The sequence below is a fragment of the Anas platyrhynchos genome, chromosome 3 (genome assembly GCF_047663525.1).
Source record: "Anas platyrhynchos isolate ZD024472 breed Pekin duck chromosome 3, IASCAAS_PekinDuck_T2T, whole genome shotgun sequence".
NCBI classification, from domain to species: domain Eukaryota; kingdom Metazoa; phylum Chordata; class Aves; order Anseriformes; family Anatidae; genus Anas; species Anas platyrhynchos.
The window spans coordinates 60,123,055-60,194,466 of NC_092589.1; the positions used below are offsets into that span (position 1 = coordinate 60,123,055).

A 71,412-nucleotide genomic window follows, 5' to 3' on the forward strand; every position below is an offset into this window, starting at 1 on the left:
CACTGCTGTATCTTGAAATGCTTCTTCCCCAAGACCGGCCATGGACTTGTCTCACTGTTGCCAAATCAAGGTACAGATAGCTTCGAGGTGCTTCTGCATATTACAGTGGTGTAATATCTCTTCTCCACAGAAAATCCAGTGACTCATGCCTGAGAGCAAACTTTTGGTCTCAGAGAAATAGAGATGATAGTTCTGTCAACAGAAAAAGTATTGCTGTGGTCAATTAAGTCTACAGTGAAAGTCAGAAATGGGAGATCTCTATTCACTGCAACCTAGAAAATCAGACTTTAATTCATTTGCATTGTCTGCACCTAGCAAGCCTTTGAAATGCTTTTGAATATTACTTAGGCAGTATCAGTCCTCTCATGTCCTCAGTTCTTGGTATGGTCTGAACTAGGGCCTTAGTAAACCTAAAACATCTGTAAGGAAACTTGAAATGATGCCATGATTTCAGTGGATCAGGCAGATAGGAAGTTAAGACTAATAATAACGACATCTTATGACCACTACATAAGCAAGTTGCCTGTAGGTGAGTTATTTCAAGGGTTCCCAATGACTTGGCAGTACATCTGCACCACTTTGAGCCAAAGACAGCCACAGAGGTGACTGCTGGGCAGGGATCACCCCACCGAGGCAGGGTCATAAACTACAATGGTCCCAATCATCTGTAACATGGCCCAGGCAGAACAGTAACACCATGGCCCTGGTCAACAGACTGAAGATAACACCACCACCACCCATATGCTGCAGCAAGATGTTGCCATTTAGCATTCTCTGAAAGCATTTTCTTCTGCCATTTCTTTACTCAGAAATTAACTAAAAGGTACTCCTTTCTTTTAAGTGGTTTTCTGGATCCTGATACCTTCTGCAGGAGTGGGAAAGTACAGGTGCCCTTGTCTTAGATAACGTGCCTTTTACAACCACTTTTGCCCTTCTATATAAAGGCAATCGCCTTCTTTCAGGGATATAAATGCTAATTGTGCATTTTCAGAGCTGATTAGATATACATGTACATGCATGGATATAGGTCCTTAGCTTTAGTTTCCTGTAGTTGAAAATGTTGACTCAATCTGTAAAGGAAATCTACTACTCGCCTACTAAGAAACATTGCATAGCAAATATTGTTTTGCTTCTTTTGACATTTAGAAACCAAAATATTATGTTAAAAATCTCCAAGAAAGAAATCTGAAAATCATTAAAAGAGTTTGAAGTCTTGCTTTCATAAAAGATCTTGGCGTTTTTGAAACCTGAATGTTTAACTTGTCACCAAAGAACTCTGGACAACAAGTAGGAATATAGCAAAAGAAACCTAGACCTGCACTTAGCCTAACTTGGACTTGCACAGGTATTTCACTTTAACAAAAAAAATGTAGTCTTGGTGTTTTTTTTTTCCTTTTTTCTTCTTCCTTAATGAGACATTTAAACAGATCATCTGATAATGTTAGGAATTTCTCATCTTTTTGTCTGAAATAGTATTTTGGCAAAATTGACGTGATATTGTGAAATATTGCTTTAACATTGCCTTTTTAATTTGGAAGTATTCTGACATTTATTTTTTTTTTCAACCACTCTGGGTGTGACAGAAATTTTTAATGCATTTTCATCATGACTACATGTTTTTTTCCTATAATTGCAATATCCAGGCTGATTTCACAGGCAGAAAGTGGAAACCTGGCCTCACAAACAGACAAAGAAAAATCTGGCATTGTCTTTAGTATGGCAAGATTTTTCCACCTACATTTCCTGGAGATACCTCATTCTTGGCTCAGCAATTAAATTACTTGGTTTAAGGATTTTTTTTTTCCTGTATAGCAATTTATTTATTTCTACACAGACTAGATAGAGCGGATTATTATTATTATTATTATTATTATTATTATTATTATTATTATTATTATTATTATTATTATTATTATTATTAGAAAGCGTTTAACAGTTGTGCATTTAGAGTGTGAAAATTGTGGGTTCATCTGAAGAGAGGAGCAGAAGTTCAGGGCAGTTCTGCCTTGATCCTTAGCATTACTGCATCCCTATTACCAAGCACCGTTATCAGTATCCAGCAACAGGAAATCTTTGCTTCTGTATCCATATCTGACAAAATATTTTAAACAGATTCCTATTTCTTGACATTAAGCAATGAAACTTGAACACTTGGTAGAGCAGTGAACAGAGCACTGGGTTATTCTGGAACAGTACTGTGTCACCAAAAACCCCTCTCCTCTCAGCTAGGCTGGTTTTCTGGTTACTGGCACTCGTGGAGCCTGTTCTGCACTGCTAGGGATTAAGAAAAAATAGTGATGGAGAATGGTAGGCAGGCTAGGCACTAGCTACCCAAAAAAAGAACTGGCTCATGGGGAGGGGAATCGGTGCACCTTGTTGACCAGGACAACTGTCTTCAAAATCTTGTAGCAAATTCCCACGCAGAGTCTAGGTGTTTTTTCTACACCTTTTCACTGCTACAGCAGTGAGATTTGAGTTTAGATTGTTAGATTGTACATTCAAAACGAAACTACTGGAGTCAGCTGAGAGGACGTGTGATGAGATTTAGCTGAGGCTGAAGCAGTTCAATCAAATTTTTACCTTTGTCCTAGTCTTTCAGTAAAAGTAAGGCTCTTCTTCAAGAGCATATATTGTGAAACTGGTGACCACATATTGATTTACAAGACTTCATAAAAATTGGGCAAAACTTTATTTTATTTTCTTGCTTAATGTCAGGCCAATAGAAATCAGTATAAATCTCATATGATGCAAATAAAGAGTTACACAAGCGTACTCTAGGGACTTTTCTTATGCTGAACAGTGATTTATTTATTAACTTTTTGTCCATTTATGTCAATTGCCAGTAAGTCTGTTTTCTCTGTTGTTTCTAATAGCATGACTGGCACTCATGCATATTCAGAGAAAATTAATGGTAGCAGCTTTCAAAAATTTGGAAATGAGAGATTTCTTAGGAGACCATCAAGGTAATCTTGCGTCCCTGTTTAGTAAGTCTTTGATGAAACTGTCTGTGGTGATGCCAAACAGAGAGTGAGTTGTGATTATGAAACCTTTTTTAGAGCTTTCTGGCCATAAGCTTAGTCCTGACCATGATCTTTTCTTGCAGAAACACTGTACCTTCACGAGTTGAGGGTGTCTGTTGTTCACTGCACCAGCACTAGGAGGCATGATGAGGTATGTGTGCTTCTATATGACAGACATATCAGGCACCTGATCTAGTATATGAAAGTTTTATACTGAGCAGTGTCACTAGAAATGTTACTAAAAAAAAAAAAAAAAAAAAAAAAAAAAGTTCTAAGTTATATGGGAAATTTGTGGGAGACACGAGAATTGAATTAATCAGTCTGGAGTCCCCACATAACCCACAAAATTCTCCTATTCAGAGACAAGCATCTAGAAAGGATTCATAGTGTACCTGAATAGAAGATAATGAACATTAAACTCCAGTGCCCTTATTTTCTCTCTCCATGTACTGAATGCTTTGTTCACCTTTTCCTTCATTTTCTATGTGGCTATAAGTAGTACATATTCAATCGCTACATCAAATGTACATTATTCTCACGGATACAGACTGTTTGTTGGGCATACCTGTAGCAGCTGTCACTAATTCCCATAGGCGGGTATTTATATGAAGTTATAAACGATTTATTTTTTCTTTAAGATGTGACACATAATGTCAAGGATGAATACTGACAAAAAAGCGAGCTGTCAGATACTGATTCGACAGGCTCAGGACTGCTCATCTGGAACTCAGGGCACCATGAGGTCAAGTACTTCCCCTTATTCAACCACACACAATACCCCTGGTTACTCTGTATTTTTAGTCTCAAACATTTTCTATCTTTGGTATTGGTTTTTGTTCCACCAACCATCCCAGTGTAAGAAAAGTTTTGAAGTGAAGAGCTGCCAGGAAGCTTCATTGGAAGATTTGTGGTATTAACCCAGACTTTACTGAGAGATTTGAAGCTGCTGGCACGAGGCACCCTTGTGCTCCTCTGGTAGACAGGCAAAGCCATATAAATCTGTACTTAAATCTTCTTTAAATCTGTATAAATCTTATTTCTACAAGCAGGTGGAGGTGACACATCCCTCAGGGAAGCAGCAGAAATACAGCATGTAGCAGAGGGATTTTCAGGGACCCTTTTTTAAGGGAGAGCTGCAGTGTATTGATAATCAGCCTCCCACATAGCTTGTGGTGCCCCTGAGGGTGGTAAGAATTTTAATGCCTTTTCAGGTCAGTTTCAGTGAAATCTGCATGAAGTTTGAGAAAAGATTTGTCTCTGATCTTCTCTTTTTGCAGTTCTAATCAATCAATGGATATGCTTAGGTAGACAGACCCTCCTCTGCTGTGCAATAACCCAGCCTTCACAGCAATGGGTCTGAACCTGAGAACCTCCAGGGGACATTGGTCACTGAGAAAACTGTCACTGACTGCCTCCAGTGCTCAGGCAAGTGTGGGATGTTTACCTGATTCATCTGAGATGCATCATCCCTCTTTGCTTGTAGAACGAAACATGGGTTAGATCTCTTATGAAGTTCTGAAGAGTGAGCTTTATTTTACTCATTGCTGGGGTATTTGTGTAGTGCATGAAAGTCAGCTACTGAAGCTTGTGTTTTTTTCTCCACCTTCAACAGGCACTGGAAAAACCAGGCACATCTGGATTTCCTTTTATAAAATGGAGAGGACATGAGAAAATTATTGAAGAGGGAGGAAACGTTTACAAATGGTAGCTATGGTTCTTCTCGAGCCAAAAAAAAAAAAAAAAAGGTACAGAGTAATGGCAGGAAGTGGTTCTTGAGGGAACAATTCTCCCAGGCTCTCATGCCATTTTAAGCCTTGATCACCTAAGCAGAACACAGCAGGTCTTGAAGGACCCGCATGGGCTGCGGGCTCTACAGAACAGTATAGGGGCATGCTGCCAGTCTGTCCAAGGTGGGGAGGGAGAAAGGGCATGTGTGCCTCTGGGGAGGTGCCTCTTCAGCAAAAGGCAGATATCAAAGAAACCTGTAAAGGACTACAGGTGACTGAACTGTTTCTCTGGCAAGTCCAAGGAATATTTTTTCTTTCCTTGACTATTAGGCAGAGGAGAAGCATTTTCAGCACTTTCCATTGAAAACAGCTGCAGCAAAAAAAGGTGAAAATAGCTCAGTATAAAGCACAAAGCCTGGGTGTGCTCCCAAGCAGAAGGTGAATAAAAGATACGCACAGTTGGGTAGCCTGCTAATCACTTGGTGGAAACATTTCTTAATTAGGTAACAAGCATCCCTAAATAACCTCCTAGAAAAATTCAAACACTCCTTCCCTCTTGGTTGGGTAGTTTCTTAAAGAGGCAGAGAAGCACTGCAAGACAGCAGAGTCTGTCAGCCACATCCATGCCACCGTTTTTCTTTCTCATGGTGGATTGTCCTCACCAGTGTACTGACAGGACTGTGGACTTCTGCAATGCTTTGTCCTTGGTCCTTCACCTGGTAAAGAATAATGGTTAGTTGGAGACAAAATGCTGGGGTTACTCTACAGCCATGTTTGCAAATACTTCCACCAAGCACTGCAGCAAATTACTTATAAATTAAAAAAAAAAAAAAAAAAAAAAAAAAAAAAAAAAAAAAAGTATGTGGCACAAAAAATGTCTCTTTTAGCTATTTTCAAACATTTCATGTCATTACATGAGAGCTGTGAAGTCCTGTGGGCTTCACAAAGCAATTGTGGTTCTTGTTTGCACCAGGGATGACAGCACACAGGCAGCAGGCGGGCAGGCTGCTGGCCAAGCAGACAGGACGAGGCTGTGATGAGTGAGGGGGAGGCAAAAAAATGGCTAAAAGAGGAACTGGGAAGGGGAATCTGCCCACAGGGAAACTTTTTTCAGCCAGCTATGTCACAGCACTCTCACTGCATGGCAGCAGCTGTGCTGACCACAGGCACTGCCCTGATGACTCGGGGTCCTCAGCACATGCAGTGGCTTCCCAGCACAGGCAGGCAGCAACGAGACTCTGCCAGGGGAAAGCACAGAGATGAAGACATCAGGACGCCAAAACAGATGGGAGACTGTGCACACAGCAAAGCTGTGGAGATCTGCCAGCCAGATGACAGTGGAGTGGTGGGAACTGAAGGCATCCTTCGGGGGTATCAGCTGGTGTGCATGATGTGCTGGCTCCAGCCACAGGCTTGATTCTCACCTGAAATTTTCTAGTAGTCATAGCTTTTGAAATGGATGGAAGTAACCCATGGCATTTTGGAAAAAATATGACAATATTTTCACGTTACTTGGAGAGATGTGGCTGGAAGTATGAATGATGTCTGAAACATCTGACCCTGAGCTGAAATAAGGAACAATTGAGACTTATGTACAAGCAGTTGAGCCTCAGGTACACAGACGTGTGAGAGACTCCTAGGTAAGGTGTCTGAGGAACAAGAATTATTTTCACGTGGGAAAGGAAGAGGTTGCATGAATCATGGTAAACTTCCAACTTAGATTTTACAGTAGTGAGGGTTGAGACAGTGGAGATACCATCTAGAAGTTGATAGAATTTGTTTTTGAAACGCATATCCGTGCAAATGTTATACTTTGGCCAAAAAAAAAAAAAAAAAGAAAAAAAAAAGTGACCAAAGACAGAATAAAGCACTCTGTTTAGCAAAACAGCTGCATGATGTGTTAAACCCAGTCTTGTGATGACAAGCCACATGAAATCTGTGCAGATAAGTCATCACCAGTGGCTAGTTTCCCCTGTGTCTCACTGACAAGGGGAGGGGAGGAGGAGTTTGTGTAATTAATAGGCAAGGGAAAAGTAGGGGGCATTTTTTAAAGTCATCCCTGGTTACTCTCAAGTGGGTATTGATTGAATGATATCAGATATGCTTTTATGTCCGTATTCCTCTGGTTAGAGGAATTTGGACATGATCCAAGCAGAAGTAGAGGAGCTGCTAGGTGGCCCAGTGGTAAAGCATCCCACCCACTGCAGCATCCTTAGCAGGGAGGAGGAGGTGAGACAGGGGGAGACCCTCTGCTGAGATGAGCCCCTGCACTGCCAGTGGGCGAAGAGAACAGACTTGTCCAGCCTGGGTGAGTACTTAAGGGTGGATTTTTTTAAGATTTTCACATGTGGTTTTAGATTAAGCCAGAATTAGGAGGACAAAAATGACTATCTGAAGGTTGGAAAAAATCACCTGTCATTTGTTCAGGAAACTCAGGTTATTCTGTGACTATGCAAGCGTGGTTTCTGGGTGTGGTGTGACTTATCTTTTCCTGTTTCTCACTGTTATTCAGTGAGATGATGTCTTTAAATTGCAGTTATTAACACTATGTGGTAAACATAATTTTGGTGACAAAATAAGTAATGTATGCAAGATCTCATTTTCCTCTCACTATTTGTTTGGTTAGGTAACTTATTTATAGAAGAAGGTGAGGTACAATATAAATACACACTGTCCTTTTCTTTATCAGCATTTCAGTAATATTGTATTGTGTCAGGCAACAGCTGTATGTTAAGGCTTTGACATTATATACAATGACATTGCAATGTTGTTTTGACTGAGGTAATTTTACAACGGTGAGCTGCAATCTTAGTTTTAAAAAAAAAAAAAAAGAAAACCAGCAAAACACTGCTTTCTCTTTCTTCATCCTGTTCATAGTTTTTCACGGAAAATCAGTTACAGTTTTTTTTTGTTTGTTTTGTTTTTTTTTTTTTGTAATTGCAGTTTCATTTAAATTACAAAGCCTGAAAATATTTGGCACACAGATGCTCTGGCTCACTGTTGTGAGCAAGGGTAAGCACAGTCTTGCACACCTGTCTGTCCCACGCGACCAGTGTGGTATAAATATGTTTATAAAGGCTTATATCTCTAACTCTCTGTAGAATCATTTTGAGAACGGATGGAATGGATGAACCAGAGTTTAAAGGCAAAAAGTTGTGTTCTTGTGGGTGAATGGGGTGGTGTCAGTGGTTAGAAACTTCTGCCTAGCTCACTCTTCACGCACAGCTTGGGCATGAGTGAGCAGCCTGGCTAGGCAGGACAGGCACTGCTGAGTTTCATGCTGGAAACATGCTTGCCTGGGGACTTTTTAAAACTTTTTCTTTCAAAATTCACAGGAAATGAGACAAAATCTAACAAATAAACAAGCAACAAAAAAACAAAACCCCAAGAGATTCTGCTAGGCTCTGTATGTGGAAGCAGCAAAGAGATTTCAAGAGGTTTTTCCACGCATCCTATAGACACTGGGCTGTATTTTAGGTCATGCTGGGGGAAGTCATGGAAGTTGAGCTGAGCCATGCATGGTTGCCATGTGGAGCTGCCCCTGTCCTCCAGCAGCAGGAGGTATATTAGCTTTGACCTGGTGCCAGTGTGTCCTGCTGCACTGGCTCCCAGGACACAGGGGCAGTGCTGGGGCTTGCTGGCATAGAGAGTACAGGAAAAGAAATGGGAATAAATCAGAAGATGGAAATAACTAATTAAATGCATGAAAAAGAAATACGTGATGAGCAGACTCATCCACTCCTGGCATTGTTCAAGAGTCCTTGGCTTGCTCTCTTGCCTTGCCCCATCTCCCCTACCCCACAGCAGGCCCAGCCCCAGCAGGTAACAAGGAGGGAAAATGGCTCCCCACAGAAACATCTCAGCCCTGGTGGCTGTGGTGGCCTCCTCTGTGGGCATGGCAGCGTAGGTTCCACAGGCAGCGTGGTGGGGAGGAACAAGTGTCACAAGACAGAGGGGAAGGCCATCTCCTGCCATGCTTTACCATAGCAGCTGTAGCTGTGCCACCAGGATAGTGCCTGCCAGCCAAACCCAGGAGTCAGCTTGTGTGGTTCTTCTTGGCAATTAATTCTTTTTAAAGAGGCAAATCTATAATCTCTTATAGTTATGAATAGGAAATGCCCTCTTTGCAAATGTCCGTGTAAAAGCACCATTTACACTCTTCTCAGGTGAAGTGTCCAGAGAGAAAATTTCCTCTTCCGACCTACCAGACCCAAACCATTTGGAGAAAAATAGTCCTGAGGTGTCCTCGGTCCTGGGAGTTGCAACCCGGAGGCACTGCAGCTGAGAAGGACAGGGAAATAGAATCATAGAATCGTTAAGGTTGGGAAAAAACTCTGAGATCATTTAATCTACGATCCACATACCACCAATATTGCCCTCTAAACCGTGTCCCCAAGTACCACATCCACCCTTTCCTTCAACACCCCCAGGTACGGTGATGCCACCACTTTCATGGGCAACCCGTCCCAATGCCTGACTGCTCTTTCTGAGAAGAAATGTCTCCTCATTTCCAAACTAAACCTCTCCTGCCACAACTTGAGGCCATTCCCTCTAGTCCTACCACTAGTTACCTGTGAGAAGAGGCCAACCCCCAGCTCCCAACACCTTTCTTTCAGGTAGCTGTAGAGAGCAATGAGGTGTCCCCTGAGCCTCCTCCTCTCCAGACTAAACAACCCCAGTTCTCTCAGTTGTTCCCCATCGGACTTGTGTTCCAGGCCCTGCACCAGCTTCATAGTCCTTCTCTGGACTCACTCGAGCACCTTGATGTCCTTCTTGTAGTGAGGGCCCCAAAGCTGAACACAGCACTCGAGGTGCGGCCTCACCAGAGCAGAGTACAGGGGGATGATCACCTCCCTGCTCCTGCAGCCAGGATGCTGTTGGCCTTATTGGCCACCTGGGCACACTGCTGGCTCATGTTCATCAACCAACACTTCCAGGTCCTTTTCCTCTGCACAGCTTTCCAGCCACCTTGCCCCAATCCTGTAGTGCTGTAGGGTTTTTGTGACCAAAGTGTAGGACCCAGCACTTAGCTATGTTGAACCTCACCCCATTGGCCTCTGCCCATCAATCCAACCTGTCCAGGTCCCTCTGCAGGACCTTCCTAACCTTCGGCAGATTGGCACTTCTCCCCAGTTTGGTGTCATTTGCAAACTTACTGAGGGTGCAGTCAATTCCCTCATCTAAATCGTCAATAAAGGTATTAAAAAGGATGAGCCCCAATACCGACCCCTGGGGAACACCACTGGTGACAGGTTGCCAGCTGGATTTCACTGCATTACCCACTACTCTCTGGGCCCGGCCATCCAGCCAGTTTTAACCCAGGAGCAGGCCCCTGACCGGAGCTGCAGCCCATGGAGAAGAGACCATGCATGAGCAGGGGGTCTGGGGGGAGCTGCTGCCTGTGCTACGGAGGCGTGTGGGAGCAGTGTTTGAAGAGTTGCTGCTTGTGGGCAGCCCCCCAGGCTCAGTTCAGGAAGGACGGCATCCATGGGAGGGACTCCATGGGGAGCAGGGGCAGGGAGTGGGGGAGATGAAGCATCAGGGACTGACTGCAGCCTCCATTCCCTGCTCCCCTGTGCTGCTCAGGGTGGGGGGGGGGGAGGATACAGAAGAGGGTGGGTGAGGGGAAGGAGTTCTTGTTTTGTTGTTTTGTTTTGTTTTTGTTTGTTTGTTTGTTTTTTAGTTTCTCATTGCTCTAGCTTGTTAGTAATAGGTAATAAATTTTATTAATCTCCCTATGTTGAGTCAGTTTCATCCATGATGATAATTGTTGTGATCTACCTGTCCTTATCTCAACCCTATTCCATCATATTTTCTCCCCCTTTCTCTCTGAGCAGGGGGAGTGAGTGGTTGTGGTGGAAGCTCAGCTGCCCAGCCGAGTAAAACCACCATGCCCTCCTGACTTCACCAAGAAGAGAGAACTCTACCATTTTGTGGTCGCTCTGCCCAAGACAGCTCCTGACCACCACATCTCTCACGAGTCCTTCTCTGTTTGTGAACAGGAAGTCTAGTGGGACACCCGCCTGGTAGGCTCACTTACCAGCTGTGTCAGGATGTCGTCTTCCATACACTCCAGGAACTTCCTAGACTGGTTCTTCTGGGCTGTATTGTATTGCCAGCATATGTCTAGGAAGCTGAAGTCTCCCATGAAAAAGAGTGCTGATGATAGCATGACTTCTGCCAGCTGTTTGTAGAATGTCTCGTCTGTCTCTTCATCCTGGTTTGGTGGTCTATAACTGACCCCCAGCAGGATGTCTGGCTTGTTGGTCTTACCCCGATCCTTACCGATAGGGGCTTGACTTTATCATTATGAGCCCTGAGCTCTACAACATCGAAACACCCTCTAATACAGAGAGCCATGCCAATGTCCCTCCTTCGTTGTCAGTCCCTTCTGAAGAGCTTGTAGCCATCCATTGCAGCACTCCACTTGTGGAAGTCATCCCACCATGTGTCAGTGATGGCAAGTAAGTCATAATTTGCTTGCCACACAAAGCTCCATCTCCTTCTGTTTGCTGCACATGCGTTTGTACTGGTGTAGATGACCTTCAGCTGAGCCATTCAAATATAATAGACAATGCTCTTGAGAAAAAGCGTTCACAGACTTCCCATGGATTATCTCTTTTTTGCTTATAGCCCTATGTAAATCTCATTACAAATACATGAATTGCTGTTTATAAAATTAATGCTTTCTTCCTGAAAGTTTTCAGTGACCCAATGGAGGAAGCCCATAACACATTTTTTCTCTCTTATTTAGCATAAGAAAATATTTGTTTTTTTCTTTTTTTTTTTTTTTTTCAACTGTGTTTGCAGTTTGTTTAGCCTTTGTACAACATAACAATTGAGTGGAACTACAAATGAAGGCCATCACATTTTTTAGGTTGAGTGTCTGAAGGATCATTTTCTCTGCTGTGCTGGAACAGCTCAGTAGCAAGAATATGGCAGTGGAGCTTGATGAATTGTGCAGACACGTAGGAGGCGGGAACTTTTTGCATTACCACATAATGCCAAAACCTGACGGTTGAACTGTAACCCAGTACACACTGTGTGTCATCCATTTGTTCATTTGACATCTGAGTTGCTTATAGCATGAACACTTCTCTCCCACATACAGGGATTGAAACTCCACAAAGCTGAGCACCAGATGGCAGAAGATACAGTGGTTTACATATTTTGGATAGAGGGTAGGTAAAAAAAGATTGCCTGGCAACCTTTTGCTAAGCAAAACTTTGCTAAGGGTTTGACTTTGTTTATTTTTCATGGGGTTTAGATTGGTACACAGACACTACAAAAAGTTAATGACATTGAAGAGTTTTTTATACTGTAGGTCATTTTGTGCATGTGTAATGTGATTAGATCTTTTACAATATAATTCCACTTTACAAAAAGAGAACACAAACATGTAGAAGGATGAACTTAGGAACACTTTGGATATCTTCTCTAGCCAAATTACACTCACACTGAGGGAAAATCAAAGGTTAGCAAAGCTAAAGGCAATAAAGAAATTTTTATCATCAAATTAATCTCAGCAGCAGTAAATATCTCCTCTGGAGATAAACAATTCTATAAACATACAGGGAAAAAGTGTTCAGTAAACATCCTGGTTCTGTATTTAATGTTCCCCTTAAATTATTAATGCAATGGAAAATACTGTTCTTGTGTGATATAAGTAAATAACATCATTTCTTCTTGAAGGCAACTTACACCCACAAATCCTACAACAGTTGTTTGAAGAAGAACGAAAATAGCTCATGTCATTTTACGTTAATTAATAGAATAAAACACCTTTTTTATTACAAAAAAAAAAAAGATTCCATGAATAGCTGACAGTAGTTACTAAAATGGTTGATAAAAGTGATTATATAGACTTTTGTGAGGTATTTGATTCAATATTATACAACGTTCTGATAGAAAAAATATAGCAATTCTCACTGCCAGAAACAGCACACACATTAAACTGAGAACTGACACCCTGGCAAAATTAATAGATTGGCAATAAGAAATCTTTAGCACATGACTTATCTAGTGATTTTCTGCAGAGATCAGTGCCAGATTTTATTTAATTCAACAGTTTCATCTGTGGCCAGGAAGAAAATATTAAGTCATTGCTGATAAAAAAAAAAAAAGAGAAAGATTGGTAAACTGGTAAAAATGGAGCAGACGGAAGAGTCTGTAAAACAGACAGTGTAAGATAGTTGGGTTAGCAAACTAGATGCACTGAAACAAATGCATTTTAATACAGACAAATATAAAAGGGGTTTTATATCCTGAAAACAACAAAGAGGGTAGGGGGGCGCAATGGGCAAATATCTCAATATGTGTTCACTGTTTGTTGCAGGGGTAAAAAGAAATTATGCAGTTCTTGTATGTATAAGTAAGCTAGGAAAAGAGGTGTTTTTGCCCCTGTATTTCTCATTGCTTAGCCTTTTTTTTTCCATTTTAATAACTTTTTACTGGTACTTCCCACTTTTCACTGAGATCGGAATTTTATCTTTATTAGGAACATTTTCCACTGCAAAAAGGGTGTTTATTCATTGATTATGGCAATAAATCACTGCAGAAAATAGATAACAGCTAGCTAGAGAGAAGATGAACTTCTCACTTCACTTCCTTGTTCATGCCACAATGGTTTATTCTCATCTCCCTTGATAACTTTGAAAACCTCAGAGTAAACAAATTGGTCATCTATTTCCCCCTCAGTTTATAACATTAATCATTGTATAAGCTGGATACAAATTCCCTGGTACATCTTGATCTTTATGATTCAAAGAAGCTAAACATGATGATCTGCAGCCAACTGAGTGAGGCGTGCAGAGAATTGTGGCCCAGTACTTTTTCATGTAGTTTGACAACATTTCAGATCTTTTGCTCAGTTAACAGGAGAAATTGATGATGGAGCCAGGTAGTCCTTTGATGCAATTCCACCTACTGCAAAGGAAAATCTTCTTTTCCTGAATGCATTATTAATGCAAGCACGGCATATATTGTCCTTGGTAACAATGCCAAGTATCTTGCAGTTAACACTTACTCCAAACAGCCCTTCTCTGATATTACTGCACTCTGATTTTCTACACTGGGATCACAACACACCTGAGCTGGAAATTATTTAGGAATTCAAATACACTTCTGTAACACTGGTAAGCTAACTGTGTAAATGGTAAACAGAGCAGGCTTATGATTTAGCTGATTGCTTAGTGTAGAGACACGTATCTTGTTCTACATGTTCATTTTGGGCAAGTTTCATCTTGGTTCCTCTATATCCCATGGAGTACCTGAAAGAAAACAAGATAAAGTTAGTTCAGAAAAATTCTAGAATCTCTAAAGTTGGGACTCGTCTGATCCCAAAATTACATTGTTGGTGGGGAGCGAGTACATCATCAATACAGATAGAAATATTAAGTATAATAATTTAAGTATTGGATCTGTCACCTCAGGATCATATTATAATCATTAATGAGTATAATCTCATAACTATTGAGGTGAGTTAGGTGAGTGTTAGTTCTTCTTTCTTAGTTTCTTGCAGAACAAACAGATACATGGAAGATGTGAGAGGTTACTTCCCCCAGCTATGTGAGGCATTTAAATGCCTAACAGCTGGCATCAGGAGGCATAAATTGCCATACATTATAATGATTTCTGTGGTTTGCCCATCATCAAAATCTGAGTAGTCAGTAAGCTACAAAGTAAAAGGTAATCTGTGCATTGCCCTGATTTTCTAACTTTCTTCAAGACGAAACATCACCTTAGAAATGGTGTGTGGGATACATCTCATCAAATGTGTCACCTTTACAGTGTAAACATCTACATCTGAACTAGTCATCAGAATGCTACTTATAGTCAAGGGAGAGAAGGACAAGCAAGCTGAATTCCACCCTGGGTGTCTGCACCACAAAAGCAGAATGCCAGAGTGCGGCTTACACCAGCTGTGGTCATCCACTTACCCTTGCCTCTCATATTTGCTATCCTGAGATTCACCGGAAAAAATTACAAAGAGTATCCAGGGGATTTCCACGCAGTCCCTGATGCTATCTTTAGAGTGCTCTAATGCAGTTTCAGAATAAAGAACTTGTTTGTACTTTTTCTTGTGTCTACTTGTCTCTGCTTCACCCAGCTCAAAGCAAGAGAGTTTATAGATTAAACACTTACTGGTTCCACAAAGTTATCAGCTCCTGTTTTTGCTGTCCTCTCTGATGTCCTGCAATTATTTCCAAGTTATTATAGGCTTTGATGGATTAATTTTATATACAGATGATATTTTCCTCATTGTGGTGTTAAAACAGACTTATTTGACCTTTTATAAATTAGCATGTATTTTCAAATAGCTTGTTTCTTTTAAACTCTGCAAAAAATAAGTCATGATCAATATGATTTAGTTACACCTCCCCTAGCACTGAAATACTTAGTTGAAATACCCTGAAACACAACATGAAGAGCAGGCCAATAAAAAGAGGTTGGGAACAATTACTCTGCTGACAGCTATGCAACAGATGTTACTATTACAGGCTGAAACTTCAATGTAGAGAATAAAAGAAAAAAAAAAAAAGAAAAAAGAAAAAAGAAAAAAGAGAGAGAGATGAAACCTACCTATATTTTCTTTATTTGGTGGGGCTTGATGAGAGCTTAATTCAAAATTTTTTCCAAATAGGAGGCGTTGATAACTCAAAAAATTTAAACACTGTGAAATATAGAAGGTAAGCCCTTTGCAGAACTTGGCCAGACTTCTGCATTTCTACAGATGTAGCCATCTGCAAGATGAAGAAGACAAGCACAAAGAGGAGCATTAGGGGCTGGACGTTTTCAACAAGCTGCACTTGGGATCCTCAACTTTGCCAAAGACCACGGAGCAGAGGAATGTGTTCCCCCCAGAAACTGACCCAGGAGCACCCTGCTCCACTCTGAGGGTGGGGGAACAGCGAGACAGAAGCCATCAGAGGACAGAGGGAAACCACAGGTACCTTGGGGAGTTGAAGCTGGAAACACTGTGCCACCTACAGCACGTGTAGACACTTCTATAAATGCATGCATAGCTGTGCAGTGGAAAGTATCATGAAGCTCTGCACAATAAAGATCAGCTTGTTCTTGGTCACAGCTGCTGGTGGGTTACTATTCTGGGAGAGGAAAGCCAGCTTGGATGAAAGAACGTGTGACAGTGAGGTAACTCAACGTGCGGGGTGGTGCGGCTGTTGTAGCCGAATTATAATGTGCAGACACATGGAAAACTAAAGCCCCGAGGAGAACTGAATGCACAGTGTAGCCCGGTGTGGATGTCTGATTTAGCGCCCATGCAGGGAAGAGGAGCAAAGCTCAAAGTCTGAAGTAATGGCAAACCGAACTGAAAGTTGGTTAATTCAATAGCGAAACTCCAATAATCCGAAATTCTGCCTTAATTGGTCTTCCCTGCTGAGTGCCTAAAAGAAAGAGTGAGAGGAGGAAAATTCTGGTGATGAATACATTAAGTTTGACATTCACGTAGACTGGGGTACGGCTGAGCCTGATGGGCCTGAGCAACCTGCCTGCTCTGAGTAATGCATTTTGAACTTACACGGTGCTCACTACTGCTATGACTCAAATGCACAGGAGTGCTGGCAAGCACCGGAGGCTTTCCTGCCTCCAAGGACCCAGCCCAGCACCAGCCTTAGCAGAGAGCAGCTCTGCCAGGGGTCACCATTCATTGCTCTATCACCACCACCCAAACTTCCCTTTTTTAAAAAAAGTCTCTGGAAACGATGACTTTTTTTCTTTTAGGCAAATGTAGGCTGGTCTAGACATGCACGTGATCATGAAAAAGCCATGTAACAACATCTCTTTCTGCTAGGCTGTGCATTAATAATACATAAAAAAAAAAAAAAAATGTGATCTCCACCCTCAAGGAGAAATTAGTTTTGTCCTCATTGCAGGTAGTACGTTGCAGGCTGAATAAGCTGTAACCTATCACACTGAAATATCAGTCTGACTACTTCCCTTGCTCTTTAAGTGGCTGTGCATTAAGGATCACAGAAAAGGCTGAGATGCTTTATTCCCATTAAACTGCAACAAGTAACCAGTGCAAGATGTGCCAATATTTAAAAGAGGATTTAACAATAAGGTGTGCTTAGATCGGCATATCTTTGTGGCACGTGGGTTGCAACAGCAGCAATTTAATATATATTTATTTATTTATTACTCCAGAACATGTAAAAGGAAGTAAGAGACTATTTTTATAAATAGCCTGGCTAAATTCCCATCCTACTAATCCTACAGAATATCTGGAGTAGAGTTGGAGTAAAGTCAGTCCAATTCTCAAAGGTTTACACCAGTATAAACGTTATCAGAGGTGGAAGTAAAATGTTTTCCAGGCATCACTTCAGTGCTCTTCACACTCTTCTGTTATGAATGTCAGACGAGAGGAAATGAAATGACTCCTGCAGTCATTACCTTTAGCAAGTGGGAATTCTGACTGTGTGATCTCAGGCTACATAACACTTAATGTCATGGACAAATTTGGTCCCACAGTAATCAGCAGTGCACCTCAGGGTGATAGAAACATTTGTTTAAAAGTGCAAAACACTGCATAGCTGCCTTTCTTGGAGCACATCCCCAGCTCACTAGCTTTGCTCTACATTGTAAATGAGAAGGGAATTTTGACCCCTTCTTGTGACATTGTGGCTTATTAATGTTTTTAAAAAGCCACAGTGGCTTTTTAATTTTTTAAAAAAATTTAGTAGCCACTGTTTTGGGAATTGGACTAACTCACAACGTGTGCTCAATATTAGATCATATGAATCCCTTGAAATGAAGCCATAATGACAGAACAAAACCTAAGCCCCCTTCCTCCCCCCCCATGGTAATTCACCAGGGGAAATCTGACTTCCTGCCCAACACGTATGTGTACTAGGGCTTAACCAAAAAAAAAAAAGGGGGGGAGGGGGTGTTGGGGGGAGAAGAAAAAAAACCCGAATCAATAACAAAAAGAATCATTGCTGTCAGAGGTCAGGGGGTGGTGGGAGGGGGGAGAGATTACATACATGGTATTTGGTTTAGTGAGGCTGAGGCTGGAGGAGGGGGTAGTCTGGATAACATGCCGTAGGCTGTCTTTCAATATTAGACACAGGGAGTTTTTGAAAATTAACATTAGTACAAAAAGAAGTCATCATAAAACTCCCAGGCAAAATTACCTGCTCTTATTTCAGGTTTCTGTTTGACAAACATTAAAGACTTTTTTTTTTTTTTTTTTTTTTTTTTTTAATTTATATATATAAAGGATTTTTTTTTTTTTTAGTGATCATTTATCTCGACAACTCGAGATGCCACCACACCGGGTTCACCAGGTTGCCTGCAGAGCGCTCAGTGGGACAGGGCTGTGTCAGCCCTTTGCCAGGGGTCCTGTGCTGCTGGCAGGCCGAGGAGGATGGTGATGGAGGGCTGACACAGCTCCTGGTGGCAGTCAGTGGCCATAGGGCCACCTGAGGAGGACTGCCTGGCCCAGATCGGCTCAGCTTAGCCTGTTTTGACTCAGCTTGGCCTGGTGTGGCTTGACCTGGCTGGGTTCGGCCTCTCCACTCATGCAGGAGCAAGGCAGGCCTGTGAGGTACTAGAGTGTTTCTCTCAACATAACAGCCAGATGAATAACCCCTGTGAGAGCACTCTTCTCCAAAATATCCATGGGTGGCCAAGGAAAGGAGAGTTAACGAAGTAGCATCTCAGTTAAGACACTTCCAAGCATTTTGTCTTTCCTCATGTGCAGCTAGCACCGCCCTTCTGAAGCAGGGAAGGGCTCGTGCCACCAGTATTTGTCACCGGTGTGGTAGAAAGCATTAGTGCAGGGCTTACTGAACAAACTTAGGTTAGCTTGTTAAATATGGGCGGCTGAGAAACTGAGCACCTGGATGTAAAGACACCTGTACCACTAACTGCTCATTTTAAGGGGCCTCACCGTTTTGATATAAACTGAAATGGTAACTGCTCAGTGTTGTGGTTTTCTATTTTGGTGCTGTACATGTTACGCTGTTGTGTCCTGCTCAGGTATGCTGGATAAGATTATGCAATTGCTGCTCCCACATAGCTCTCACCTAGACAAAACTTGCACCGTGCTAAACTATGTGTTTTACGAAAACTGAATGCATTTTTACTTTTTTTCAATAAAGTAGACTACTTCCGTTACATAGAAACATAAAAGCCCCTGCTGTGCCTGTTTGGAAGAGGCGCTTTGAGGCAAACATCCCAATCCCAGGTGAGAAGGACAATTTAGTGTATCCAGAGAGCTTGTATCTCACTCTGGGGTCTTTTTGCTGTGTGTATCCTAATCACTGAACTGCCTTCTCTCTTATTCCTGTCACTGTCAGCGTAAAGGCCATAGTTCCCAGTTATGGGTGATTTAACTGACTTTCAGTGCAATAAAAGTTGCCAAACTACAGCTCCAGATAAAGTCGCTTATATTTAGCTGACGAGCCATGCAGCTGCATTTGCATCAATAACATAGGGTAAATTCTAATTAACCAGGTGATGCATAAGACCTGGAAATTGTTGCAAATGATTAATTTTAGGTACCAAGACATATCAGTTTCACAGTGATCCAAAATCTAAAACCTTTGGAAACTACTACTACAGGAAACATATGCAGATGTGTATCCATTTCTGCTGAGCACCTGCCATTTCTTGCTCCCAGCAGAAATGACAGCAATTCCCAAAAATCAAAGAGTCTCCTTTAAGCAAAGCATTTCCAATTTACAGTCAAAGCATCTGAACAAAACCAAATCTTAGCGACACTGACCCAAGCTATGGGTGCTGTGCCATGGCAGCCTCAGATCACTTCAACCCACTGGTCCGTGCCCCTGTGAGCCAGCATGATGCCTATGCCAGGGGCCTTCCCAAAGCAGTTTGGATATAGCCACCCTCCCTCCACCGGTAGGAGACTTCAGTGTCAGCTTTGTGGCCTGAAAAGGGCCTCAGCTGGCCTCTCACTCTTCAGGTCCCCAGGCTGATGGCTATGTCACCGCTACACTATTTCTGCTCCAAAGGGTGTAGGACTAGGCCCAGGTTTTGTGAAAAAAAAAAAAAAAGTGTTGTTTCTTTTTTTAATTGTTTTGTTTTGTTTTGTGTTTTCCTCTTTGAAGTAACTTCAGACACTTCCAAGGAACGGGGTGGTATAGATTAGGACGGTCTGCAGCATGTGCAGGAACACCAGGATGAGACAGCTGGCAAAAGAGTAACCACTTGTGACTCCATCAGGCACATAAAAAGCAGATATGAGGCCACTCCTACATTTACAGTAACTCAATTAATGTTTTTCATTTCCATTTATTACATTCCTAATTGCTCCACGCCGCCTGTGGGTCAGCTGGCAGCTGTACACTAAGCTGTACACGAACTTGCATGGCAAGCAACTCCTGACAGGCTAATCGAATAACACGTCCTGACTTCAATAACCAGAACTGTTCTCTTCTGCTCTGCAGCCTGGACTGGACTCTGTACAGGATGGAGATGAATCCAACCAAGAGCAGGAGGAAAGGATGGGTGCTTGGCTCGCAGGCTGTCAATATGATGTCTTAAGCTTCTGTGTGAAGGTGGAGCATCACAGCTGGCACCGAGAGTGAAGCAACAGGACCTCTCTGTTGTTGCTTTACCTGAAAAGCCCACCATGCTAGGTCCTGCCTGGGGCTCCTGGAACACACCAAGTTAGAGATCTAAGAGTGTAAATGTTTCCTCTAACTGACGACATGTTATTTAGTGCTCCCATCCCTGCCCATATGGATAGTACTTTATGGCAAAACAAAGACTTGCCCAGCAGAGCACTGAAGCGTCAGAAGATAAATGTATAAAAATTTAGTAACTGCTTTCTCCCATGTCATGTTACGTATTAATACAGATGTTATATCTCTAAGAAGTCTAGAAACATAGGTAATATTCAGATCCCAGTCAGGAAGAATTACTGAAAACATCTAAAAGTATCCTTTCCATAAACAAAATGAATATGTAAGCACATCTGGCACAGCAATCCTTTACTGCACCATGTTATAAAGTACTCCAGAGCAATGAAAGTAGTTAAGCCAATTGTTTTATATTAGTTTTAGCTTTATGCTCAGAAAACCATCTATGAAAGATTTGCATCTCAGCAAAGAGACTTCTATAAGTGGTCACAAAAAAGGGAGAATCCAAATAAAAGTTCTCTCTTGCAGAACAGGAAGGAAAAAAATACTTGAACTTGAGGAGGTGTCTGGCTGGGCAGACAGCAGAAAGCATCAGAGGACCAAAATCCCCTAAGGCCATTAGGGAAATACCAGAGTATTAAAAAAAAAAAAAGAAGGCACCATTAGCTTTAATGTTCCCACACAAGTCAGTCACAAGAGACAGGCTGGGTGCTCATTTACATACAAGCTTCAGAATGAGACAAGCCTCATGTGACTTCAAAGTTATGAGTAATGGGCCCAGAAAGCAGCAGAAAAAAACAGTGGGATTAGGGACATTTCAGCTGAAACCCTTCCCCCGTGTAGAAGTGGCAGCAAGTGGAGCTAACCTACCTCCCCCTCCCCACTGCTGCCTCCCCTGAGGGTGTTGCGATGGAGGCCTTGCCTCTCCAGGTAGCAGGGGCTGTCAGCTGCCCTCATCTTGGTGAGCCTCGTTGCAGGCATCCCTGCCAGGATTTGCTTGCTCTTTCAGCACCAAGGTTTCTGCCTGGTGTGGGAGTTCGGTGAATTGGGCAGACATGAGTTGTTAAGAAAGGGGAAGGAAGGAATGGATAAACAGAGTCACAATCTGAAAAACAGGAATACGCTCTGAAGATTGGGTTGGTAAGTCCAACACGCTCTGCTCTGGGGAAGCATTCTACTTCTAGCTTGTCTGGTCTGAAAGGATGGGATGCTCTAGTTCAGAGGGAGGGGGGAAAACTGCAAAACAGCAGTGTGTATGAAGGTGGACAGGAACCCAGGAACATGGGCTAAAGAGCTGCAGGAATTACAAGCACTGGCTGACCCATCACAAAAGCACTCAGGAATGTAACATCTGTGTGGTTTCAACTGGGAAGGCACTGAAGCTTGTGCAAAGTGTGCTCCTGAACAAACAAAGTGTGACAGGGTTAACCAGAACAGAGAGCAACTGACCAGGAGGGGGGGAAGCAGCCAGGGTCACCTCTTAGGAAAGGGGCTCCTGTCCTGACCCCACCAGGAGGCTTTCAGGCACATCTCATTTTTCTTTCAGGCCATGGGCAACATGTAGAAGTCACGGTGGTGTAACAGCATTGCCTGTCCAGAGAGAGGTCTGAAAAATCCTCATGCCATGCTGAGGGAGAGTTACAACCCAGAAAGCCCCTGGCAGGGTGGCTGGGTTCAGACAAGTTGGTGACAAGAAAACCCCACTTTCAAGTACCATTCAGCCAAGCAGTTAGCTTTTCAGGAGCGATTGAGCAAGCCAGATGCCAAGACCAGAAGGCAAAGGGCTTCCCTGCTGCTCATGGTGAGAGAAGGGGCCAGGACTGGCCTGGGCCTCTGCCCCTGCATGCGTGGGGGTCACTCGTGGCCATCACTACCACCCAAGGTGACACGCAGTCAATGTCAGCTGGGAACCCATGGCATAACTGGTGGATGAATGAAGAAAGGAAGTCAAGTCAGTCTGGCTTAGCATCCCTCACAGCCTGCTCCGGCCCCATCCTTACCCTGCCACACTCCGCTCTGGGTACAGGAGACTGAGCACCCACCCCCAGAAGCCAAGTCCTGATGCACACTGACTGCACGGGTGTCCCACAATTTACCAACAGCTCTTCCTGAGAGGACACTGAAGCTAGGAGACAGTACGTGGAGACACACAGCAAGTCATCACCTCAAAGTGCTTGGCTACACAACCTGAACCAGGGTGCATCAGTGATGTGATGAATGGTGGTCCTGGACAGAAATCCTTCGGTCAGTGGGTGGTCCATGCTCGACTGTGGTCCTTGTCATCAATACAACATACTGAACTCAATCCTTCAATAATTTATTTCTTTATATCAGAGAATGTTTTTCAATCATAGATTTAAGTTTGCAAAGTTCAACACAGGAGTAAATATATGTAAAAAAAATCCTAGATGTGCAAATTTCAAGTTGCATTGTTTGAAATAATATAAATATTTTAATAAAACTTATGTTCACATTAATGTTCACAAAATATATAAAATTTAACAGAAATAAGAGTTATTTTAACTTTCTTTTTTAGAAACCTGTTTTTTTTAATAACTAGAAAAGATTCTAAACTTGAGAAGCAAATTAGAAGAGGTTATCACCTCCAACACAGTAGCAGCAAAACAGATGCTGAAAACTTAACAAGTATTAAAGGAGAGGAGAGAAGCAGGTATCAGGCACAACAGTATAGACGAGTTTGCTAAGGCACTGCAGAATGAGAAGTGAATGCATGAACTCCAGGAGTGAGATCTTGCTCCTGAAGTACCTTATTGCCAAGCTCCAAGCTGTAAGCATGATAACAGAATCACATTAAGGATTACAGAAGTGAGAGATTGGGAGTGAGGGGTATGAACAGCAGCATATGTATTTCTGACAATTATCATGGAAGAGAAGAAAGTTACTTTGGCTTCAGAACTGAAGCCTAAGATGTAGGGAAGGCTTCAGGGGTTTTTCAATATGTTGAAGGCAATGAGAGCGGAATTGCAGGGTTCGGTTTTCTCATCACATACATAGTTATAAAAGGTGCTTCTGTCATCATGTTATCTTTCCAGCTATCTTCAGCTTTGGGAAAGGATCTAAATAGTGGTTAAGTGTATTGAAGGAGCAGACCACTACTGGTCTTGTTCAACAGTGCAGCTTAGTTTGCCAAGGGCTCTGCAAACCCAGAACCACTCACTGTTACTGCCCTAAGCGCCTGCAGGAGCTCTAACCTTGTTGAGCTCTGCAAGAACACAAACAAGGAAACCAAAGCAAGTTTCTTCAGAGACCCTCTGTTTCAACTGCAAGATGCATCAGCCTGTCCTGGAAGACCTCGCTCAGGAGACTTGCCTCTGACCAATATACATCAACGCAGAGTTCCCACACCTCCAACAGTAGCTGTGGCTCCTTGTCTGGGAGCAGGGGAGGTATTGTGAAAGAGGCAGAAGCAGGAAGCTCTTTGGATTCAAATGCTTCAAACTTCCCATTGGGAAGTCCGAGAATTAAATACAGCACGATAGGAGCTTATTCGTGAAAGACAGCTCTGTGCAGAAAGCAACCAGCCCTTCTCAGCAGTCCTTGTATGCAGTGTTTAGAGGAATTAAATACTTATTCCCAAGAATAGGAATAAACAGGAACAAGAGCAGACAGCTTATATTCCCCCCCCACAACCTCCCACTCCCGGGACTGGTAAGTGTTTTGGATATAGCACCATTTCAGTTAGGGAAGTAGCTGGCACCTCGTTCTTCTTCACCAACTCTTCCTTCCTGCTAGCCATAGATCTGTTTGAACTGGTAGCACTCGTTGCAGTAACCATTGCACTTGGTATTGCCATAGTGGTCACAAGCAGGGGCTCGGCAGCGCTGCTTCGGGGTCTCGTCTGCAGCTGGCTCCCTGGGACTCCCCAGCTGCGTGATCTGGCTGCGGCGCTGGCACTCCTGGCACAGATCCTCACTCCTGCAGGCCAGGTTGTTCCGACACGAAGCCACTGCACACTGTCTCTTCTGGCTAGTCATTGCTGCTCGCTGCAGATCTCTGCGCTGTCCTGTTCTCTAGAAACACATGAAAAACACTGTCAGTTATCATGCTGGCGACACGCGTGGCATTTCCACTTACTTTCAGCTGTGCTAATGTGTTGTATATGTAACCCTGCTAGCGAACACAGACAGCAGACCGGTGTGAACAGTGCAAGGGCTGTGGGACACTGCTCTGCAGAGCAGAAAATTCCCATTGAAGCTAGTGGTCTTTTCAGCTCCTAGGAAGACACACACATCTTCTGAAGGGCGTGATACCACGAGCTGAGTTGGGCTTTACCAAAGATCATCATAAACACTGTCATTTCTTGGAAAAACTGTTTTTTTGTCTTTGGTAAAACTCAATTCTAGAGCCAAAACAAATCAAATGAAAAAGCCTGAAACAAACTTACATGCTCAACGAAAAAAAGCAACATGAAACTGACTATGTTACTTGACATGATTGCATAGATCTAAAGGTAAGGACAAAAATCTCTCTCCAGCCAGCAAAACAACTGTTGGTCCAATTGCTTCCAGTGAAATTGGTGGTGAAATTCCAGTCAGGCAAAGCTGAACACAGCCATGCTCACCCTAAACTGAGAACAATCTCAATGGTGCTGCTCAGTTGTAGGGAGTGAAAATCATGAGATACCTTGCACTTGTCTTCCCATGACACTTAGAAAAATCTAATGTTGCTGCATCCCGTAACATGCTTTGAGTTGTTCTCACAAGAGAAAAATCACGCTAACCAAGATTTTCAAACTTCATACTTACTTCGGGCTGTCTCACGAGCTGTTCCTCTGTTCTTCTGGCTTCCTGAAATCGCTGGCTCTGGGCTTTAATGAAACAGTTCTGGCAGTAGCCTTCCAGCATGGTGCTACCCAGGGTGCCACAGTTGCGCTGCTGGCAGGACATGTTTTTGTGGAAGGCTGCAGCAGAGCTCCCTTGCTGACCAGCTGCTGAGGAATTCCTCTGAGATCTCCTCTGATGGCGTAGCAAAGAACTGTCTGTAATGCAAAGTAAGGACAGGGGGAGTTTGAATAAGCCCAACAGATCGGGTGACCCAAAGTGACTAAGAAAAGCTCTTCATTTTACAAAGAAAAAAAAAATCTACTAGCCTCAAGCATGGATTTTGGACAACCCACAGACCCCTCAGTCCTTGCACTTTCCAGGAACTGCTCCAACAGCTGATTTGATAAAAACTTGCCCTCGGCACAGAAATTGGATTCCCCTGAAATCAAGGGGAATTTCACCACTGCTTTCAGAGTATTGCCTGTGATATTCCCAACTCTTCCTTCCCTTTCACCCTCCCCTGTTACAATCACATTGGGTAACGGAACAGAGCTAAATGGGTTAACATACCCTACACTTATTAATCTCACGAGGCAATCATATATTCCACAGTCGTAAGGAAAACATTTTTCCTTGTGACCAACACTGCAAAGAAGCTTTTGCAAGCTTTTCAAAATTTACACAAGCTCATAATTTAAAAAGATGTGAAAAGGGCAGTATTGGCTTGTTTGTCAGCAATGAAAGAGGTGAGCATTATTTCTCTTACACATGTCTTCTGCCCTCTGTACCCAAGGACACTTTGACTGTGTAATCAACCAGAAACGTGGAAATTGAAGATTTCAAGACATGATTTATAGACAGTTACTTTTTTTTTTTTTTTTATGGGCTTGACATGTGCACAAATATACTTGATACTACCAAGAAAGACTTCAAGGTACATTATAATAATATACTCCTATGTCACTACAGAATACTTACTCTGTATTAGCTTGCACACATGTTGTATTTGCACATTTTTTTGCACATTTTTTGCATATTTGCACAAATTTTGCCTGCTTTGTTTATTGAAGTGACTTCAGTAGTTACTCCAGAGTGTTATACCTGTTTTATCTTGAAATTCACACCAAGCTTTTTAAGCTTGCCTTAAAGCTTTGCCTTACAAACACAGCTGCTTTTCAGTAGCATCACTACAATACCATTTCCCCCACCAATTCCTACAACTTCTCTAGTTATTATGATGTTTAACTGGAGAAAATTCATAGCAAAACATTACTGCAGTTGAAAGGCATTAAATGCGACTCTTCACTGACTACGTTTTGCTTCCACAAAAGACTATGGGAAGCTCTACAACAGATTTCACAGAAGTCCCCCATGTTACTGCATGCCTCTTTCTTGGATAATAATGGCAAAAAACACAAAAAACACGCTGCTAGTTGTGCTCCACACTGTTTCTGCCAACCCCTGCTTTTTTAGGGCACAGTGTGTGTTGAGCTTTAGTTTCACAATCTGCACCGCATCTGACAGAGCTCACTTACCATGGTTTTCCCTGTACTCAAAGAAACACAGCGTGCAGAAGCCCTCATTCTGAGCAGTTCCAAAGAACTTGCAGCCAGGTTTCCTGCAGAGTTTACTTCCCCTCTTCTCCTCCGGACCGTGTGGGGTAGGAGGCAGCGGTGCCAGTGGTGGCTCTTCACAGTTGTTGGGAGCCTGATGGCAAGGATGCTGAAGGAGGCTGGGTGACATCTGGGATGGGTCAGATGTAGATCTCTGGTGGCACATGGACAGAAAACCAGGGCCACCATTCGAGGAGCGCTCTGTAGTCCTTTTGAAACAAGTGCTGCACATGCCATTAAAGGTCCTGTTGGCCTTCTGCAGGCAGCCTTTACACGTGGCATAGTCTACCTGTCTCTGGTCATCCACATTGTTACAAGGAGCACGCTGTCTGGAATTGTAGCAGCGTTCGCAAAGTCCGTTGTGTTGCACGTTCAAGGTGAAGGGACAGTCTGGGGTCCTGCATTTCATGGCAGTGGTTTCACTGTAGAGGAAGAGGCTCGGAGCAGTTGGAGGCGCGGAGCGAGGCCCTGCGGACTCTTCAGACATCCACCCCCCAGGTTCACAGACCTCACCGCGGGAGGAGCCTGATCCAGCTACTTTTAGTTTCTCAGGTGCTGCTTTAGGGGTCTGCTTTCTGCCTTTGGTTCCCTGTGACCTCCGCTCAAAGCACTCATGGCAGTAGGGCTGAGTGTTCACAGACATATAGAAAGGGCAGTTCGGAGTTTCACATTTCACCTGTAAGAGGGAGAGCTGGGAAAAAGACAGATCCTGTCTGGCCCTGGGGCAGGTCTCTCTTCTAGCAGGCTCAGCATTCTCTTGCCATTTCTTGTACTCATGCTGCACCAGTTGAAAGTAATCCTCCACAAGGTTTATTTCTTTGGGTAGGTTGCCTTCATCCAACCTGACAGACAAAAAAAAAATCACCGGTTGAAAAGGGCAGATGGCTGGGGGTGGAGACAAATACAAGCCACGTGGGGAGGAAATGTAGATTTAATACACATCCATATTACTCAGCTAGAAGATCCAGGATGTTAACTGTTGCTGTAAATGGAAATAATTTTAAAAGCAGGTGTTCAGTGATGTCAAATGGAGACTTTCACATCTAAAGAAATGGTCTCACAGTGCTAAATGCAGAAGTATTCTTGGAAGGATTTTCAAGGTAAAGGTTTACTGTCTATGAAAGATGTATGCAGGAAGGCTACATAATCTCTCAAATAAAAAGAAAAACCCTTCAAATTCTAAATTCCTCTGAAGACCAATGCCTAGCTGAGCTGTGAGTAGTGTTTGACCACCCCCTTCACAGCCCATGCTCAGAACAAACCTTTCCTCCCGTGGAATTGTATCGTGAAATACTGAGTCATTCTGAAATCTGCTCCTTTTTTTGCTCTATGGGCTCTGCAACTACCAGTCAAATTCTTTAAACAAACTAGGTGGCTTCAACTCAGTTGAAGCAATGCTGGAAGCCATCACAGAATCCCTACGTGACCCTGACCACAGGGAAAACCCCACATCACAGCTTATCATGCAATAGCTCAGAGGATGAGGAGCTAGCACTGCTGGTAATACGCGAGAACCCATTGTAGCAGTGGCACTTGACAGCACAAAGATGTCACCATGGGCTGTAATGGGAGAAGTGACAGGGGATACAGGGAGTCATGGAGGGATAGGCAGGCATTGCCCTCCAGATTAGAAAAGCTGGTGAGTGCAATCAGCTGCTCCACATGTTGCTGACTGCTAACTGCCAGGGGGACAAGGGCAGGTGCCAGCTGCTCCACTGGCCACAGCTTCCTGCCTGCTGCGACGCTGCGAGAATGCAACCTTTCAAGGCATTTGTATGTTGAACACCCTGCCAAGTGCAGACAAAATTACACCACTGCACTTTATGCAATTTGCCCTTGCATGAAGTGCAGGAGTTCTGCAGAACTTGTTCCTGGTTGTAACTACTTCTCAGCCACTCCCCGAATAACGTAAATGTCACTGGAACTAGTCTGTTGGCTTTACTCTTCTAACGTATTAGGCTCATGCTGCTAAATCCAAATACATTTTTGCCTTTGGCTTTGAGACTGGTTCAAGCCCATACCACTTAAAACCATGTGAATGGTAACACCAATATTTTATACTGCAGAGGGCAAACGTGAAGTATCCTGTGAAGAGGCACACACACACAGAATGGCGTGGCTTCTACCACCACCTTAACCAACATAACAGTAAACAGGAATGACACTCACTTTGCAGCGTTAATTAGGTGAGTTGTACCATGATCCCAGCCTTGCACTGGAATTTCTATGACTATCAAGTAGTCCTTTAGCAGCTGCTCTTTTTCCCTCTCCTCCGCATCCGTCAGAAAGTGCACGCTCAAATCCTCAAATCTGCCTCGTTCGCTGGTGACCAGAGGGACAGCCCGGATCTCTGTGTGGAAACACAAGGGGTTAGCACAGGTATTTTACCTGCCAGGAGTAACCACAAGATACAACACAATGGAGGTGTCAGCACTGCTGCTGAATTTTGGACAGACAAGAGACTGGCTGGCACAAGACAAACTGGTTTCTAAACAGTGTGATTAAGAGAGGATTCAGGTACATCAGTCCCCAAAATTTAGTCCCATCCTACTGCAATTTTTAATGTCCCCATTGCAATTGCCTTCTCCCTGGGTGCAGTATCATAGAGCTTAGTTTATTACTCCTTTTTATAAGGTGATGCCTGAACCTAGAGCACTGTTATCCATTTAGATGAGATACATTAAAAATGGCAAAGCATGTATCTCACTGCCCCTGCTAGGCAGCTGCACACTGCTGTGAGACCGTGTTGTTTGAAGCTACTTTTACGGTGGGACATGGAAAGGAGGCCAGCACACAGCGAGACAGAGGCACACAGCGAAGCAGAGGCCACCCTTGGATGACAGCCTGGAAGCAGGTGAGCTGTGCTCCACTTTCAGCTGGCATTTTGAATACAGTTTTTAGTTTCTATTCATGTTTACAGACACAGCTGTTTCTGCTTACATTTTAAGAACATATTCCGAAGAAATCTTTTACATTAACTTTTAAAATGCAAATATTAGCCAAATTATATTTTAAATGCTGCGTCAGCATAAAAGTACTGAAGAGGCTATGCAAATAGTAGACGAAGTACTTGAAAAATACCTGGGCCACTGTCCTTCAGGGTCACTAGAGGTGTAAAATGCATATTGTCGTAGCCAAGCACAATTGGATATCTGTAGCATTCTTCTGCTGGCCAAAGGAGTGGCAGGTAAACACCGCCAACGTTCAGAGGAGCAAAACTGGAGCCTGACTCTAAGCTTCTCACCACTTTATCTGCACAAGGAAGAAGAAAAAAATCTGTTAAGCACAAGTATGTATGTGCTATAGGTAACAGAAAAACATTCTGGGTGTTTTATAACAATTGCTGAAACTCCCAGTTCTGAAATACACCTACCTAAAAGCAACAATTAGCAAAATCAGATCACTAACACAGCACAGACTGAGGCGACCCTTCATGTGAGATGACTTGCTGGGCAACTCACCTGCGAGGACAATGATTGGTCTTCTAAGGATGTTAGCAAGGATGAAGATGTGGATTTCTTCCAGTGCGTTATACGGAAGCCTGTTTCGAGCCCCAGATGTTTCTGGAGAGGTCATTTCAATGAGGTATTCCCACTCCTCCTCCCAGTTCTGAGGAAAGAAACATCCGTCAGCAACGGTTTAAAGACACGAAGTTAAAGGACTCAACTGCAGCACTCAAAATATGCACGTTTTCCCATTTCCTCCAAAGGAACAGCATTTCCTCTCTCCACAAACAGCGGGATCCGTGGAGCCAAAGACTCAAAGAAAATCAGCAAGGCAACCCTGAGAAGCATTCAGCAAACTGCACAGTTCCCTCAGGCCGCCTTACCCGGGTGTCATAGCGGAGTCCTGTCTCTACAAACTCCTGGGACTTAATAGCCTCCCGCTGCCAGCGCAGCTTGAAGTTCCGCGTATCAATCTCCCGGAGGGCGCTAAACAACGTTTTTCTTAAGACGAGGTCAATATCTTCAATACCCCACATGTACTGAGATGCAGCATGCATGAGGCAATTTCCATCACCTGAAAGAAAAAGAAAAGAGTACGTTGATTTTACATGGCTGCTTAAATAAAACCCCACCAACAAGAAGGATGTGGAATTAATTACGCAGCACATCCACATATTCCATGTGCACTTTTCACTAAGCCTCTGCCAGAGGGCTTTTCACAGGAAGATGGCAGCTCTGAGTGCTCTGCCCAGGGGAAGAAAACAAGTTGTCCCTTCTCTGCTTCTTGTCCCTGCACTGGCTGGTGAACTGTACTCAGCAGCAGTGGGAAACCTGCCCCTTATCTATCTTACTTATCTGCTCCTTATTTATCTTACTAACTTGGACTGATCTCCTGAACTGAATTCTGGGGTTGCCTGCAGATGTCAAGCAGTTGCAACAGCTTTTGAACACAACCAAGTCATCATAAAAGTTCAAAAGAATGTGTAAGTCTCCCTTACCAGTGTTTAAACAAATGCACACCTGATGGCACAGGGTTGAGAAAATGAAAAACAAAAATAATATCCTATAGTAACACCTCCCCTGACGAGCACTGCATAGGAAAGCTTGGCACTTGTCTGTGCATGGAGGAATTATAATGAATTATAATGACCTATTCTTCCCTTTCTGTACCTATTTCATTTATGTGAAGCTATTGTAGGAACACCTCTTGCCTTCCTCTCAGAGCTGGTAGCTGTCTGTATGCTGTGCTGTTGTAAATTTCATGTAGAGATTTGCTTTTCTAAAGCACAAAATTAAAATTAGCTAAATGAAAAGCATAATGATTTGCTTCTCATTTTGACTACTCCTTCCATTGAAGGAATCCTCTTTATATGTAGGAAGAAAAGCAGAGTTCTGCAGTTTCACAGGGAAGAAACTGAGAATCTGAATAGGTAATAAACTTAATTGAAAGGTGTGACAAAGTATGCCTATGGCTCCCTTTCAAATTCTACCTCTATCCACCCTCTTCAAAAGCCTTTATGAAAGGGAAATAGCAAGAACCATTACTGTCCTGTCCTCAGGTTCAAAACTAGGCCTGGCGTTTAATACAGTGGTAAACTGTATTCACATTAATATGGTTTCTTAATTTTCAGATTCACTGAAATTTAATATTAATTTCCTTGGAAGAGAGGACATTAACCATGATAAACCTGCTAGATTTTTCTTGGGATGGGGAGAGAAGATAAAAAAAGAAAAAAAAAAGGAAAGACCCCACCGCCCAGACTTAAAACCATGTATTAGGCTACATGCATTATGAGTTCAAGTAAATTGTGAACACTTTGCTATTTTTGCCATGAAATTGCAGAGAAAAAACCTACAGCAGACAGCAGATCCTCAATAAGTATCATTTGAAACATGCTTAACATTTTATAAATTGTTATGGTCTCTCTGCATATCAGGTTCCTACCACTGACTTCTGGTTTCTGAATGGAGTCTTGCAAAGCAGACTGTGTCTGCAGACTGTGTACTCGAGCTCAAAAAACATCAGGGAAGAGCATTTAATATTGAAAACCTGACTGGGTTTCCTTCTGAACAAGAGAGATGACATATTAATCCCGTTAAAATTTTCCCTTTGCAAAATCTAGAGCAAAGATAAGATTTTTTTTTTTCTTCTTCTCTCAGAGCTGACTTTCAGTTCTTTATTGAGAAGCAGCGCCCAAAATTCCTTACGCAGCACTTGGAATTCCCCGGCGCCGTTTGACTAGCAGTTGAGCAACACTTGTACTTTTTGTTCTGCTGCGCGCACGGCTGCACAGCGAAGCCTCCCTCGGACTTTCCCGGGGGGTGTGGTTGGGCGAGCTGGAATGAATGCCTATTCATTATACAAGTGAAATCGCTACAGCCAATAGATGATGGGATTTTAAATTAATTTTTTTTGAAAGTTTCAATTTTTATACCTCCTACCGCCTGCTTTCTATCCACCATTCACATGCCTGCAAGTAAGCGTGCAGTGATTCTTCTTGTGAGAAGAGAAATGACACCACCAACTCATGTACATATTAGGTAAAATACACATTAAAAGATCCCAGAAGGATCTCTTTAATTTGAACAATATGAGCAACTAAAGCCTTCATTAGAAGATGTGGATTTTTCTGAAGAAAGCCCATCTCTGAAGGAACTAATATTCCTCCCACATCTGTGGGTTAAGCAGTCAAATGCTTTTAAAATTTTCTTCATGCCACGTGGGAGGAAAAAAAAAACACCATAGTTTTTCCACTCGTTTGAATAACATAATTTTCTGGGCTTGTACGGGGCTTCTCCAGGCTTCTCTCAGCCATCCTCTCCTTCAGCCCAGTCTGCCTTCTCCCTCCTGCGGAGCTGCAGCAACTTTGCATAAACCACAGGTTCCCAAAGCCACTCCTCCTGAGCAAGCACTTGATGACCTTACAGCACCAGATGGAAGCCAAGTGCAATGCACTGGCTGCATGGGGAGTGGGGGAACACAAACTAACCCCTTTTGCTCTGCCATCCCTAATATTTCAGCATCCTGTATACTGGTGCACCTACTCACAGATAGGACCCAGGTCCATAAATTGTTCCCAGTTATAACACTGGTCTAGAGTCACAACACAAGGCACCTGTTCACTGAACATTGTGTTTGCAGCAGTAAGGGAAGCTTTGACCCCTGCAGAATTATTAACATCATATGCAGGACCCCAAAGCCTATGCCGCGGGCATAAATTACACAAATTACACATAAATTACACTGTCCATTTTCATACTAGGTCTGTTAGAGTGCATCTCTTGCAGCGAAGTTTTGAAAACACAACACTCGGAGTGATGTCACCCTCCTGGTACCTGCAAAGCACTGCCTGCAACTCTCGTCCTCTGGAAGTCCAAGGTTACCCAGTCTTCACGGACAGACTAATTACAACTACGGGAATTTCAAGCAAGAGCAGAAGCTGCCCACAAAAGCCCACCAAAAGGTCAGTGTTTCAATTACAGTGGCAGAAGTGTACATTTGGATCAGGCTCTTTAAGCTCACAGCAGTTGCATCTGCATGGTGGTTGTTTTCATGGGTTTTGTAAAATACAATTGTGTGCAAACAGGAAAGAAAAGACTGTGGTCTAGGAACACAAGGACAATGTATATATAAACAGAGAGGAAAATAAGCTTCCTAAGAGCATAATGTACTGACTTGAACTAGGCTGAAGGTCCACCACACCCAGTGTCATCTGCTCCTTGAGCAAGGAATATCTATTTCCCATCATCTTGGTGTCCTCAGCGTCCCAGTCTACCTTCCCATTTGAGGCATTGCTATGCTGTAGGGAATCCTGAGTCCAAGCTTGGAGTTGCATGACCATAAGTCATAGCCATTACCAAATCTTTCCTGCACCGAACATGAAATGCCCAGCAGTTCTCACCGTCATGTGCAAAGTTTTCCTGCTTGACAACACGGGCTCTTGCACCCCGCTAAGAAATCACTGCACTAGTGCTACTTCATTTACAGCGCCTGACACAATACACATAAAGTAATGCTAACGTGAAGTTTAAGGGTCACCAGCAGTGACCCTTAAATTAAAGGGCATTGCACACTTCCTCGCCCTGAGGGAAGGCAAGAGCTCGCAGAGCCCACCGGGCAGCCAAGCCCACCACCAGCAAGGTCAGCATGCTCCCACGGGCACCGATATTACAGCTGGGTCATCACCAGACCTTGCCTTCCAGTCACAACTGGCATTTCAACACGAGCGCAAAGACCTGCTCACAACTTACCATTAGTCTTCAAAGGCACAAGTTTCCTGACTTCCATGCACCAGTTCAGCTTCCTCTGGCGCTCCAGTGAAGTCTGGGTGGCCTGGTCAGTCAGCGCCTTCTGAAGCATTTCCCGAAACTGAGGGCAAAACTGGCACATTCTGAACATTTCTATGGTGTATCTGTGCATAGTCCTGAAATGGTGAATTATTCCATTGGGGGGTTTGACCAGATCTTCAGGTGTTCTCTCTCTGATCTTCACAGCTTTCAGCATATTGCTCTGATACAAAGCCTGAGGAAGGACATGTTGGCCAGCCATGTTCCCACACGAAATCTGAAACAAAAAAGAAAAGGATTTTCTTATTGATGTGTTAGCATCCTTGCACTGCAGTGCTATCACTTCTGCAGAGACTGAGAATGAACTTCCAGGCGCGGGATTCTGGTTGCTGCTTTGCCCAAAAAGTACACAGAATGGATGCAGTCCACTGAAGCTTACAGAGCTGATCATTTTCAAAGTTCACACCCATCATTCTGTCCACATTACTCAGATATAGCCACTGAACAGCTTATTTCACTCATTTACTGTGATCATTTACTGAAATATCGAGGAGAATTTATTGATAATGAAGGAAATTACATCACTGTTCAAAAAAAAGGCATTTAAATGAAAGCAAGGATAAAAAAAGGCAAGATCAAGGGAAGGGAAAATTATCTTGGAAACTTGACTAATTGATAACTGCACAGTAATGCCATATGAACCCGCTGAACTTTCAGCATGTTCCAAGCTCTTGTTTTGATGACATGCCAAAAACAGCAGGTAATGACCATTTCAGCTTTCTGCAGCCCGTGCATTCTGAGAAGTGATGCCTGGGATAGTACAAAGAACCTGAATAATTAATTACACACGTGCTAGTATCCGTCCCATACTTACAGAGGCTGAAGATGGTAAATAAGGTATTAGGAGCAGGGCAAGTACTCAAGGACAGACTTATGTTACTCTTCTTGAGGCTCCTTATGTTTTGTGAGCAGTGCAGCTGCTGCACAGAGGTGCTAGTGCAGCGTGTGGGGGTGCAAAGAGCAGTGCCAGTATTACTCACCGGTAAGTCAACAGAGCTGAAAAAGCATTTCCACTTGGCTCAAAAACCCCAGCATTTTTCCACAGTGGGACAAGTAATGTTTACTGCCCTGCATCCCTTTCTTCAGTATCTCCGGCCTCATGGGTTACAGCAGGAAGAACCAAAAAAAAAACCCCATAACCTCAAACTATCTACAGCCCGAAATACTTATTCAGAGCACCCTAACGTTGCGGCTAGCTACAGCCAAACACGGGGACCACATTCACACATCTCCCCAGGCTCCCGTGCCCTACAGCAGCTACCGCTATGAACAGTTATTTTTACAGGGAGAGACTCTCCACGCTGTCCAGGTGGATTACTTCTCTGTCTACAAACAAAGCAAAGTTTCTAATAAGCGACAGCATCCAGCTCCAGCTCCAGCTGCCCTTCCAGAGGCTGGGATGAGCTCTCAGGGTGAGGGACCTCCAGCTCCTGCTGCCAAGAGCCGCCTGCCTCCTGCAGCCTGGCCAAGAGCCAGCTGGCCGCCGCCGCCGGTGGACACCCTGTCAAACCCGAAATAGAGGCAGGTGATAGACGAGACACGGCGACGGCAGCACAGCCCGCTCTGCCCAAGCAGGGCAGTGTCATTCACGCCGTAATATTTCCTCTGCTGGTGGCAGCGCACCAGGAACAGTGCTCAGAGCTGTCAGCCCACAACACGTGGGGACGCTTTCCTTTCCCTAATAAAAACGGTACATTATAAACGTTTTCCCTAAGAATATACGAGCTGAAAATAGAAACAACATGTTTTCTCATCCCTCCCACACCCCAGGTTTTATACATACCACTCACATAATCCTTCAGTTACACGTACGGATGATTTAAGAAATATATAAGCAGCCACATATTAATTTTCTTCATAAACACCGCTCTGCCGTGCTCAGAGGCGAGCAGGACATCGAATCCCTTCGTTACGTAAGTAGAGTCATTAAGTCAATAGGTTGATTTTTTTTTTTAAAGCCAAATAAAGACTTCGCAGATGATTAAGCACAACTGAGATGGCCCCTGAATGGTTATTTCCAGCTTTAAGCAACAAAAAGTACGGCGCTTACAGCAGCGTTCACCGGAACACTGTGGCTCGGTGCCCTGCGCTGCAGCTCCGCTTCCCCCCCCCGCGCACGGAAAATACTGCCTGGGCCATCCACAGCCACACACAGCAACCCAGGCAAGAGCCGAGAGACCCCGATTTGAGAAAGCGGTGCTGAAACAAAAGCGACCAGCACCCCATAACCCGGCCGTACAGAGCGCAGCCCGTGCAGCCCCAGCGGTGCCGCTCTGACCTCCCACAGGCAGCTCCCGAGCCCGCAGGAACACAAAACGCTGCGGGCTGCTCTGACTTCCCTGTTTATCCCCCTAGCGCTGCCTGGGGTCAGCCTATTTTGTCCCCTACCCCTGCCCGAAATGCCCGTGCCGTGCCAATCAACAGAGGGCACAATTTCCTCGCCCGGCACCCGAGCTGCCGGCAGCAGCCCCCGGAGAGCCGGGGCGAAGCCGCAGCCGCCTCCCCCCCCCCGGCCCCGGCGGGGCAGCGCTCACCTGGGTGCCGCCGGGCTGCTGCGGGAGGTGCTGCCCCTGCGTGCTGCTCAGCAGCCGGGCCGCGGCGGGGGAAGGCAGCCGAGCCCCGCAGCCATCCACGCCCGCAGAGCCCGCGGGGCCGTGCCGGCAGCGGGACCGGGGTGCCCGGGGTGCCCGGGGTGCCCTGGCCGCTCCGCCGCCGCCTCCGCCGCCCCCTCCCCGCTGGAGCTGCAGCTGCCGCCGCCGCCGCTGGCTCTGCCGCGGAATGAAGGGCTGAGCCCAGCCTCTCGGTGTTTTTTTTTTTTCCCCTTTCTGTTTCAGCGACCGGGCGAGAGAAAAAAAAAAAAAAAAAAAAAAAAAAAAAAGCACAACACAACACACACCAAGAAGAAAAAAAAAAAAACCCAGCGGGGATTTCCACCGTCAGCGCTTGGGACTTTCCGACATGTGACAACCGCAGCGCCGCCAGCCGCCCGCACCCAGCCGCCGCCGCCAGGGGCCGCCGCAACGCCCCGGCGCTCCGCAGCACGGCCCCGGCCCCATGCCCCCTGCCCGGCCCGGCCGCAGCCTGCCCCCGGTTGTGTCTCCCCCTCTCGGCCGGGCGGGCTCAGGCTCACCCTGTGGTGCCTGGGGAAGGCTCCGCGCCCCCCTGCCTGGTGGTGGTGGCCCTACCCGGCTGCCCCATGTGGTGCTGTTCCTCCAAGCCCTCACACACAGACTCAAGCCCCTCTGAGGCTACCTGTGCTCCGCCATTTTGGCGCTGTGTGTGTCAGTAACCACTGCTGACTTCATTTTGGTTAATTAGGGGTTATACGCTTGATACATAATCACTTAGATCCCCATACTGGTATTTTAGGAGGTGTTAACGGGCTGTAATCCAGCCCTGCACAAGGCAAGGTCAGTGCAGGTGTGGGTCAGGACCTCAGACTAAGGCTGGTGGTAGTGTTAGCGCAGGTCGGTAAGCTTCTGTCCACACCTGGCAGTTTGTAGCAATCGTTGAGTTTAATGATTGCAACCCATTAATTCACACCTGCAAACAGTATCCCGAAGTCTGTGCAATGGGAAAACTAAATAAAATACAATACTTTGGGCCTGTAGGTACAACGTATGGATGTGATCTGTGGTGGAAATTGGCAGTGCCTTGCCCACAAGGCTTGAAACCTGAAGGCAGGCAGAAATAAAATACAATACAATAAAGTTTGTTGTGGTCTTACAAGACTCTACCCCTACTGATGCTGAACTCCTGCCAGTTGCTGAGCGTCCACCCTTCCCACTGACTTGAGAAGCTGGGGTTGCCCCACACCTTGAAATTGGGCCTTAAGTCCTGACTCCTGTCATAGAAAGGTGGATTTTGGAAGAGTTCCCTTGTGTCACCTCCGTTAGCACCAGCTGGCTCAGCTCATGCTTTTGTGCCACATGCTGTAGCTCTGTGACAGCATACTTTTCCTGGTGTTGAAAGCCATTGTGTAGTCTGCTGTCCTTTGTCTTTGTTAGAAAAGAAGGCAATGACATAGCTGGAAAAATAATAATACTTTCCATTTTTATTTTTTTTTTTTACCCCATTCTCTAGAGAGATTTATTACAAAAGATATATATATATATTTATTTTTTTTGGCCTAGCCTCTCAGTTGCCTTGGAAGGTAGTAGTTAGGTAGGTAAGGCTCCGCACTTAAGGATTGATGGTCTGAGGGTTGACTGAGATCCAGGGAGGCTGGATGCCTGAGGGGAGAGGGCCTGAGTGATTACTTGCATAACTAGGGCAGCAGCTGGGGTGTGGTTTACCCCGAGTATGCTTCCTTCAGCAGTGAAGTCAGTTTAAAACAGAACTTGCCATTCTCTGCTCCTGGACATTTTTCCTTATCCCCCTGGGTGTGCCAAGGTACTGGGTTATTTAAGTGATCTGATTAGAAAACAGCTATACATGTGTATATAAGTGCAGGTGTGTATATTTTTACCCAAACCATTTTTCTCTGTGACTCTCAGCTAGCTACACAGAGAACATCTGAAGTGATGGTGATTTCCACCGTGGAGTGAGAATGAGGAGTTAAGGTAGGAAGCAGGGAAAAAGGAGCTGACTTATACCCCGCTTTTTATGTAAAACTACAGCAAATTGATAGAGGTGTGGTTCTAGCTCCTTTTGTTTGTGTTGTTTTTTGTTTGTTTGTTGATCCTGGAAAGGAAAATAAGAGTGAGTAAAGGGACTAACATGTATTCTGCAGGTATTAGCTGAGAGCCTGCGAGGGAAATAGCGAGTCTGAGGAACAACTGAAATGGCAACAGCTTATTTTTGTTACTCTAAGCACATCTGAATATTCATAATTACTATTTACTCCTTAATAAACTAAACGCTGATTGCACGTGGCTAAGGCTGATGTTTATCATACAGGTCTGAGCAGGATGGCAGGAATTCATTTGATCTGAGTTTGCACAGCACAAAATGAAGTTCAGTCTTGTTAAACGGATCTCCTAGGCAATACAGCAATACGCTTAAAAACATCAACAACATCAATAATTATCAAATACATGAATATACATTCCTCTTTTCAGATATACTGCTTGTAATTATACACCATAGTTTATCCCACTGTTTCTGTCAAATATAAACATTATATCATAATATAAACACGCACACATATATATATATAAAGACAGGGAAATTTTTTTTCTTTGAAGTGTGTGCGTATATGCACACACATATATATGACGCATATTTCTGTGTATGTATACATAGACATATCTGTCATAGGGAATGGGTAAGTTGTCCTTGCCATTCAAGACAGGATAAGAAATAGGGAGTTTGAGTTCCAGCAACCTATATTCTGGCTAGGCATAAGGAGGGGAAAAACATCCAACAACTTAGAAGTGGCAAAATTAGTATAACCCTAGAGTAGGCTGTCTAGTGAAGCTGCAGAATAGCCATCTTTGGAGGGGATTTAAGTAAACAGCGTGCACATCAATCAACGATGATTGTTTATGGTGCTTGGGAAGTAAGAGTTAATTTCCCAAGGCCCCATTCAGCTTTGTTTCTCTAATTTTTTTTTAATTATTTCACTTCTCTTTACTGTGCAAGAAGGAGGAGCTTATGCTCCGTAGGTTATACCAAGACCTCGGTGTGTTCAGAACATCATCACTGAATGTTTTAGAGGTTGCATAAGGAAAGGCTCATTGTGAAGACAGTACTTCTGTCGCATTCTATCACAGGATCATGACTGTGACAATATTTATGATAGCAACATTCAGGCTTTAATAGCTCAATCACTAGCCAGGTCTTTTGGTATCAGATTGTTCTGTAAGAGGTGTGATTCATCTAGAAGGGAGGAAAAGGATCATAAAAGGGAAATCCCTTCTATTGCAATAGCAGTGCTTGAGGTCACGCTTGAGTTCAGCACTTCTGTCTTCCAGGAGCCCTTTCATTACTTCTTTTCCTGGCGGAGAAGTGATGAGAAGGGCTTGTCAGTATAGAGGAGAAACAGGGAGGAAAATCCCTTAAACCTGTATCAGACAGAAAATTGGTGCTTACTACTGAACTAAGTAGTGATGGTTAAAAAATAAATAAATAAATAAATAAAAAGAAATTACCAAAACTCTTCTCTGCCATTTAGATAGAAAGAGTGGAACTGGTTCTATGAATTTTCCATACACTCATCTGAATAAAATAAGAGAAACTCCAGATTCCCAAGGAGACTTCTAACATGTTTTGTGGCAAGGGCTGTACTGGAAGTAGAGCTTCCTACTTATCCCAAGCTTATCCCAAGCTTCCATCTTCTCTTCCTCTGCTTTTCCCTGCTTTTCATTTTTTTTTTTATTTTTTTTATTTTTTTGTATTTTCTTCTTCTTAATACTGCTGATAGAAATGTCAGAAGTAAGAGGGCTGGTATTGCAGTGGGATCCAAAGCAGCTGAAAGTTCAGATCTTGTTCTGGCTACTTTTGTGGAGATGCAGGTTAAAGATCAAGAATAATATCGTACCATTAAGGCTGGTGACACATTTCAGTAAATTACCTGTGGAGGGAAATGTTGGATGTCTTTAAGAACAGGTTATATTAGCTATAAATAGACAAAGTATGGCTGGTCCTGCCTCATGGCATGGAGGTAGTGGGCAAGTCGGAATCTCAGAGTGCTTTTCCAGCAGTGTTATATTAGAGATTCTGTGAAAAGTGTGAAAAGTTTGTCATGGTAAAGGTAAAATCTTTCCAAATTGATTTTTATCTATCTTACATTCCTCTTATATCTGTCGATACTGGGTCAACCCTCAGGGCCTCTGATAAGTGTGGGGATATGTGTGTGTGTGTGTACGTTTGAGATAGCAGCAAAGCCCAGCATTACTGACCCTCTGCAGTGTATAACACAGAATTCATCTAAGCCCCCAACAAGAAATGAGCAAAAGACCAAAAATATTTTTGTCTAGGAGAGCAAAGTGCTTTCAGTGGATTGTGAAACAGGCTGAGGCAGGGCTTGTGGCTAAATTGAAGAAAATTAGGACAGCTGTAGGAGGCCAAATCAAAGGCTTGCCTGGCTAGCTCAGTGCACTGTTTCTCACAGTGGTTGAGAAGATGCCTAGCAAATAGTACAGAAATGGGGTGGTTTGTTCCTGATAACTTTCCAGCCTGCACTTTGCCACAATTTTCCTGTGGGATTTTGGGCTGTGGCTTGGTATTCTAGTGCCTTGCCTTCTCAGTTGTACAGCAAGTGTAAGGATGTGTTTTTTTTCTCACACTTTTCTGTATCTTACTTGTTTAGTTTTGACCACAAACTGTTCAGGACGGAATCTTTTGTTTATTAATTTTGTTTGTTATATTTGCAGTATCTTAACACCAAGACACACAGATCCTACGCATATTTACAAACCATGGTTTCTGCTTCAAGAGAGTTACTGTCCAAGCGTAGCAGACTTAACTGTGAACCATTAATATTGTAATGGTCTTTGATTTAAGTTGAGGGCTGTAAGCACAAAGGACTGCATAGATAATGCTCTGAAGGGATGGGCTGTGCACAGAGATGGTCTTCTCTTTCTAAAGCAGTAGTAGTCAGCATGCCTTAATGCATGCGGCTGTCTTGGTAGTACAAGCCTACCCATTTTAGTCTTCACCTGAATACTTTGGCTGGGACATCTGTGTTGCCTAAATGTGTAGTGCACACCACAGCAGGGAGCCATAAAGCAGAGTCTGGATTTTTGAGTTATTTGTTTCAGTGAATAGTTCAGCATCCCTAAGTCAGCAGTTGGCTCACAAGGAAATAGTTGGGTGAAGACAATGCCTTGTGTATATGTAGTCTGATGGGAACAACTGCTGTTTACCTCTCTTGTAGATTCCCTTCTGATGAGATTATATAAGCTGTTATTCTAACATTAAATGTGAAGTAAGCATTTAACGCAGAGCTATACCCTCTGGGGGTGAATGGGAAGGGTTGGGGAATGGAGCTAACTAATGCATGTTCACCAAATTAAAGCCCTTGCTCCTCTGTCCTTTATTCCCTGAGCAGTTTCAACATATAATTGCAGTCAGTCACCAATCAGCCTGCAGTTCAGCAGACTTGCCAAAATTACAGGTCTTGAAAATGCCATATTGTCTTTCCTTTCCCAGTGAAATCTAGTCTCACTTGAACTTTTCATTTTCTCCCAGAATATATGCAGTTTGCACAAAACAAATGGGAAGAATTCAGTGCAACCTTTTCTCAAATTTTCTAGATATTTCCAATAATGAATTTTCTAATGCATGTTTCCACTTACTAAGCCAACCTCACACTCTTTGAAGGTATTTTAAATTGTGGTTAATTTCCATGTGCTTGGTGAATACGTGAATGAATGACTCTGTATCATTCCTTACTAATATGGGAGAACTGTTGACACCATTTTCTACTGGGATGGAAATATCTCTACTCCTCAACAGCTCTTAGCAATGGAATTGTGGAGGGACTTCTAAGTGAATAAAAAGTGATCATGTGAAGGTAATATTTAGTCATGAATCATACAGAATGAAGCTTGTTACTCTTTTCCATGTATAATTTTTTAATTGCCCCCCAATCGTCTGAACGTGGAGGAAAGAGAAGAAATATGCAAGAAATACAGATATCATGATTGTTTCTGGTGGGCTTCTCATACTTGTAATTATCTCGTCTGACCTCCTCAATAACACAGGCCATTAAACTTCATCAGTTCCTTCTGTGTCATCAGCCTCATTACTTCTGCTAGATATACAGCATCTCTTTCATGAACAGCCGCTTTTATTTTCATCAGAGATTTGAGTTGTATGAGGGGTCTGGTAAATCTTACTGTAAGTCTTGTTTTAGAATAATTGGTGTAGGTGTCAGATTTAATCTCATTTGTCATAACACCGGCAAAACAGTCTAAGTGGGGTTTTACCGCAAGAGTGTTAAGTATTGAATAGGTTTCAATATCTCATATTTGAAGAGGTTAACAATCCTGGACACAGTCAAAGCTCACAGCCGTTTTCAATGACAATGAGGAAGTGAATTCATTCCTGGACTTTCAAAAGCAGAGGAAAGGCATTTCCTTTGCGTAACGCAGATTCTGTGCACGGGGAATAACGTGAGTGTTTTATGAGTGGCCAGAAATTCAATCTAGTTTTCCAAGTGGAGAGAAAATCAATTCGCCCTGTACTAACAGTGCCAGAATTTCCCCAAGAAAAATTCCTCCTGAGAAGAAGGTTTATGCTGGGAATTTACCAGCGTTTACTAAATTAAAGAGTCTGTAAACTGTTAGTTTTTAGGAAACAACTACCCCCCACCAGGAAAATGGTAATTTGTTTTGTAAACGTGGATTTACTCTGTGTTTGTGGGGGTGACGCTGATCATGTGTTTTATCTCAAAAATGATATTGTTTTCCACGGAATTTCTTCTGATTCATACTGATTTCATGGAGAAGGAACTCCCCATTTTTTGCAGTGACAGCACTTATTGGTAACAGCAATGTAATCATTTAGTCCTGTCTCCACACAGAGAGCTTGGTAAGATTTCTGCTGTGTACATAACAGGGAATGTGTTTTCATGTCACGTGCCCCAACATCTGTAATTTCTGCAGCTGCGGAACACAGCCCACAAACTGCTTACTATAAATTACTGTTATAAATTCAGGTGGAGAGAAATCAAAGTAGGCCCAGGTAGATTTAGGAATAGTGGTGAAAGAAGTAGCATATCACATCTAGGAGGTGCTAGAGCAGTCTTTTCATCTCTAGTCTATATGGAGCACCCTAAGTAGTTGTGTTTCCATCCTCACGGTCCTAGAACATGAAATTGAGGTTTCTATGACTTGGATCACCTGCACCAAGCAAATGCACCTCTCTGTGTGTTGACCTGCCTTGCATGGAGTAGGAATTCCTTTTCATGGTGGAGCCACATATTCCCTGTGTGGGACAGGGACCTTCTTAGGGGCCGTAGATTTCTGATTTTGGCTGTGTTCTTGTAATTTTTATTGTCCAAAAGTATGCAAATTGTGTGCTTTCTAATCCATACTCTTTAGAGGAGAATTTTCTTCATTTGGTAGACCAGATTTACAGAATGCTGTTTTTTTCCACTGCAAAACCATATTTATTATTTTTTTTCAAGTGGTAATGCTGCTGAAATACTGATAAACTCCTCTTAAATAAACTTCTATTAAATAAATATATGTTTACCTTTCAAGTCTTCTCTCATCAGAAGAATAGATGTTGTGTGTAAGAAAGCTAACCAGGTGCTTTCACATGATAACTGAAGATGGATTGAAGGAAATAGCCCACAGTGGACAAGGTGAAGACTGAAAGTCCAACACAAGAAATTTAATTACAACATGTACAACTTTATCCTAGCTGGGTCACACCTGGCTTGTAGAGCAGCAAGCAGTCAGACAAACTAAAAAGACCAGTGCCCAGCTGATCCAGATATCCTAGGTCTTCTCATTCTATAGCTCTGCCATTTTTCCCTTTTATGGTTATATACATTGCTTGAATGCATTTGTTTTGAAAATAGATGAGAGGAACACACTAACCATATGGCTAATTCCTACTAGCATGTCATGAAATTTCATGAAAACACAAGGCAGAAACGCAAGGAGTTCACAGTCATTAAATATTCCATGGAATTTGTTACTGCAGTAACAAAGCCAGCTGCACTGGCTTGACGTGTTTTGATGAGGCCAATTCTTTCTGCCTTCATAGGTTTCCCCTTGCAATTTTGGTGGATTTATGGTATCCTATTTTCCTGGCCTAAATAAAGTCATTTAGGTGTGCACTGAGGAGCAGCTGTGACATTCGCTTGGAGAAGTGGCTGCATTTCAGGGATGGTTTCAGTTTGCAACTAGAAAGAGAGAGAATGAGTATCAAAGAGATTGCCTTGTGTCACATCATCTGCTGAGAAACACAGAATAGTGTCTGCAGTTCAAGTGTCAAAGGGTTTAGAAGGGCCTGGCGGAGGGAAAATAAACTATTAGGCATGAAATATGTCAACAAAAACAAGGCTTTTGGCAGTGGACAGATCTGTGGGGCAGCAAGGAATGGAGTGTCCAGAAATGGAAAGCTGAGATGTCAGCGTGCAGTTTCCTGCAGGCAGCGATTCTGGCTGAATCATTATCGACACAGAGTGCAGAACTAGATTCCTATCATGAAAGTACCACATGGGCTGTGTGCTCCAGTAAGCACGTACACCTGTGTACACGTGCACGGATGATAGAGAAGTGGAGCAGAAGGTTGAATCTTGAGACGATAGAGACAGCATAATGGAGGGATGAGCTTCAGCCTGTTCATATGGTGCTTCAAGATCATCAGTAGTGTTTATATCTTAGTGCCTGTGTGGCTTGTAAATTCCTTCATCGGGAATAGCAGTCACTAGTAATCCCTGGTCACACACCAGGGCCTAACTCCTGGAATGGTATTTGCTTACAGTCCCTGCACTCCTGGGACTATTTTCGCAGGTACGTTACACTGACTGTCGGAGCAGGTGTCTATCTAGTCTCTCTCTTTTCTCTTTCTATGGTAAATTGAATCCCTAGAGATGCAGGGAGGAAGTAATCTCTGCACCCTCTGCTATTGTGGTAGATTCGTGTGGAGATTGCAGAAGCAAGATCTGTTCTGCTACCTTGGTTGCTTGGCATGCGTATCATAATTGGGGATTAATGAAGCTAGGATTACCTCTGCCCTCCTGTTTTGCAGAGAGAATAGCTCCTTCATAGATAGGACAGGTGGCACTGGCGTGGGAATGGTTTACAACAGGCCAAAGTAGAGCAACAGCGTCACTTCAAAGTTCGACCTAGAAGCTTGCAAACTCTGCAAAAAAAACTTCCTGGAATCAAAGCTATCCCAGGCAGAGAGGGCAACTCCTTCTAATGAAGTCCTGCACGATTCTAACGAAGCTCTGCAGTAGTTTGCCTAGTTCCACTGAACTGTGTATAAAAAAACACAGCGCTGTTGTAGTGCATAGCTAATTCAACATGTGAATTGCTCATCACAGGTAAATCCCCTAATTGAACATGCACCGTTTCATGAGCATTTTTGCAGATTAGAGGCACCTACGCACATTTACCCATTTCTTGCTGTAGTTCAGTACTTAGCATATCTGCTCAATGTTTATCCATCGATTATTATTTAGAACAAATTGATATAACGTCTCTCTAATGAAATTAGAGCATGCGTTTTAGCCGTATGTCTTAATTACAAGATTGGGCAAAACCGGTTTATAAAATTGCTTGGTATCACTGTTGCTAAAACCCAGTTTCTTGTTTTTTCCATGTTTGTTAAACCACATATTTTTTTGGATGATATGTCTGGTGTCTACCTCCACAATGCATTTTGGGAGGGGAGGGGATAAGAAAGAGGGAAAGCCTAACTTAAAATAGTTTGTTCTTTTCTAGGTAGAAGGCTGTGGAAAAAATAAATCATTTTGCCTTCAAAAAAAAAAAAAAATCCAGCAACTTTTTCTTTAAGGTGCTCTGATGCCCCGTTGTGTGGAGCCGAAACTTACAGCAACAGAAAGATTTATGCGTCAGGGATGTGGTGTTTGCAACTCAAAGAAATGTCACTCCAAAGCTCTTGCTGTTTGCACATGTGAGTAAAGACTTTAAGATCAAACTCCAGGTGGTTCTGTAATGAGGGACCACACGTGAATTCCCCTTAGCTTCTCACAGCAGTACCCCACACTGCTCGAGTTGCAGGTGGGCTCGCCTTTCCCTTCACGTGAGCTGCTGGCTGTGTGACGCAGGAGCCCCTGCATAAGCCCATGGTGCTTCCCTGTCTCCTGGCTGGAGCTGGAGAGGTCACCCCATGCTTTGGCTTGTCCGTGTTGCTTTCTGCGAACAACGTGCTTGCATGCTATCCAAGAAATGGCTTCTGAGTGACTTGAAACCACCAGAAGTCAGATCAAATACTTGCACCTGGAAAATATTTCAGGGTGAACACAAGTGGAAGTGGCAATTTCCTCTGTTGCCCAGTGGCGCAGGGGAGGGGATGCGTACAGAATGTGGTTGGCACTATTTAATTTCTGTCTCTGCTACAGAAAGCTAGGCAAGGACAGGGACAAACCTATATTTCCTTTACCCTTTACCTGGTGAAGTAAGGAAATCTCTGAGCTATGCCAAAGAACAAAGTATGCAGGAGGAGTTTCTCAGTCTCCGACCTGTGGCACTTAAATAAATAATTACGTATTTTCTGGGTAGGAGAGAAAGCACCAAGGAACTAAGTTTAATCACAGAATAGCAATTAGGAATCTTACTGAGGTTAATCCAATTAAATATTTCTAAATAGAGTAGGGGAGGATCAGCATGCAAAGTTGCAAGCAGCTTACCCAGGATTATACCATCTGGTGATATTAGCTGTGGAAGAAGAGCCCAGGTCTCCTCATGTGCCAAAAAGAATAACCAAAAATTAAAAGACATGAAGCTGTAGTTCTGCTCCTTTGTTTTTCACTTTGTGCCATTTGTTTTTATTTTGTCAATATTGTAAATATAAATGGAGGTTTTTATAATGAGTAAAATGCAGGAAAATATAACTTTTCAGGTAAATATAAATTTTCATGTTAATAACAGGAACAGAAATATCATCATTTTCCTCTGGATCAAGCCACATTTTATTGATTTTTTTTTTCCATTGATCTTCCACCAGACCAAACCAGCTTTACACAGAGCTCAAGTACACTAATGTCCTACAAGTGTGACAGAGCACATGCTATCTCCTCGCAGGTCCCACATCGTCCACGGTGTGATCCAGCTCAGACCAGTAGGGCAAGGCTGGACCTCCTACAGTTGCTGCCCCCCCACTAGTCCAAATGCAGGTAGGAGGAAATGTAAGAGGCAAGGGAGCTCCTCTCTCTCCTGCTTTTAGTGGCTTTCATCCTGATAGCATGAAGAAGAGGGAAATACCTGTCTGTGGCTCAGGAAGGGCCTGGTGTTGTTAGAGCAGTAGATGAGAGTTGGTGGTGATTGCTGGTGTCTGAAGTTGAAAACTGAATTTCAGAGCTGGCGAAAGTGAACTGGGGACACTGGATGGTTTCTGTGGAAGATGGGGAATCTGAAGCTGAAAAGCTGTGTACGGGAAGAGACGCGGTGAAGCAATTCACTAATTAGTGGTACTAGAACAGAATTGAGTTCTGGGGAAATTGGTGATGGAAAGAGAGTCAACTCATACTAGGAGCTAAAACATGGGATAAGAAAAGGAAGCAACTAGAGAAGAAAAGATCAAGTAAAGCAAGAGACTTAGTGGGACAGTGACAGGAGGAGTCCAGGAAAGAGACTAAGATGAGGAAAACAGGGAAGGTGAAGGTTATCATCTAAATGGCTAATAATATGAATAATGAAGAGATGAAGACTGAGCCAGAAGGGCTAGAAAAGAGGACTGGAACTTGGTAAAGCAAAGAGATTGGAGCTCAGTGGAATAGCTTGAGGAACACAGACTGAAAGTTTAAGACAACAAGATCGGAGGGATGAGAAAGAAATCGGTGGAACTTGAATGGGAAGAAAGGAGGAATGAGAAGGAGAAAATGGAAGGGAGTGGACAGAAATGTGTGTGCTTGAGTGTGGACTGGTGTTCAAGCCCCATTCCTACATCATCTGTGATGCCAGCTGGCCCATGACATGTCTGATGGAGGCAGGTGGTCTGGTCCACTAACCTAAGGGACAGAGATCTGTGAAGAGGGTTGATGGTTGCAGTCCTGTAAATGAACCATCTGGAGCAGAGGGGGCAATTAATATGATCCTACAGGATGGAATTATTTTCCTTCTCTGCCTCCAGTGTGTCACATCGCTCTCCCCAGGATTAGAAAACACTCAAGTCACAAAGCATGATCCCTGAGAGTGTTTGTCTCCTCCACTGTGTGTAAAACATTTGCCCAGGGGAGTCAGGGATGTGTGGCAGAGATAGCAGGATACAGAGATAACCCCCTGTTCCCCTAGGACTCTCTCTCGTGCTCACTGTGTCACTCGGAAAGCGCGTGCCGGAGGCGCAGTGAGAGCAAACACAGCCTCGTGTTAGCAGTGACTGCATGCTGGCCTGGGAAACTGTACCTCATCCTCTTCTTTGCCACAAAATTTCTGTGCGGTGCCGGGCAAGTTTTTGAAATCTACCTTGTCAGAGGTGGTGACTGACTGGGTGTTCCTTGTATTACGCATGTGTGGGTGGAGAGCTCGGGTCCGACATGAAGCAGCGCTGAGTTCCCACAGCTGTAGCTGAGGCGATGCGTACTGTGCTTTTAAGACAGAAAGTGTAGTACCAAATAATCTGAGAAACCAGGTCCTAGGGAATACACAGAAGTAATGGAAACTTTTGACCTTAATCGCTTTGTGCTTCAGTTCCCTATGTGTAAAATGTGGATTGTCCCACCCCCTCACGTCGCAGGACTTACGAACAAAGATTAGCTAATGTGTAGAAATACTCAGATGCTTTGGCAATGAGGCCAGATCAAGAGTCTCTGAGTAATTCTATTTTCAGAGACGATTTTGAGTAGTAGGTAAAGTGTGATGCTAGGCGCTGAGCAAAGGAGAGGACACGAAAGACCAACTAGCTGCTCACCAAATGACTAGCCAGCATGCAGAGATGGCAACAGGTTGGAAAAAGTTATTATGAGAACATGAAAGGACTTTGTTCTAAGGCACAGAGCAAAGGTGACAAGTTCTGGGATTTCCTACCTTGAGTGTTAGGTTCGTAAATGTCTGATGTACATTTTTGGGTATGACATAAACTTGTGTTAGCAAGCATGGGTGACATGGACATTTCTCTGATTGCAGTGCAAAAGGAGTGAGGCTTGCTTCGTAACATATTATTGTGTTGCTGAATAATAATGTTATTAATGCAGTAATTTTAATTTCATGGCTTTAATGGTCGTATTAAAGTTTCATAGCAAGATTTCAGAAAAATTGTGAGCATCATAACTATTTTACAGAACTATCAAGATTTAAAATAAACATTGAGTAGTGGGGATAAACTACAGATCCCTCATCTTCCACTTTCTCATAAAGAGCAAACAAGATATGCATTTTTGTTCCAGTCACACTGGGTTAGAAACACTGCCTAAATAAACACAGGTCTTCATCTTACCTTGGAGTCTGGTGGTTGCATTGCTGTTTAACATAATGAGGGGCAGGTCTGGGATGAATAATGAACACCAGGCATGGTAGAGGAGAAATCCAGGCCTGATGCTGAGGGAAGTCTTTACGAATCTGTATTTTACAGAAATCTGTGGAGTTTGTATGGGTCTGACTTGATGTAATCTAAAGAATTTATGGTGTCAATATGACAGCTCCAAGTCAGGGACACAGCTTAGGGGTCTAGCTTTGGAATGAAAGAAAATTTCCTAGAATTGACGTTTACCTGTGCCTTAATGAGCAAAGGGGTACTCCTTTCCATTGCACTGAGAGTATGTGGAATCCCCTCTCATAAGTGATAATGAAACTGTAAGTGATACTTCTAAAATCACACACTGGGTGGTTTGTTTTTTAAAAATTTCTGTGAGTCACAGGAATCTGTGAGGCCAGTTGGGAGCAGGGGGAGTAAAAGAAACCCTCTGCATATGTGGGTCGCTAATTATCAAAAAGTCAGTGGAGAAAAAATAAAAGCCCCGAACTAAGTATAGGTCTGTAATCCAGTCACTCTTTTGGGTATAAAACCATATAATTTCTGAAGGAAAAAGAATGCAGAGCTTTGAATGAATTCTGGTTCCTTCTCAACTGTGGAAATAAGACTGTAGTAAAATTTGTTCTAAATTTCATTGGTCTGGTGATTCAGAGCAATGAGATTGCTATCATGTGGAACATTCATCAGTAAAACAATATACATAACTTACCTGGTGGCTTTCTTCAACGGGGACTTCTCTTGGTCTCAGGCATGAGCTTCTCTTTAACATACTCTGTTTCCAGAGCAGAGAGGACAATGTTTTACCTCCCTTCTTGAAAACTTTATTTATATTTATATATTTGTTATATTTTAACATATTATATATTTAGCAATGTGGCTTCAAACTAAGCCTGGATCTTTCTTTAACTACACTGTGGAATTAATACATAAAAGGGTAATACAAAAGTATCTCCAGCCTTTCTAGTGCAAAACCAAGAAAGCAGAGTCATTAAATAAAGCAATTTTGCTGACTCTTGCCTTCTCTTTCGATGTAGTTCTAATGACATGTGTTTTTTCTTCGCTTGCAATCACAGCAGGTATGTTCTCTGGTTCTCTGCTGTATTTGCTGTGGTGGTGTAGCAGCTTTTGTTCACAAGCACTGCCAATCAGGATTGGGACCTGTGGCATGGAGGAGGCAACAGGTAAGACCATCTCCTGAGCTGGGCAAGAAAGTGAGAAGCCTGAGAATGTTGAGATGTTGAAAAGTAGAAACAGTAATACAGGTCAAGAAGAATTGTTACCTTTAAGTTCTAAGTTCATCTCAAGCTGTTAAAGACCCCATTAAAGAGGTTTTGCTGCAGACATGCTGCAGCTTATCTGGTTGAACTTCTGGAAAATGATCTTTCTGGAATACCTATATTCTTCTCCTACAATAAGCTTTTTTTTTATTTTGTTTTGTTTATTTATTTATTTATTTATTGGGAAGGATTCACCAGCAAGATTGCTGATTGTAATTCTTTGTGGTGTTGTCTCCAGTCCAGTCCATTTAAACATCTGGATTATTATCTGGAAGAATGTATCTGTTTTCATAGTAGTCCAATACATGCAAATGCACAAACTCGTGTCCTATTTTTTTAAAGAATAGTGAAAAAATTAAGAGACAGTTTGGTGTAGGTGGAGTTCATATCATACTGAGTAGTGGATATACATGTAGTTGGAAAAATTAGACAAAAATTTGGGTGCAGTTTGAAAAAGAAGATCCAGATACTGGGTGCTAATAGTAAAAAAAAGGCAAATAAAACCCAGAGACTGGAAGGCAAAGTTATAGTTAGGTTATGGATATTCACTGTTGGAATAAATACAAGGTGGAGCCAGAATCTCTTGATACCTTCAAATCAAAACAGGACACCTCCCTGGATGATAAGCATAAGCTAAACACCCCTGAACATATCTAACTGTTCAGTCCAGGGATGGCCAGGAGATGTTAACACTGTGATATGAAAATGATCTGATGGCTCATCTTGGCCTGTGACTTTGAGACTCGAGGCTCACTTTGTTTAAGAACACAGAACACAGAACACAGGTTCTTTGTTTAAGAACACAGAAACCTCCTGCTGCTTAGATAAACTGGTCACAAACCTATGCATAGACCATCTTTTTGTGTAAGAAAGGCTAGAAGAGATTTTCAGAAGTGTCTAAATGATTTGGAAGTCCAAGTCCCAACTTCAGAAGTGGCCTTTGCTTCATCTGTGCTGAAGAGTCAATGGTGCATTGCTAATATGAGCCAGCAATGTGCCCTCATGGCAGAGTCCAGAGGCCAGTGTTAGGGTAGGTGTTTCCCCTAGGTCAAGAGAGGTGATCCTTCCCCTCTGCTCAGCAGTTCTGAGACATACCTGGAGTGCCGGGTCCAGTGCTAGGCTCTCTGGTACAAGTGAGTCAGGGACTGGCTTGAGCAAGACCAACAGAAGGCCATAAATAATGGATTGGAGCACCTGATAGATGAGGAGACAGAGAGAGATCTGGGACTGCTGAGCCTGGAGAAGGGAGAGTTCTCAGGGGATTTCATAGGTGTGTACAAATACCCAGCTGGGAGGGAGCAAAGAAGAGGGAGACAGACTCTGCTCAGTGGTGCCCAGTGACAGGACAAGAGGCAATGGGCAGAAGCTGAAATAAAGGAAATTCCTCTTAAACATAAGAAAAAAAGAACAAACAACGTTTTTACTATGAGGATGATCAAATGCAGGAAGACGTTGCCCAGAGAGGTTTGAGCACCTCCATCCTTGGAGACACTCAAAACCTGACCGGACACAGTGCTGAGCTCCCTGCTGAAGCTGGCCCTTCTCTGAAGTGAGGCTCGGACTAGGTGATTTCCTGAGGTGCCTTCCTACCTCAGTGGCTCTGGGACTCTGTGAACATGGTAAAGGGGCAAATTCAGCCAGTATATTACAGTCTGACAGTTCCTTTGCTTGAATTAACCTTGGTTTACAATAATCACACACACAAATATCACTCTCCATATTGGTATTGCTATCTCACTGTCAGAGAAGTATATTGTTTTATACTGAAACACTGCTGGTATTTATGGGGCAGTGTGTTTGTATGAATACATAAACAAACACAAAGATATAAATATATACAAAATACTGTTTCATACTAATGTACCTCGCTTCAACTCAACAGCTGACAATGAGTAAAAAGTATTTACTACAGCTACATACCAGAACTTTGACCAGCACAACTATGTTGTCAGAAAATCACCTCTGTCATCAGCATGATTATACTGATAAAAAAAAAGAAATGGAAACTGAAGTCCTGAGCATTTGTGTTAAAAATGTGGTGTAAGCTTTAAAATTACACAGGTATTTTTGAACAATTCCATCTTCACGTATATGTAGTAGTACAGCTAAGGGCAAGCAGCCTCCTACTTCCAGAGCAGACACATTTACACAAGAGTAAAGGTGCTCTGTGCTTTTACAGCAAAGGAAAAAATGAAAATTATATTGACAGAAGTTAGCTTTTTCATGACAAGCTGCATCTAAAGCAGACATTGTACTGGTACAGGTAGTTCTATTTCATCCCTTGTGGAGTTACTGGCCAAAGATCTGTGGTCAGAACCGAAGTGACTCTTTTTGCCTTTGTTTTTTTTTACAGTTGTTTTTACACTAACTCTAGTTAGTCAAAGGGCTGTCGGAGTGTGGAAATTTCAAATGCATCCTGAAATCCAATTAGGTGAGGTGGAGTAGACCTGTGTGTGTAGAGATTGGATATAAAGTCTTTTTACCAACATACAGTCTCTTAAACATATGTAGAGTGAAGCATCATCCTGATAACCCACTCAAAAAAAGGAAGACGTATATCTCTCCCCTGTAGGGCCTGTGTCCACAAAGCAGCTGTAGGTCATAAGAAAACTGTACTCAGTTTTAAGAATACACAGAAGGGCCAAATTGGGTGATAAATGTCTTTGAATAGCTATGTGTCATGGTTTTCAGTGGGATAGAATTAATTTTCGTTGTAGACACTCACATGATGCTGTGTTTTGGATTGGAGGGGACACAGCCAGGACAGCTGACCCAGGCTGGCCAGAGGGATGTCCCACACCATGTGCCATCATGCTCAACAATAAAACCTGGGGTAAAGGAGGAGGAAGAGGGGTATGTTCCGGGTGATGGTGTTTGTCTTCCCAAGAAGCCATATGTGTGACAAGCCCTGCTGTCCTGGAGGTGGCTGACACCTGCCTGCTGATGGGAAATAGTGAGTGGATTCCTTGTTTTGCCGTGCTTGCATGCTGAATTTGTCATGCACAAAAATAGCAATATCCCCCTTAGGGAGGTATATAGAAGCATCCTTTTTAATATAATGTAACTAGTAATCATTTTGAAATGTCTGCCTTTGCCACTCAGATCTTCAGAGGTTGCTGGTTATTTTGGGGTATCATATTTTATGTGTACCATACAGTAGACACCCAAAAGAAACTCAAGGATGAGGCTTCAGAAGAAACTCATGCAACATTGTAGAAGAATCTGTTCTGTGCAAGTACCTCTCAAAAACACACTGTCAAATGAAGGCAAGTGAGATGACTAGGGATTTTGAAGGATTTGCCCCACGTAGACAGGCATGTGCTTCTGAGCATGCATTGGCAAGTATTACTTCTGAGTTGCTGAAGCACTAAGCTCCATGGCTTGCAAACAGAAGTGTTTAGTGATGCTGCTGTCCTTGGCATTTTCCTGCCTGGCAGTCATGACAGGGAGTAGTTTCACACTGTGAGGGTTTTCTGAGGGTTGCCTCCGGCCCACAGTACAAGGTTGCCATGCCTGGGGAAAGAACATGCACGATTATCCTGCCATTATTTGATTAGCCTGCAGTTGTTCTATGCTGCTGAAGTATCTTGAAAAGCTGCACAGTAACTCAAGTCACTGATGCTGTGTCAAGATAATATGGGCTACATTGAAAAGTTGCTATCATTGTGGCTTCAAGCAGCAGTGCTTTTTTTCTGCCAGGTGCATGTTTGCAAAATTAAAAAAAAAAAAATGTTAAGTAAGAGATGCTGATCTAAGAAAGAAGGTCAAACCACTTTCATCCTTTCCTATTGTCTCCCTTTGTTTCCACAGAATATTGGCATGATACAACATTTGTGACGGACTTTCTCCACAAATAACAAATATGTGGCTGCAGATATTACGTCTCTTAACCTTGTCTGTTCTTGTACCTGAGAGTCGCCACAACAGATCAGTTGTTGCATAGGAACGGCTGCTGACATCCAACCCATTTTCTTCACCCTAGTTACACGATCACTATCGCCCCAGAAGGGACTTATCTGGTTCACTTGCTGGCGTAGCCGCTTAAAGATTGAAGTCATTAATGCGTTGTGCCTCTGTCCTCTGCTACGCATTTGGGGGAAAGGCCCATCCTTGCTGTGCCAGTCTGGAGTAAAACTGTGCAGAAGATACAGGCATGCGGGAATGAAAAGCCCCTGTGGGAATGAAAAGCCACTGTATTCTTAGAAATGGATGGTCTCTGGAAGTGGTGAATGTCAGCGGTCAGTCATCTCAGCCCACTTCATATGCCAGACGTGGGAGGATACACCCACACTTGTTAGCTGCTATATAGGAATAGGCTAATTTAGCATCACTTGACTGCTTTCTTTTAAACACTATGAACACTGTGCTCTTTCTTTTTTTTTTTTCCTTTTTTTTTTTTTTTTTTTTTTCTCGGAGGGGAATGCCAGACTTGACTAACAAAGACAAGAACAGACTAAATGTTTCCTTAACAGGAAGCCACTAGCTCTCCGCTTTGCAAGTGGGGAGGGAAAGCCTTTAAAATGCTTCGAACTTTCTTAAGCAAATTTCAGTTAAACACAAGTAAAACTTTTGGGAGAACATCCCTAGGAAAACCTATTCCATTGGAAACTGAGACCCTCAGTTGCTTCCCAAATGCGAATGTGGTCTCTCAGTAATTATAAATGCACAGTACACAAAACTGTGCAGCACCACACAAAAATATAAGGGGGAGGAGGGAGGGAGAAGGAGGAAGATTTCATGTTTCCCAAGAATTTGAGGTGTTGTTCCACAGTTTTCATCTGGTCTGATTTTGGCTTCATCATTTCTAAGAAAAGCACTAGAAGAGCTTTGAAGCAAAGTCAGGGCATTAAAAGGCAAAGTATCACACTCCCACTACAGGAACATGACAATTTCTCAGCTGAAGGCATTTATTACAGCTGTAGCCAGAAAACTAATATTTGATTGGCTGCTCTAAATATCTACATATATAAACACCATTATAAAATTTACCAAGGAAAATTCAAGGATATTTTCTAACTGCTTGTCTTTCTCACATACACTAGGAAGACCAGTTCTATCTTCACATTTTTCTGTCTTGGACTTGGGACCTGTTTGTCTCCTTTCTTTGTGATCTTGGTTGTGCTAGTCACATCACGTAAAGATAAGCACATGTGAAGGGGCTGAGGCCTTAGTCAGTGGCAAGATATAATCAGAGGGTAAAAGAGAATAAGTGATAAGTGAGAGATGGGCCATTGTTTGCAGATAGTGTTCTCCTGCCCTCATGTTAAAAAGAAGTCTTAACAGATGGGGAGCACTTCAGGTGAATTAAGAGGCACTGCAGCTTGTGTAATGGTTTTCCTAGAAAAATGAGTGTCAGTACCAAGCTCTCTTTCCTGGACCGCTGCCTGTCTCTCAATGAGAGGCACAGAAAATGGTTCAGATGGCTTCCACTGGACTTGGTGGGACAGCTTGCAAAGGGACAAGTGTCTCGGTGTGTGTGTCAGGTTGTCTTAAATCTGCACTGGCTGGCACATACAGCCCAAGCTGAAGATTGTGTCTGGCCTGGTGGCTGTCAGAGACCAGCCTGGGGCTGTGCTTTTACACAGGACAGCATCTGGTGGTCCTAAGGAGGTGACACCACAGCTGAGGATCAGGACAGCAGAGCTGTGTAGGCATGTGCCTTCCCTTCACCTCCTTAGTGTGAGAGACCTGGGCTGTGGTCTTGGTTCTGCTGTGGCATCTCTCTAACTCAGTTTCCTCCTCTGTCGAATGAAAATAAAGAAGCTGCTCTCCTCTGTCGACCCTCCCGAGCGCTGCGGATGACAGCGGTACGCAAGGAAGAGGAATTGTCAGGCAGCTTGAGGGCAGCACACAGCTCTGGCACGCCACGATCGGCAGCGTGCTGGGTGCAGTGTTGTGCCGTGTTGTGTTACCATGCGCTGGGGCGAGGATCAAGCTGCGTAGATGCAGTGACAGCTGTAGTCCTGCTCAGATAAGGAGAGAAATGGCCCGAGTTGCCTTGGCAACACTCGCTTTGCTTATCTTCTTGAGTAAACGGCAACTTTTATCCATGCAGCTGACATCTGAGAAAAGTGACCATTGCCTGCAGAATGGAAAATGCTTTGGGGCACGCTGGAGAATTTTTTTTTCCCCAGTAATTAAGCACAACACTTGTTACTGAGAAATAACCCTTGCCAAATCTACTGTCTGTAGCTGTCTCTAGCTGTCTAGATGGCCTCAGGTCACCATAGGGCCACACACCAGCAGATAAACTGCTTGGGGCCTGCTGAGGGGTGGGAGATGGCGAAGGAAGTTCCCGGGGCCCGCAGATGGTAACATGGCAGCAGCGGAAGCAATGATTCAGGGGGCAGAACTATTTTCTCTGAGTCATTGCCGATCCTTTACCTCTGCATCATGTTAGAAAAAAAAAATTCCTTGCTGCATAGTTACCATTTTTCTCATCATATTTAAAACTGAGGTTTTGGCCCCTTTTTAGCATCAGTGGAGGCTACAGCACTCTCTGCAGTAGCTGTTGCTGTGAGATTTTATTGGGTCTGTGGGATTTTATTGGGAAACAAGGTAAGAAGCCCAGCACTGAGAATCTGTCTGCCTGACCCCTGCCCAGAGGCAGGACCCATCGCACCTCAGTTGTTCCTCACTGATGCCCATGTTCCCTGTTCTTAAACACCCACAATGGTAAAGGTTTCTCACTCTTGGTGAGCATTACCAGTGTCTCCTTAGATTTACCAGCTGGAGGTGTTTCTTCATGTTTAACCTGTAGCTCCTTAACACGTGCAGTTGGAGCCAAGTAGCGCTAGCATCAGCATCAGTTTGCCCCAGGCACTTCCAGTTTTTAGGAAGGAAGTGAAGGATTCTCCTTCCCGTTAAGGAAATGTGTGGAAATTATGTATTTATAATGCAAATCTATACCTTCAGACTTAGCTCTCTGTCTTTATAGTGAAAAGCCAGCCTAGAAAAAGCACCGGAGCGGGCAGGATGTTCAGGTTTCCCTGTGAGCCTGCTCTGCAGTTACAAGCAGTGGCAGCACCAAGCCCTGGCTCACGCCGTCACTGCTGCTGTCTTTCACATTTCACGTGGCTGCAGTGAAGCTAGAGGCCGCCGTGATGGACACTGCTCAGGGCATTACGTAGGTGACTGAGTCACCATGAGGGTGGTGGCAGGGCCGCGACCCCATTCGGTGACCTTGACCTCATCCACCCATCCCTGAACACTCCTGCCGTCATGCCCCGGGTGACGAGCACCACAGAAGTCTGGCATGTTTCAGACTTTGACTGCATGCCAAACAGCCAAAAGAGCAATTCCTGACTGACGTCAGCTGGTTTCACTCCAGCTGTGTGGTGATATCCAAGCACACTCCACAGCGCATGGGCTCGGTGATCACCATGTAGTGGTAGCACCAGACAGAGTTTAGGGCACAGCCGAGGCAGAACAGTGGTTTAACAGAACCTGGGAAGTCACATTTGTGCCACAGTGATGTCAGCAAAATATTTTAGGCCTGAGCTTGCCACAGAAACAAGCATGAATGAGGTTAGTGTCTCTTTTGAAAGCCTCCAAAGAACTTCAGATCAGGTCCCATATACCTTCTTGTCCTATAGACTTATCCTTTGTTTCACCTCATCAGCCGCATACTTAAGCAAAGAGATGGATCCTTTGTAAATCAGAGATGCTTGACTGAAGTCAATAGCACAGTGGTGTCATTTTATTAACAGCATATGGGTTCTGAACCCAAATGGAAAATGAATTTATTACCTGCCTGGATATAAATTTGTGGTGCAGGTCCTCACTTTCCCACACTGTCCCGTCCTGCTAGAGGTACCGCCAGATTGGTTTGGCTCATTTCAGAGTGGATATGCCATCAGCTTTTGCTTCTATAGATGGTACTCTGCAGCCACTGCCCGCATAACAATTCCCTTAGTTACTTTCTCTTTCCAGGATGGCAACCTTACCTTCTCCTTACCTAGCAAAATTGTCCTCAAGTGCCAACTTTGAATATATATGTCTCTATATCCATTTATCTATTCATTCATTCTTATATCTCTGTGTAATCTATCAAGAATTCAGCATTAGTCAAACTCTTTTTTTTTTTCCCCAGTTATTTTTTCCTAATGGGGAAAGAAAGGAAACAAACCCATATGAATTAGTCATACTGCATATATAGCAATACCCCTTAATATATCTCGATCTCGTGTATAAAGAATGTAGCAATTTCACAAGAATCAGCTGGCACTTTACTGAAAGTGATTTTTAGTTTATATGACCAGGGAAAGCCACTGTTGCTTTTCATTTCCCAACAACAACCATTTTATCTTGAAACTGATATTTTGTAATATCTGAAATGAAGACAGTTTTTACCAGAGCATCCTGGTGGCTTTACCGCTTTACCATAAGACCAGCAACACTGGGCAGATGAAAGTGGGTCATTTCCACTCAGAAAAGTCATCAATGTTGTTGCAAAAGTGGCTGCTGATTACAGCTGGACAAATAATTGAACAGTTGCTCCATGTCTGAGGTTTGCTTATTGCTACTTTACACTGACTTTCTACCTTTTCTACCCTTTTGACAGCTGCTGACTTGCAACCATTTGCTGCATAGCTCTGTCTCTAGCATATAAGAGCCCTTTAAGGGCATGTACTTCTGCTTATTTAGGTGTCAGTTCTAAACAGGAAACAGATTTTTCTCTTTTTTTGGTTATAACACTCTTAAACTGGCAAACGTGTGTGTGATTTAGGTGGTTGCCAGCCACACCAGAGGTCTCGTTTCACTTGCGGCAGCTGATGCCAAGGGCTGATCTCATTTTCTTTGTTTTTATAGGAGTGCAACTCCGCTGACGTCGTTTGGCTTCCTGCTCGGGGAGGCTGTACGCGGAGTCCTCCGGGTTAGAAATAATCGGCAGCCCGTTAGCCTTCACCCTCTGCCTCTCACTTGGTTTCATCAGCCCGTCGCGCATGTGCATGACGTTTGGTCATGGCCATAGTGTGAAGCGCCTGTGGGAAGGGAATGTCCCCTCTGCAGCCGTTTCGGTCACAGCCGGGTGGCTGAGGTGGGTGTACGGAGGAGGGAGAGGGAGCAAGTTTCAGGCACGCCGCTACCGTGAAGTACCTGTCGTGGGTGTTGTTTCCGCCCACAGAATCGCCATCAGACCTTCAGGTTTCAAGTGGGTTGAGTCCTGCCGGGTCATAAGCATGTCACAAAAATAAACGCAGGCCTCTGGAGTGGAGAGGTTACCAATGAGGGGGTGGTAGCACGGCTAAATAAGATCATTCCTCTTTTGGGGAAATACAGAGCGTATAATCAACTGTTCCTATTTCCAGGCAGAAAGGCTTTGGCTCCCTTGTTGCGTTGGAGTTGGTGCTGTGTTGCATGCGTAGGACAGCCACACCAAGGAAAGGTCATGCCCACACATGCTGTTTTCTGGTACAAGACCAGAATAATAACCATGGGCTAGTGAGGAATTTTTCTGAGAATGGCTGAGAGCAGAATCAAGGGGCATGCCTGTCCATCCTTTTATTTTTGAGGTATTATTTAGGGAGGTGGTTTCATGTGTTATTCAGAGCAAACCAGGGCAGACAGTCCTTCTCCTTGTGTTCCAGGTCTGTCCTCCTCTGAACCCTGCTTTAGTAATAAACTCATTTAACATTCCCCAAAACAGACACCTCACGGTATTTTCAGTTAAGCTAAGGACTGCACTGCCTGAAGCATTCTGCTGTGTATAAGATGTAGTGCTGTGTATAACTAAGTAGTGCTGTGTTTTGTCAATGGAAGTGAGAGAAACAAATATATCTTTCATTCTTCTCCAAAAACATAATTCTTATTGCAAACGCAAGGTGGTCTATTGTTGCAAGTACATTAAAATTGCTAAGCTATACTGCAAATATAATTGTCCTATACTGTGACTGCTTGCAGTGCTGGTTTAAAGAGAACATTTCATTTTTTCAGTTGTTTTGAGACTTGTAGAACAACTAAAGAAAGTAGGAAGCCTTCAATCCAGTGCAAATGTAAGGAATTGCAACTCTGTCTTAATGTCCCTACATGGTTCAGCTCAGAGCTGAGACATCTTTGGGGGAACCTCACAGCAGCCCCCAGCACCTATGGAGTGGTCAGCCAAAAGACAGTGCCAGGAGTTTTACAGCAGTACATGGTGGGAACATGAGAGACAAGGGTCAGAAACTGAATCCAGAGGTTCCAGCTGGATATAAGGAGACAATTCTCCATGAAGACAGTCAGGCACTGGATCAGGCTGCCCAGCAAGGCTGTGCAGTCTCTGTCCTTGGAGATTTTCAAGACTGACTGGACACAGCCCTGAGCGACCTGGTCTGAGCTCACAGGTAAGCCTGCTGTGAGCAGGAGGTTGGAGTAGAGACCTCTTGACATCCTGACACCCCGTGATCCTATGTCTAGGATTTAGCTGGTGTAAGGGTATGTAAAAGGAGAGTGTCTGCTCCTTTTAAGGGTCTTTTACAAGGCAACAAAGGATAATAAGAAATGGACGAAGTGATGGGAGCCAAGTCTGGTCAGTCACATTAATTTATGAGCATGTGAGACTGTAGGAATGCTTACTCCAGCAGGGCTAAATGGTTTGTTTAACGCATGTTTAGAGGGCCTGGATGACAGAGGAGGCTGGAGGTTTGTTACACAAACATCTCTGTGCAGTGGCAGTGGGCAGGGAGACTGCTGCCGTGTATAAGAAGAAGCAGCTGGAGAAAGGAAAGGCACTGTTACACCCTAACCACACAATGATCACCCACAAGGCAGCAGTTGGAGGGAGGGAATGCTGGGCAGAGGGGATGGTGCGGCCCCTGCTCCTGGGGAGCTGCAAGGGTCGACAAGGTGGGAGTGCCCAGGTCCCATGGGCAGAGAGAGGTCTCTGGCTCTGCCAAGCAAGACATGTCCAGCAGGATACCCCTGGTAAAGGAGACAAGGCAGAACACAAGACTAGCCAGAATTTGAGAGTTTTAACATCACCAGAATACAAAATGATTATTGTACCACAGCGTTAAAATAATTACATTTATTTGGAGAATTTCAGTTCCCAGCCTGAGCTCATTTGGGTACAAATCATTACAATTTCAGCTCACAGAGTGGGATGCCCATGCTGTCTACAGGACAGTCGCTGTGCTGAATGGTGTGGTTGTGTCATGCTTCTTCCTCGCAACTCAGATGCTCTTTGCTGGCCTGTCCCCTCCCTGCAGATCCCGGGGCCCCTGGGAGCCAATTGAAGTCACTGCGTTGTTGTGTGTGTGTGTTTTTTTCTAAGAATGTAAGAATTACCACAACTGAATGAATAATTCATTCATGAAAACAATGAATTAAAAAGAAGAGTGCTCCTCTGTTATTCTTGGAAATTGTTAAGCCAGTTTCTGTTTTTTTGTTTTGTTCGGTTTTTATTTTCTTTTTCTTCCTGTGCTGTGGTGGGGGCCGGCAGCGCCTCTCACCAAGTTTGCCCTCGGTGAAAGTTTGTGATGGGGTGGGGAGGAAAGGTGCACAGCTTGTGGGGATGAGCCCCCGGCTCGCCGCCAGCGCTGGCTCTGGTGGGTGTTCTCAGAAAGTCCTGCCTGCCTGCCCGGGCTGACTCAGCCTCAGCTGAGGGAGCGCGCGCAGGAGGCCAGCAGCCCCGGCAAAACTGGAAAGTACAGAGCGAGTCGAGTGTGTGCCGGAAAAAGAAGGAGATGACATGCAGAGACGTGGCTGTCTGTCTGTCTGTCTGTCACAAGGCTAGAAAAACCGGTGACTCTCTGAATTCCCTGTGGGATGCAGGGGTGCTTGGTGCCACGAAGACACCTTCGTTCTCGCAAGAGGGCAGGCTGCGTGGTTACACGGCAAAAGGAGCTACTGCAGGATCTCTGCAGGCTCAGGCTCTAAGCCAAATGTGATAGTAAATTCTTTCATGTTACTTTGAGGAAACCTAGGTACTAGGGTCAGGCTGACTTTATCAAACATACTGTCTTCCTTGTGAAGCTCCTCTTTCCAGCAGGTAAGAGATGGAGACCCAAAGGGATAATGCAGGTGGTCATATAGGGGTGGGAGTGTAAATACAGCCCCCCAGGTCTCATTTGGTGGCACCTCCTTCCCCAGGGTCTCAGAAGAGCAAGCTAGTGTAAGTGCTGTGCATTATTGCTGGAGCTTGTGAAGTCTCCTTGCTTACACAACTGCAGGGTCTTGTGGCTGTAAGCTCTGTCTGGAGCTCATCCTGTGACCAGCTTGTTTGTAATGTGTCCCTTCTCCGTGGACCCACTGGTTCCTGAAGAGGGCCACCCTCCTGCGACAGCTACCCTGCGCCCCCTGGGTCACCCTGACAAACTGCCTCTTCTCACAACATTTTCAGAGTTTTATTTTCTTCAAAGCTCCTGTCGCTGAGAGCTGTGGTTGGTGTTGGCCAGCAGGCTGCAGGTGAGCTGGCAGGATGCTTCTGAGAGGGGGAGGCAGGAAGGACAGACACGCACACACCACAACTTACTAGAAGTGAGGCAGCTGACATACACGGCTGCTGGGGAAGACCCCAAGAGAAGCTTGTTCCTGCCCCTGCCTTGGGCTGCCCTGACACCCCAGGGCCTTCCCAGCAGGGCTGGCTTTGCCCAGATTGAGGTGACGTTGGTGGACCCCTGTTCCTAGGGCTTTCTACAGGAGGCTCTTTCTAAAGACCATGTGGTGCTGTGTGACTCAAGGCTCCTGCTGGGCACCTGGTACTCAGCCCTGACACCACAGGCTGGTCTAGTTTTTGGGAAGGGAAGCCAGTGCGGGGTGTGGGACACCCTGATGGTGGCACTTGTCTGCCACCACAACACCCCTCCCAGCCCTGAAATGCAGAATTAAGCCCTGAGATGGTGGTTCAGAAATAAGGGAATATCCCAGGTCTGCTAATAGCAGGGAACCCCTTAAATAAAACTCCTGAATGAAGATAGAAATGGGCTCGTGTGGAACAATGGAAAAGACAAAATAGCGTGACAACCACCAGCAGGCCTTACCATGGCCCTGCCTGGACATTCTGGGGCCCCTCATGGCCCTGATCCCCCTCAGCAGGCCTGCACCTGACCCCCACACCCAGGCCGAAGTCCCATATCCAGGGGGACAGTGGGTGCCTGGGGCTGGGGCTGCCCCCATTCCCCTAGCTGCGGGAGACAGACCCTGGTCTCTCGCCTCCACGTTTTGGGGAGTTCCCTCAGGCAGCACCAGGCCCCACACCACCCTGGCCAGTTCCTTGCTGTGCCCAGGAGGCCCTTTAGCTGGTAATGAAGCATCTCTGGGGTGCTGGAAGCTGAAGAAGTGCATCTTGCCTCTAGCTGCATGCGAGCCATGGTCTGTCAGGGAGCACAATCCCCCAGCTCCTGCTGACGGGGAGGTTATTCATCAACCACAGGAAAAAGCCTTCCTGGTTTCAAACCCCGGGGGAAGCTCTGAGGCACGGCTTCAGCATGATAATAATACAAAGCAAACAGTGAATCAGTTTTGATTCAAAGCCCCTGTGAATGGCATGGGCAGCTTGCTTTCTCTCTCTCTCTATTTTTATTTTTCCTTGAAAAGGCAGTTCTGCACAAGTGTAGCACTGCAGGGAGTTTTGAACGCATTTCCCCTTCCTGCAGGATCTGTAGGGGGAGGCTTTTGTGAAGAGAGTCCATTGAAAAGCCCACCAAATCCACTTTGTTTTTCTCCAGCAGACAGGTGCTATTCAGCTGGCGTAACTCAACTCAACCCAGGTTATGTGGGAGATGGTGCTGGTTGCTCCTTGGAAGGCAGGGAGTAGTCATGTCCCTCAACAGAGACCAAGTAAGGAGTCACGGAGACCTGCAGGTGTTCCTGCCACTGCTGGCATGGACGTGCCTACCAGAGCAGGTCTGCATCACGATGGTTCAGGCAGGATGGGTTAGATCACCACTTGAGTGGTTGTCCTAATATGGGCAGGACATAAAACTCTGGAGTTTAAAGAGGGAACTGACACTAGTGTTTAGGGATGAAAATAATCAAGTGTTCCTTTTTTCAGTGATAGTGACTGATCTGCAAATGTGCAGAGGGAGTTTTTCAGAATTCAGGCACATACTTTTTGTGGTTTGTATTGCATGATAATAATTTAAGCTACAGAAACCATCAAGTAAGTCTTTTCTATGGAGACCGTAAGACAAAAAATTTAAAACAACCCTCTAGAAACCACTGGCTTTTGGAGATATCAAGTACTTCACAACATCTAGGGTTGTTCACATTGGCATGGCAGCAAGGGAGCTTGCAGCAGGCACTGTGTAAGCCTCCTTGTGCTGGGCAATGGAGCTGTTCCTGTGCTTCACTCTTGTTTTCTAACCAGTGAAGGCAGAAGAGACATCAGAAAGGAGGTGGGTTGTGTGGGCCAAGTGGGGACCACCTAGCTCACATTTGCTAGGAGTAAGTGGAACTTCTTCCCTTTTTTGTGCCTTTTTTTTTTCTTTCTTTTTTCTTTCTTTCTTTTTTTTTTCTTTTCTCACTTTCTTTTTTCAGAGACAAAGGTGCAACATTCTTGAATTCCCAAAGCCTAATCCAAAGCCATGGGGACTTAGTGGCAGGTAGGTCTGTGGCACTGAAATGAGCAACATTCAGGAAAAAAAACATGATCCTAGAGACAAGTCCTGTGGAGACACAAAGCCTGACCCTACCAGAGCCACTGGCATGAACCCTTTTGGGCACATCATCCCCCCTTTGCCAGGACAGCAGCGCACAAAGCTGCAGTGCCATCACACCTAGCTACAGCTACGCACATGACATAGTGCCACCATCACTGCTACATCACGGGGCAGCTCCAGGACAGCTCTGGGACATGTTGTGAGCCTGGCACCATGCCAGGGATAATCTATGTCCTGGCCAGGAGAATTGATTTGGGCACAGCTCTTCCAAGAGCACTAGTTCTTCTGTAGTGGCACCCAGTGCAAGGCTGCCAAGAGCCCAGCCTGCGGAGAGTGGCACTGGTGCTCTTTGGGCTGTGCTACCTGCAGTTCCCACACCAACCTGGGTGATGGATGAAGCCAGCCTGGAATTTGCTGCGTTACACATGAACGCGCTGAAAAGTTTCATTGATGGGATGCAGCACTCCTAACTTTTTCTTATTGTCCCAGCAGATGTTTTGAATGCTGGAGCTGCTCATTAGGTTTTATTCTGGGAAGGTGCTGTATCATCCCCTAATTTCTATGCTGGAAGTTTGGGGCCAACAATTGCAAAAATGCAGCTTTTCTTTTCCTTGTAATGTGTTTTCCTGTAAGAGAATGAATGGAAAGCAATTTAATTCATGAAGAACAAGAAAAAAAGTTGTGAAAGACCTCCATAATTCAATAATCCAGAAAGAAGCCTTGATACCAACTTCCATTTCTCAGACTACTCAGTTGGCAAGATCAGGTAAAAAAAAATAAAATCCATTCAGACTCCTTAATAAGTATACAGCTGATTAAAAGGGAACAGCTCAAACACTTGTGATATGGGATGTGGACTGGAGTTCCTCATCTTCATTGAGTCCTACGGATTGCAAGGACATGACAGTCTATTAATCAAAAGCAAGCCCACAGCAGTGAGTGAGGTGACGCCAAAGGTAGAAACAGAGGAAACTCCCTCACACTGATTCCACAGTTCCCCTTTAAGCGCTGCCTGAACTGAAGGAGGCAGCTTAAGCCCTATGCTCTATTACTGCACTTCCGTCGGGGGCTCTGTTTCCTCCTGTGGGAGTTGTCCTGTGAAGTGTCAGCCTAAAATAGTCTGTCTTGCTCTGTTAGATAGACTGTCAGCAAGTCCAGTTGCTTGTAAGGAAATGTACAGTACTAGCAGATAAGCTACTGTCGCCTACATTTGTACTGCTAGCAGATAAGCTACCATGAACTAAATATGGTTTCTTCTTAAGAAGAAAGAAGATATGAAAAACACTGTGGGCATATTAGCTATGGAGAAGTCTTGGGGGAAAGTCAATGTTTTACTTAAGCACGGACATTGTGCTTATAGTTAGTACAGCTGGAGTTTGTGAAAGACTCAAACAAACATGAAGGTGCAAACTGTGGAGGAATGTTCTCCTGCTGGGCTGTGAGTGTGCTTTAGTGCTGAAGCATAGAGGCCAGCGGGAGACAGGAGGACATTAAGTCCTCTTATAAGGTCTGTTGCTTGTCTTTCCCGAGACTGCCCACAGAACTGTTCCTGAGATGGCGATTTCCATGTGCATGCCAGTAAGATACTGCTTGGACACATTTTTTGGACACCTAGCAGGGTTCCTGTTTTCCATTCCTTTATCAAAACCATGCTGTTGCTTGAAGTTCAGTAAACAAAATCTTTTCATCCTTTTAATTTATTTCAGTCATGTTTCAGAGAGCTGCACCACAAATGACACCACTCTGGCTGATTTCATTAGCATTATATATGAGAGTGTTCAAAACGCAGTTCAAGGAAAAGTTCATCATAGAGCAAGAACCACAAAAAAATTATGAATTGGTCTTGAGTAATGGTGTTTCCAGACATCCAACTTTCTGTGTCCAATTTTCTCACTGTTAAGAATGGAAATAATGATGCTCCTACTGCAAAGCTCCTGGAGATCTACTGACAAAAACAACTCCATCTTTGATGTTGTGATCACTATAATTGCTGTTAGCAGTGCCAGGGTTTAATATGCAGTGAAATGGGATTGCGAGCCAAACTGGCACAAGCCACATAACCTCGAAAGAGGAGAAAAAGAAAGGAGTGTAAATCACCGAGAGCAGAGACTTGATGATATTACTCATAGCAATTTAAGATGCCAACATTGGCAGCTCTCTGCTCTGCTTCTCCAGCAGACCTTTCACTCACACCACAGAGCTGGCAGATCTGCACCCTATTTGTGCCTTAGGCATCCTAGTTCACTGCTTGATATTCTGGGATAGCTAGAAAGTCACCCTTTGTCATACCAAGGTCCCCAAGTGTAGAGGACAGTAGCTTTGTGCTCAGATTTTGGCATATAGGAATATGATGTCTTTTGCCCACTCCCTCATGGGAATGGAAACCTCTGACTTTAGTTCTTGGTGGACTGGATGGGTCAGTAGCATCTTCATCTGTCCTGCCTGGATTTTTCCAGAGCTTGCCAAGCTTAAAAAGAATTTAAAAACAGACTTCAGTTAAATCATCACAACTTCCCCGTATAGATGTGGCCAGAGTTTCTTACAGTAGTGACCTAAAAAGGAAGCAGAACCAAGGCCTAGAGTTTTCCCAAGTCCCCACAAAGCCCTGTCCCCCACCCCCACCTCATTATTATTATTATTTATTTTTTTTCCTGAAGAGCTGGAAAATGTCTCTGGTTTCTTCTGAAAAGGACACATTGCATGTGGAATTCAAACTAGTTTTTCCCATCATTGAATGCATACAGTCACATTTCCTGAGAGTTCAATCTCTGCTTTTGCAAAGCATAAAAGGTGGGTGAGAAATCCAGATTTTATTTCTGATAGAGAGCACGGTCTGTGCTGAGTTTTGCAAGGTGATTCCAAGATGCCAAAAGGAGTGCCATGACTCTGTAATGAAGAGGCGGCTACTCAGAGTGCCTAAGTAAACATCTGACTGACACCAGAGCTCTGTTTCTTATTTCTGGCTTGCTGATCATTGTTACTGTGCCTGTCCAGAAGAACTCCCAGAGACAGGTACAGCATAGGAAAGGCAGCCTGGCTCTGGTACAATTTGGCCAGGCAGTCATTGGAGTGACAGCAGAGCAGCCCTGTAGGGAAAACTACACTGCAACAGTAATGCAAGCAAAACTTTCATTTGCACACATTGGTCTTCGGTGACTTGCCCAGAATTTGCTGACTGTGTTCTCTGGGGGCACTTTCAGGTCATGTTTCATTTTCTTTTTCCTATTGCAGCTTTCAAATCCCCCTTAGCATCAGCAGAGCTACACAGCAGGTAAGAAAGACCAGAAAAACAAAACAAAACAAAATGTTGCTGTTTAACACTGGCTTGTGGGAAATGCGAAAAGCTGAAGTTTAACAGACTTGAAGAGGTTGCTACCATATATGTTTTGTCATAGTACGGTAATATGAAAAATAACAAAGTGGACCAAGTAAAAATAAAAATAAAGTGCTTGCTGAAGGAATCCTGCATGTGAATCCTTTTCATGTTCTTGCTGGCAGAAAGAGAAAAAACTGAGCACTACCATTGCTAATTGAAAATGGAGTTTTAAATGCTTGAAGAATATGTATGTAGGCTGACACACACTCTCACACACATAAAAGCAGTCTCCTACTATCTGCTAGACCAATTACCCCCCTACCCTCCCAGAGAGAATTCAAATTCATAAATGATTTGAAGGCAGCTTACTTGCCAAGGTGTAATAGAAGTGCATCTTTTCATGGACAAAATGGGTACATTTTTTTTCCATTTATTTACATAATTTTTTGAGACTTTGTAGGAAGCTGGAATGGTTCCATATTGACATGAGAAACTCTCCAGTTTTGTGAATATTTGAGTATCTGAATGAGGATTATAGTTGAGAGGATTTGTATTAAAATATACTTGTTAGGGTAGCATGAAATTCTTGGGGGACCAGTTGTCTAAAAAAGCAGAGCTGGTGTTAGGGATTCACAATCATTTTCAAGGAAAACATTTTCAGTGTAGATAACAATCTCATTACAAAAAGCAGTGAATATGTATTTTTGTTCTCTGCATCCTCAACATTTCTTGGTAGATCGTCGCAGCAAAAACAATTTTTGTTTTGCTTTGAGTCTTGCCTTTCATGTTACTCCTTCCACTTTCTGTTTCCTTCCTCCTCACTTCCCTCTGCTTTGCAGGAAATTTTGGGTGACTGGCTGATAACCTTATTTCTCTTCAGAAAAGGGCCTACTTCTCTGTGTCATGTATTGGGTGAGTTTAAAGGTTAAGTCCCCTTTCTGAGTAAGAAATTCTTCATTCTCCCGTAACTAAAAACTGTATAACTGGAAGAGATTCTCAAAACAGAAAACAGAAAGAGAGAGAACTGGGAAATGGAAATCATGTACAGTAGCAGCCTGTTTGTAGAGCTACCAGGCAAAATCCAGCTCCATGGGGCTGGTGAGATGTAGGATTTCACTCATCCCTTTTGTTCTCTCATAGCATCTGGAGCCTGGAGTCACTGCTCGAGGCACTGCTATCAAACCAGTCCTGGTCCAGGCCACGTGAGTGACTCCACTGCCCACCCGTGTCTGCCTGGAACTGCCAGGCTTGCGAGATGGTGGCATCAGTGTAGGGAAGAGGCAGAAGTTAGTACAAAATTGGTGAACCGGTTGCCTAACAGGCCATATGACATGGCAGGAATGCTAATGTCTTCATCACCCTGTCTCTTTGCTCCATGCGGGAGGTTTCTTTACCATTTCACATTGTCATTTTCAGTCAGAAGCGGTGCCTGCCTGTGGTGTTATCCCTGCCAGAGCTGCCCCGTGGATCAGTTTTCCCCTTTGGTGACTCCAGCTCACCCACCAGAGGGACGAGGGGCGCTGCCAGCTGCCTCATAAGGCTGTCAGCGGGCCTGGCACCACCAAGGCTGGCATCCTGTGAGCAGCATGTGTACCCACACCTTTTATTTTGCGTGCTG

At 43.9% G+C, this 71,412-nt stretch overlaps 1 protein-coding gene and 2 long non-coding RNA genes across 8 annotated transcripts; 2 read left to right on the plus strand and 1 right to left on the minus strand.

The window, feature by feature from the left end:
* The first annotated feature begins 5,654 nt into the window (after positions 1-5,654).
* On the plus strand, positions 5,655-22,523 carry LOC119716486 (uncharacterized). Its single transcript, XR_011808362.1, has 3 exons — positions 5,655-7,055; positions 10,585-15,695; positions 20,176-22,523. It is a non-coding gene; the product is annotated as an uncharacterized lncRNA (long non-coding RNA).
* A 148-nt stretch (positions 22,524-22,671) lies between these two features.
* Positions 22,672-37,941, minus strand: TNFAIP3 (TNF alpha induced protein 3). 6 transcript variants are annotated; one of them, XM_021271094.4, is made up of 9 exons: positions 37,813-37,941; positions 34,465-34,777; positions 30,597-30,787; positions 30,229-30,376; positions 29,849-30,019; positions 28,937-29,117; positions 26,690-27,609; positions 25,137-25,369; positions 22,672-24,401 (listed from the first exon to the last, which is right to left on the minus strand). In XM_021271094.4, exons 2-9 carry the CDS (start codon positions 34,760-34,762, stop codon positions 24,120-24,122), a joined length of 2,424 nt encoding a protein of 807 aa, XP_021126769.1. In that variant the 5' UTR covers positions 34,763-34,777; positions 37,813-37,941; the 3' UTR covers positions 22,672-24,119. The 6 variants fall into 6 exon arrangements, with proteins under 6 accessions (XP_021126769.1, XP_021126770.1, XP_012953197.1 ...); XM_021271095.3 differs by having other exon boundaries at positions 37,746-37,876; XM_013097743.5 differs by having other exon boundaries at positions 37,691-37,830.
* An 833-nt stretch (positions 37,942-38,774) lies between these two features.
* Positions 38,775-57,935, plus strand: LOC113843219 (uncharacterized). Its single transcript, XR_003496429.3, has 4 exons — positions 38,775-39,122; positions 51,693-51,800; positions 54,646-54,849; positions 55,707-57,935. It is a non-coding gene; the product is annotated as an uncharacterized lncRNA (long non-coding RNA).
* The last annotated feature ends 13,477 nt before the right edge of the window (positions 57,936-71,412 follow it).

What these genes read in the sequence shown, in the direction of transcription:
- TNFAIP3 (XM_021271094.4), bottom strand. Translation starts at nt 34,762, where the DNA reads ATGGCTGGCCAACATGTCCTTCCTCAGGCTTTGTATCAGAGCAATATG. An exon ending in CACCTAATTAACGCTGCAAA is followed by an intron (nt 27,610 to 28,936) that starts GTGAGTGTCATT and finishes TTTGTCTGTCAG; the next exon opens with GTTGGATGAAGGCAACCTAC. An exon ending in AGCTCGTGAGACAGCCCGAA is followed by an intron (nt 24,402 to 25,136) that starts GTAAGTATGAAG and finishes ATGTGTTTCTAG; the next exon opens with AGAACAGGACAGCGCAGAGA.